The following is a 72,089-nucleotide window of genomic DNA, read 5'->3' on the forward strand; positions in this document are numbered from 1 at the left end:
TAAAAAGCACAAGGGATGGAGCTATTTCTTTCTCTTTTTTTTTTTCTTTTCCATTTTTTTATTTGAATTAGAAACAAGATTTTTTTACATGTCAATCCTAGTTCCCTCTCCCTCCCCTCCTCTCTTGCCACCCCTCCCGACTAACACCCTACCTATCTCATACCCTTTCTGCTCCCCAGGTAGGGTGAGGCCTTCCTTGGGGGGGGGTCTTCAGAGTCTGTCATATCTTTGGGATAAGGCCTAGGCCAACCCCTGTGTGTCTAGGCTCAGGGAGTATCCCTGTATGTGGAATGGGCACCCAAAGTCCATTCCTATGCTAGGGATAAGTACTGATCCACTCTAAGAGGCCCCATAGATTTCTGAGGTCGATGGAGCTATTTCTTAGTTGTAGAACACTTACTTAATATAAAGTAAGGATTGCATTTACTACCAAGCACTGCAAATAAAAATTGTATGTTTTCTCTGATAAAAGTAGGGGCCTCCTTCTTACATAGCTACTCTTAAAAGCCATTTTTTTTTAACAGAGGAGTTTTATTTTTTACCTTTTTACATTTATTTATTTATTTGTTTATTCTCTCTCTGTGTGTGTGTGTCTGTGACTGTGTGTGTCTGTGTGTACAGAAATTTTGTGAATGTCAGGACCACTTGCTGGCGTTGGTTCTCTCCTATCATGTGGGTTCTGAGATTGGAATCTCATCATCAACTACGCTTCCACATTTCATTATCTCCCTGGCCCCTTGCAGTGGGATTACACATTATCATACAGTGGTAGGGAAAGCGTTATTTAGGCAAAAGGTGTCTATAACTTAGATAGACTTGGTAAGTTTTAGTACACAGCAAACTACTTCTGTTCCACATACTTATTGCTAGTAAGTGTTGTTTTCTCAAATTTTGAGCACTCTTTTGCCTTTCAACAAAATAAATTCTTTTTTAAAAATTTTCATTTATTTTTTTAACATTTTTATTTATTTTAGAAGCACTCTTATTTACATATCCATGCCCCAATTCCCTAGCCCTCCCATCCTCCCATGCTCCCCACCGACCCCCCCCCAACTTACCCATACCCACTCCCCAGGAATAGTGAGGCCCTCCATGGGGATCATCAAAGTCCATCACCTCATTTAGGGGAGGGCCTAGGCCCTCTTCCGTGTATCTAAGCTACAATAGTACACCTCCATAGGGAACGGGCTCCCAAAGTCCATTTGTGTTCTAGGGATAAACACCGGCTCCACTGTTAGAGGACATGTAGACTGCCCAGACCTCCTAGCTGGCACTCACATTCAGAGGGCTTGGTTAAGTTCAATGCTGCTTCCCCAGCTTTACAACTAGGGTCTCTGTCAACTGTTTCTGTGGGTTTCTCCAGCACAGTCTTGGCTCCTTTGCTCAACCCTTCTCCCTCTCAGAAACCGGATTCCAGGATTAAGGCTCCAGTGCACACCCTAGGAAACAAGGAGGACTCCAAGAGAAGAACGCAGGGTCCTCTGAAGAAGGGAAAGAGGACAAGAAATCCTGAGCAAATTGGGAGCACGGGCGGGGGAAAGGAGGTGGGAAGGGGACGGAGGAGGACAAGAGACTGAGACAGGGGAGGAACAGGGGAGGGCAAGAAAGGAGATGCCTTGATAGAGGGAGCCAGTACAGTTTAGAGAGAGGTCTGGCACAGGGGAAATGTTAGGGGATCCACAGGGATAACCCCAACTAAGAATCTAGGCAGTCGTGGAAAGGCTGCTTTTGCTGCCCTTCCCCTATAATGAAATTGATGACTACCTTGGTTGCCATTTCTAGAGCCTTCATCCAGTAGCTGATCGAAGCAGAAACAGGCACCCAGTGCAAAATAAATTCTTAAACTCAAGGGTTTCCCTAACACCAAAGAAAATTTCCCTGTTTGCTTTTGTAACTCTTAGGATGACTGAGCCAAAGCTTTGAAAGTATTATGTATTTAGTAAAGATTGACCAAAGAAACCAATGAGTAAGCAAGTGATGACTTAGTATCTTTTTATACAACCAGGCTAAAGCCATGCTGTGGTTGGACATTCCAGGAGGCACGGTGCAACAATCGCAGTAAGTTGAATTGTAAAGGAGGAAATAATAAGCCTTGATATAACAGAGGAAATGCCATTTGCTGCAGACAATGTTTCTTTGATCCTCGCAGCCTTGCCGTGATAAGATGAAGTCTATACCCGCGCCACGATGATAAGATGAAGACGATACCCCCGACTCCATCTTGTACCTGAATACTCCAGCACTCAGAGAGACATTACTTTGCAGGCTAGGAACTCTTAACCCCTCCATTTGTCAAGGTAAATGTTTCCTTATTCTGTTATCTCCCTGTGGAAGAACAAGCAAGCACCCACCAAGGGACAAGCCAGAGTTTGTATCAGAAACTCTCCCTTGATCACTATCGCCTGGGGCAACAAGGGAACTAATCCTGCCTAGAAAGCAGAAAGCTGAACCTCCTGACAAGATCGCCTCCTAAGGAGCTGCCTCTCCAACACATCTCAAGGCTGGGTAATTTACTCATGCATTTCAGAGGAGACCTTCAAGCCACAAGCTCTCTTTAATATTTTCAACTTTAAACGAGGGGGCTTCAGAAGAGACTTGGTGATTGTTAATCTAGACAGCGTCTGAGGCATGTCATACTCACTGCTGACACTTAGTAGGTGCTTTGTATTCACTGCTGATGCCTAGGAGGTCCTCATATTTATTGTTGATGCCCAGTGGGTGCTTTAAACTCACTGTGGGTGCTTAGTAGGGACTTTCAGAGGAATTGCCTTAAAAGCCAAATCCAAAGTTTTTAAGTCTCCAGGAAGACTTGTCCAGTGTTTAATGTTTCAGAATGCTAATTACATTCTCACTGTAATGTAAAGAACGAATTCTTAGGGATACTGTCGTTTTGAAATTTCTGGTGTTTTCAACTTCTGACTAAAACTTCTGGTTTTAGTCATTATGGCTAATACTTATTTTTTTTCCTATCAGACTATTCCTAGAATATTATGGCTATGTCTCACGATGTAATTTGAAAGTAAATTTCACCTCCAAATGCATTTTACATACAGAAATAAGGCTTACCCAGGTTAAACAATTCCCCAAGACCGTGCAGAAAGCAAGTGTAGAGATGCCAAAAGGGGCAGCTGAGTTTAGAACCCTCACGTTTCACTGGCTCCCAGCTTTCCTGAGTGGTCTCAGTGGTGGATTGATGTACTGTCTGCTAACCTACTGATTTCACAGACCTTGTGGTGTAAAAGATAATATAAAACCATCAACAGGAAATGCCTCAAAACTCCCAGTAGCATCTTGCAAAAGAGGCAATTATACTCTTTCAATGGCCAAATAGTGTTATGGACAAAAGCTATAACTTCATTTTCACCTCCAATGTTACCTTAAGCTAAGTTCTCAAGCTTCGAGAATGCATAAGAACTACCAGGTTTTCCAAATTTTCCTGGAGCCACTAAAAGGTTCTGATGATCTAGTCAGGCCTGAGGCTTTGAGATACTCTGCATTTTTTTTTTTTTAAAGCAGCCTAGAGCATGTACTAAAGATGACCCTCTGACCACTTTGAAAAACACAAATTTACATTTCTTTTTACCTTTGACTCTCAATGCTATTGGTCTTTAACATCAAAACCTTTCCGTAAACTGCTTAATTAAAAGTCTGGCAATTTTTGTATGCACAAACAAAAAGGGCCTATTTGCAAGAGAGGAGCCAAGAGCAAAACCCAATACCTGAGTGCATATCCATGCTCAGATCACATGCCCACACTGACCTAATGGAACTAAGAAAAGTCAAGGTGCTAGGAAGAAACTGTTGCAGGAGGGCCCGTTTGTGAAATGCAAGCAAACAGAATTTCTTGGAAAAGGCTCACCATTTCTTGCTTTCATTCTCAAATTACCCTGTTGGTTAGGGAGTGACTAAAGCTTGGAGTGGCACTTCTTAAGGATAGTTGGGTTGACAGCAGTAATGTTTGCCCTTAGGTGCAGTTGGAATGGTGATTCCCATAACTGGGTGTGGCCCTGCCACTTGTCTTCTTTAGTGGGAGGAAACATCACTTGAAACTTTAAGTCCAGACACAGCTCCCCCACACTTTTGCCACTTGAATTTGTTTGCTTTTTTCTTTCCTTCTTTTTCCTTCCTTCCTTCCTTCCTTCCTTCCTTCCTTCCTTCCTTCCTTCCCTCCTTCTTTCTTTCTTTCTTTCTTTCTTTCTTTCTTCAGCTTCTTTGCTTCTTTGCTTCTTTCCTTTGCTTTTTTTTTTTTGTATTTTTGTTTGTTTCTTCTTTTGAGACAGGGTTTCTCTATGTACCCTTGCCTGTCCTGGGACTCATTTTGTAGACCAGACTGGCCCTGAACTCAGAGATCTGCCGGCCTCTGCCTCTGTCCCCTGAGTGCTAGCCTAGACATTTCTTAATCTGAGAACTTCCTTAACCTGAAAAGTTTTGAATTAATCTAAAACTGTGAAATCACGTGTCAATACCTGAGTAAAGGGATTAACAAAATCTTGAAGAATCTGACATCTGCAGAATTCTTCCAGAGAACCAAGCATTCCTTAATATTTCTTCCAAATTGTTTTCTCAACACTAAACATTTTCTTCCAAATTGATTTCTGAGCAGTAAAAGAAATGGAGTTTGCATCATTAGAGAGGAGGAAGATATATTAACATTTTTCTCTTTTTCTAAAAAGAATTTTAAGCACATATCATACTGTCTAGATAATTAGGAAGAGATGGGATTTCATGGTCTTTTCAAATATACCACAATGTTTCTCATGGAATGGGATTTTTAAATTTGTGTGAACAGATGTGGAAGGCAGTAGGGGTCTTCTGAAATCATATGGTAACTTCTGACTGTGTGGGAATTATTTTGGAAACAGGCACTTTTTTTTTTTTTTTTTTAACCAAGTAGTAAGAAGGGTCCCTTTACTCAGGCAAGTTTAGCTAATGCAATCTCAATTCATAAATAAGCTCACAGCTAACAATTTACTCATTCAAAACATATGAAGTTTCTAAGATTTTCATGTGACATGCCACAGAATTTCTAAGGAAAGTTACTGAGCGCTTTTCTACTTACTTAGTAGTTCTTATTACATATTGGCAAATAGCTGTAAATATCTCTACCATAAGAACTGTTGTTATGATATTTTAAAACAAGGTACACAGGCCAAATCAAGCCTACCAACCCACTCAAGCCTTACATATTTGTCATCGGTGGTGACAAAGTTTGAAATCTACCCTCCCAATGACAAGCACTTTACTCAACTATTGTGATACTAAAGATTATTTTTACGATGTAGATATTGAACACATTTCCACAGCCAAGACTGTTATTCATTATTTATGGACAAACCTAGACATTCCAAAATCTCCCCTTCTGTTATAATGGCTAAGACAACTAAAATATCAAAGGATAATTACCTATATTGCAGAAGATGCCTTAATAACACTTCTGCTTTTGTACATACTTTTGTAATACTCATTTAAGTACATACTCTTTTTGAGTAACGTGATACCATGTAAGGGTGTTCTTAAACTTTTCGGTAGCCATCATCCGAAATGTCCAAGTGAAAAAGATGTCATTGTGGTACATAAGGGAACTTCTAATCAGAAACATAAATGAACTGGGAGACGATTCTTGAAAATTAAGTAAGAATTAAAGTAGCATGGCAAGATCCTATACCATGACACAGGGATTCTTTCTCCGTTTGAAGTAAACGACTCTCGGCTGGAGATATGGCTTGGTGGTTAAGAGCACTTGCTGCCCTTGCAGAGAACACTGGTTTGATGCCCAACACTGACAACTTATAACTGTCAGTGACTCCAGTGAAGGGGAATCAGGCACCCTCTTCTGGCTTCCATGTGTGCCAGGCACACATACATACATTCAGGCTAACACTGAAGCACAGAAAAATCAATGTAAATTTTAAATAATGAAATAAAGTGAAACAAATGATCCATGTGGTGATTCCTCTAATCTGGAGAGTTATTGCTAGTCAGTTCCTAATTACTGACATTACGTACTTCTGAATGCCTTCCTGATTCTGTGTGAGTGTGTGTGTGTGTGTGTGTGTGTGTGTGTGTGTGTGTGTGTGTGCACGCGCACATGCGCGCATTTGTGTGTGCATGTTTTGGTTTGGTTTTCTCTTTTGAAATGATCTCAGTAGAAACCTAGGTTGGCCTTGAACTCATGTTTCCCCCAGCTTTAGCTGCCCAACTTCTCAGACTGCAATCACTAAGACAGTCTTGAATGACATACTTTGGGGGCTTAACCTGAGTCATATAATAGTTTGGAGCTGGTTTCTTCCTCTTTTATGGAAAGGGCTGCTAATAAATGCCTATAAAGTGGTTTTTGGATTTCTTTCTCTTTCCTTTTTATTTTTAACATCTTTTCAAAACAGCTCAAAGAACCTTCAGAATCTAATTTGAAATGCTCAGAGATTGTCAAATTTGTGACTCCGCTTTGATGATCTCTTCAAAATCAGTGAGGAAAAAGGAAATCCTCCTGTACTATTCCAGTAAAGCAATATGCATATTGATCTCTTCAAATATTTGCAGTTTACTTTGGTGTGATAGATGTTTAGATCTCCCAGAATCCCTACTGTCAAATCTGGTGAACACCACTTACATAGTAATCTCATCTGTGGTTGTTTTTTCTGAATTAATTATACAACTATTAAGAGAAGCAGTTTAGTAGTCTGGTTTCTATGTGGTTTTGGGAACCCGCGATATCAATCAAACTGGATAATAATAATAATAATAATAATAATAATAACCAATAAATTGAGTCAATTTTTTTTTTACTTATTATTGAGCTTAAGCTTGTTTCAAAACGTGACCATTTGTATACCTGAAAAGCGCTGCTTTTATTCTTCCTGGTGATCACAGTTAGTGATACTCACTTATGTCAAGGTCCGGGGAGGAGGGGTTCAAACTCTCCAGGAGCTCTCCAATCTTTCAGTCCCTAAACAAGGAACTGGACATGTATATCAAGCAAAGCAGGAGTATTATTAAGCAAGGCTTCCATTCTGAGGGAGGAAGCTGGCCGGTGCAGAGAGCGCAGGAGCTTTGCAAGGATCAGGCCTTTTACTACACATGGCTCCAGACTGTTGGCTCAGCTGCAGGCCACAGGCTTTTCTGCATCTGATCAATCTCTTCCAGTAGTTCTACATATAACTCCGTGTGTCGTTTGCCTTATTAGCATCTTAAGTGTCTGCTGCATTTACACCTGAACCAGGGATGCCCAGCTTCTATGGCTGTAGCTAGCTCTGAGTTCTGATCTTCAAGCTTTCTTAGATCATAAACAATATATTACATCTTAGGCCAGGTTGGCATTGAACTCAAATCCTCCCAAAGGCTGTGATTAAGGCTGTATACTAGTAATGTTCAGCTTTAAGTATTTCTTCTAATTCAACGAGGCAAACCTGCCATGACAGTGTCAAGGTCTAAGAGTGTCTGCTGCTGATGGAGAAACCCTGAGCATCTAGGAGAAAATTTCTAGGTGGGAAATTTAATTTCTCATGATTGATATGAAAGCCTCCAGTACTTGGAGATAGAGTAGATGAGCCTGGAGGTGGTGCTAATGACTTCCTGTGCTTTTTCATGGTGTAACATTAATAATTTGACCATCTGAACAACCCAGTAAACCAATAGGTTTCCATATTAACATGTGATGTTGTAAATTCATGAATGTTTTAAAAGATGGTCTGTTTATTCATTTATAAGATACATGGTGCCAAGGCTGGCTTGAATTCATGATCTTCCTACTTCAGACACTTGAAGTCTATAGGACAACAATCACAGTACCAACCAAGAGACACATTTAGAAAGTTCAATTAATGGGTTTGTAAATGACAGCATACCCAAAGTCCACTCCCGTTTTGTGGAAGCTTCCAGGCTGTCCAGGAAGACTGTTAAAATATTCATTCATTTCAGATGACAGAGAGGTGGAAAGACCAGCTTTCTTTTCATGTAGTGCTATCAAAGCAGCAAGAAAATTCCAAGCAAGTACAAGAGCTCATTTTCTTCTGTAAGACTAGATAGTAAATGTTCGCGTGCACGAGCACACACACACACACACACACACACACACACACACACACACACACACACACACACGCAAGCACACATATGGTGCACATGTGCACACCAGACTCACATGTGCACAAGAGAGAGGGAGAGTGAGAGAGATGCTTACTTTTCTTGATTTTTAGCTCCACTTACAACTACGAAATTAAATATCCAGAAAAGTGAAATGCCGGTCTACTCCTGCAGATAATGAATATCAAAGGTGCGATTTGAGTGACAAGTCTCTTATTGTGGATCCCTTGTTTTCCTTAAAGGGAACTTCATCTCCCAGCTTTAAAAAAGTGCTGGCGTTGTCTCTCTTGCCTCCGCGGGGGAGGGGATGGCCGAAGTTCCCAGATGTGGAATCCAAGCTTATATCTGCCCGCAGCTGAAGGGCGTGCAGTTACGGGTTATGAATGACAAGGCAGAAGCAACAAATGTATTTTTCTTTAGTAAAGAAACTCAGTTTTACAGGTGTTCTGTTGCTTGACTTGTTAGCATAGGGACGGTTTAACATTCCTAAGTAACAGCAACAGGTAGGGTGCCCCATTCGTAGGCATTTAGGGGGTTAGAGCTTTAGAGATGGGGACCACGAGGCTCTTTGGGGGGTTGCAGGTGAAGACTTGCACCGCGCAATTTCTACCCTACCCCAAACTCAGTTTAATGTATATTATACATCATGGTGTCGAAGTCGGGAAATACTTTAAAATAATAATAATGTACCGTTCCCCCAAACCCTGCAAAGTCAGGAAGCTCGAGCCTGATTAAGTGAGATGAAAATGTACTCTGAAATCTAAGCCGGTCTTTGCAGAAGCTGAATCACCTCAGGCAGGGGTCAAAGGCTGAAGCCAAGAACGGTGTTGGGGAAATGAGGAAGTGGTCTCCCCAGAGTGACCTCAAATCATTCTCCAAAGCTTCCCAGAAGAGGAATGACTGAGTGCTTTGGGGGGTGGGGCGGGGAGTGGCTTTGCTGACCCAGCTCTGGGGGATGGGCCAGCTTTGTAGCCAAACTCTGCAAGCCTATTCACACACCCCCAACTCCACACCTGTTCAATGAGGAGCAGACGACACCCTCGATTTAGTCTACCTTTCTGTTTCTGTCTGACCTTTGATTAAGACTCAAATTTATATTCCGATCTTATCATCAAGAAATAACCCAGTCATCAAGGTACAGTAGAATTAAGAAGTCCACACCAATAGCACGTAGAAGAGAAAGAAAAGGACAGAGAGAACGGAATAAAAGAAAAGGAAATGAAAGACCAGTTAGGCTTCACCAAATTACTTGAGCCACTTTTCAAAGACCAAAGTTACTGCGCAAAACCGCTCTCATTTTTTCCTAAACAGCGCCACCTACTGTCCATTCTAACTCATCGAACTTTTTTTTTTCCTTTTTACCTTTTACTGTGGGTGGGGGCGGGGGCGGCAGGGATCAAGGGAAACGAAGCAGAGAATAACCCGGCAAACGAACTGACCAGTCTCGGGTGGCACCGAAAATTTTTAAAGTGTTTTGACATCGTTAAATTAAAGGCTCTCAAAAACCAAAAGTCATGACTTTAGCGGTCTTTAGAGACAGCCGCTTCCCTTCCTTACGCGTCCTCAGATTCATAGTTATCATCATCATCATTTTAAGATTTCTTTCTCGAGTGTTCCTTTTGTATGCTTTCATATCTGGGAATCACAAGAAGAAGAGATTTTAAAACATTTTCTCCTTTCGGTTCTCAGCCCACCCACAGCGAAAACTTCTGCAGCACAGAGGCGTCGACATTTATTTGCCTTCAGCTTAGAAAGTTTGGAGTTGGCAAAAAAAGAGAGAAAGGGTTAACAAATGGCAGACTGGTCTCCCTCCTTTTAGCTTCCTGGCAGCTTGGGGAGCCTCCAGGTAGCGGGCGTGCACACACACACACACACACACACACACACACACACACACACACACACACACACACCGCTATCCTGCCTGCCCAGGGCAATGATTTAGCCTAAGAGAAACACTGGGACTTAAAACAAATCACTTATATGGTAGAGGGAGTTTATCCCGTCGAGGGATGCAAGAGGGAGTTTATCCAGTCGAGGGAATCCTTTTAACCGAGACAGACTCCAGCCTCTTTGCAAAGCAGGGCTCCCCTCTCTCTCTCTGCGCCCCAGGGAAGGCGGTGGGCGGCATCCGTACCCTGCGTTTCTCTGCACACGTTAACAATCAAGTTAATTGAATTCATTGGAGTTTCGAAGCGGCCTCTAGCTCTAAGAGGGCTTTGAATGACCAATTTCTCTCTCTCTCTCTCTCCCTCTCTCCCCCTCACTCCTCCCCGCCTCCCATCCCGCCCAGTCCCTCCCCTCCGGGTTCCCCAGTCCACACCTCCCTCCTTCACTCCCCTCTCCCCCACTCTCTCCGTCCTATTAAAACACCCACCGGCTCACTTGTTAGGACCCCCTTAAGTTGGAGGAGGCAGAAAGGCAACAACAGCGAGGAAGGAGAAGTCAAGGCGTCTGGAAAGAATTACCCAGTCCTGGCTCCGAGCAGCCCATTGAACCGGGACTTGAACCAGCCAAAGACTTCTCTCTTCCTAGGCTCTGCTGGGTCTACACCGGGCTTTTAGGTTGACCCGAAAAAAGACTTTGCCTTGTCGGAGGGAGGGGGATTGGAGAGACTAGCAAAGCAGGGGGGCAAAGTTTAATTTATTTTAAAGCACGTTTAACAAAAAGAATTAGAAGATTTAAGTACAACGGAAATAATAAAAGAGCATATTTAGTGCAATTTCTTCTCAAAGAGGGGAGGACCGAGCATTTAAGGCTCCCCCATCTCTCTTTCTCTCTCTTTTTTTTAAATGTTGTTTTTAAATTTTTTATTTTTTTTGGCCGGTCGTCTCAAATTCATCTGATTTCTTATTACCTCAATTTTGGAGACTGCCTTCCACGACCCTCCGGGACCACACAGACAGGCTGAGGACGAGTTTATGAGCAGGAGCTGAACAAGGTACGTTCCACAGGCTTTGGGGTGAACTGTGAATGCGCCAGAAAGTTCCGGGGCAGGGAAGAAATTATCCGCAGGACTTCGAAAAAAAAAATACCTAGTTTCTATAGGAACATGTGAGGTCTGAAGTTTTCTTTTTTCAACAGACTACATATTAGGGGAATATTGCCAATCGCTATCAAGTCCGGCAGCATACCTTGGCTTTTATCACCCTTGCGCTTAAGCCAGAAATCCGCTGCCTCTCAGAGCGCACAGGTAACTGTGTCCCAGCAAAGCTGATTGTCCCAAGATGGACTTTTCCACTAGGCATCTCCCGGAGCGTCAAAGGGGCTCCGGAGCTAGAAAACAAGGATTTCCACTGTGTAAGGAAAATGCATTCCATAAATGTCCTTACCTTCCCACCCTTCCCCTTCTTCCTATCCACCCACCGTCGCCACTATGTGGGCAGGAACACCCTGACACAGTTCTGTGTGCTTTAAGAAAAAGAGACAGAGAGAGAAAGAGAGAGAGAGAGAGAGAGAGAGAGAGAGAGAGAGAGAGAGAGAGAGAGAGAGAGAGAGAGAGAGAGAGAGAGAGAGGGGGCGGCTCTATTTTGGCTTGCTTGCATTGAAAGGGTTAAGCGATCTGGGCTTCCAGCTCTGTTGGGCTGAGACCCCAAGGAAGGAAAGTCCTGCGCCACCTCCTCGCTACCATCCTGGTTCAGCCACTCCCCCCTTTTCCAGGGCCTCCACTGGTTTGCAGTTTCCAAACTCCATTAAAGTGTCAGGCGGGGGGCATCCGGGCTCAGCCACCCTGCGGGAGCCTTTCTGGGGCAAGGGGTCCCTCATGCAGGCGGTGGCATTCGCCACTGGGGGCGAGACCAGGGCGCGCATCCCTCCCAGCGCCAGGCGGTCCGCCGGGAGCCCAGAGACAGGGCGTGCGCGGGGACAGCATTGCGCTCGCTTGCTCGCTCTCTCGCTCGCTCGCTGGGGCAGCTGCAACCTTTCCCGAGCCAAATACGACGTGGCACCGAGCACACTGGCGCTCGCCTCCGCTGCAGCTGGAGACACCGTTGTGTGGGGGCATTTGGGGGATCTGTCCCTAGACCCTTGCCCAGGGTGGGGTCGAGGGGCCTGGGGAGCCGGAGTGGAGCTGGGAGGGGAGCCAGAGGCTGGGTTGAGACGGGATAATCAACACCTTGGGCGGAATTCGTCACGGTGGTTCCCGCCCAGAGTGAGCCAGGGCATAGAAATCGGTCCCCGGGAAGCAGAGGGCGGGTCTGAAAGGAGGGTCTGTGTAAGGGTGAGAACTTCGCGACAGCGGCAGCTTCCTCTGGCCCAAGAAAGGCAGCCCAGGGGAAACAGCTCTGAAAGAGCCCTTAAGGCTGGGAAGAAGGGGCTGGAAGCAAAGGTGGGTTTCTGAGGACTGGGGCTGCTTATGAGACCCAGGGCTTATTACACAGTCCTAGGTGCCAGTTTCCACCAGCAGGACGCTGGACATCCCCCAAACGCCAGGACACACTATCCTGACTCAGGTACCCCGAGCCACTAGGGAAGCCAGCTGCAGCGACCGTGTCCGGCCTTGGAACATGTAGAAGCTCAGTCAGTCCCTCCCTGCCCAGCTCGCTTCATCATCTCCTGGGACCCTTTACTGCCAAATGAGTCTCTGAGGCAGCTGCACAGAAACGCTACACTCCTTCAACCCACGTGGCTGGGCTAGGACAGCATTTGATGTCACACCCTGGGAGGGGTGTAGGTGATGCAATAGAGTAGGAGACTCTGATTGGCCGGGAAGGGTTACCCCCCCCACACCCCGCCCCACCCCGCCCCACCCCCCACGCTAGAGGCCAGAGTATATATAGACACTCCAAGTCAAGTCTGCTTAGTGTAAAGAGAAGGAAACTAGCAGATTGGCTTCCTTGAGGCGGTGTGGCGCTTGCTTGGGGGAGCAGCCTCCCTGCCCTTTGTAGATTTCAAGGCTTAGCCTGGGATTTCCTGTTAAAGAGAGGTGGATTTCAGTGTACATTAGGAGGTGTTGAACCTGGTTGTGATTTGTTTTTCATGGGTCATTTTAAAAATAAATGTTGGAATAGTCAACACACATTTGATCTTAGAATATGAGGTTTTTAAATTGAAAGATGCATTTCGGTGGAACGAGCTAAAACAAATATCCATGCCCAGCAACCTATTTATGGATAACGTTTGTATTTTGCAAATGTAAATAACTCAAATGTTAAATCTTTCTCTTTGCCTTCCAGCCTATGCAAAATGATTCATTCTCAAGGTTAATATTTACATTTTCATAGATAAGATTAGCTATTCAAATGAGATCATGTTTTTGAATACTAATACTCTCTCCCAACAGTTTTCCTAGTAGAGTAGTGGTTCTCTTACGTTCTCAGTGAACATTTAGAGGCAAAGCCCAGCTGTGGCCTGTATGCTATGCTTTGTGCGTTCGCAATTCTGGGCAAACACAAAACCTATGTGGAGGTCCTGGATTCAAGCCTTGTACCTGGAATATCATCTTTCCTGTTTCCATTCCCTTACCTAATGCCAGAGTCAGCTGACTTCATGTCTGCCCTGTAAACGTACTGATTTGATGTGTTTTACCTAGGCTCTTTCTGTTACATCCCAAACTGAATCCAAACTTTACCCAATAAAGTCATCGGCATATACAAATCCACATATCAAATTTGAACATCACTCTCCAGAAAGCAAATACTGTATACAGTCAGCTGTGGTCCAGGAAAACAGGACTTGTGTAATGAGTGACTAAGCCACAGTTACTAGAAAGTAAAGCAGCCGGCAGCACTCCTTTGTGTTGGTTCTATAGGGTGCAACTTCGTAGCAATGAGCTTCATGAATTTTCCATTTGGATTATCTTTACCAACTAAGATTTCTTGATGTCCTGATTTCTCTCCCTCTCTGCCTCTCCTGTTCCTCCTCCTCCTGGTCCTCCTCCTCCTCCTCCTTTTTCTCCTCTCTCTCTCTCTCTCTCTCTCTCTCTCTCTCTCTCTCTCTCCTTCCTCCTTCCTGCTATGCCTCTCTCCCTCCCTTCCTTTTCTTTTTTGACACAGTCTCACTATGGAACCCAGACTTCTCCCCAACTTGCAAGTTCTCAGAACCACCACACCTTGCTTCAAGACTCTACATTCAAACATTTCCCTCTTTGATTTAAGAAAAAAAAAAAACAACATACATTTCTGTAAATATTTCCTAGTTTGGGCACTGTGGGGAAAACCTTTGTTTTGGGATCCATGTGGACATCCCCTTGGGGGAATTTTATTACACAACATAATTTTAAATCTGAGCACGAGTAATAAGGAGTTGTGCATTATTAATTACCTGTGTCTTGCATGATGTGCAGTCCACAGATTAATGTAATGATCGACTAATCCATAAGCTCTGTGTCTTTCCCAGTGCGTTTCTTCCATGCACACCCAGGCTGTATTCTCCTAGAAGCTGCAAGGATAGGGACAGAGCTCTTGGAAGCTGCCGTGTTAGCTGAATAGGTGTTCTCTTTCTTTATAGAAAACCCATTGCCATCAGTTAGCACAACTTGACTTTCATCATTTTCCCTGGCCCCAAAACTTCCATAGAATGAGCACTGACTTGCTTCATATGGCTTTATATTATTTCATATAAGCTGGACATTTGTGTTGCCCTTGACTGTATAAAACTTCAACCTAAAGTTTTTAAGTCCAAGTCTTAGTAGTCAGGGTGATTGCATGTCAACTCCTTGAGAATACCCCCTCTACTATGAACACAGTGCAGGAGCCACCTGCCTCTTGGGAAGAATGACATCCTAGAAACACATGGTTAACACTGATGGTGCAATGGAGAGACGTTTGAAGCCTGAAGTTCCATTAGAGTGACAAGGTGGTTAAAATCTTGGTATTCTGATCCTGCTTAGTTGGCTCAGGGTCTTTGGGAGGAAAACTGAGTGAGACTAGAGACAGAAAGGCAGCTTCCAAGAGAGAGCAGGTCAGAGGGTTAAGAGAAAGGCAATGATGTGCTCCGCTATGAAGCCGTGGGAGTACTGCAGCTTGGTATTTCCAGCTTAGATGTCTAGTTCCAAAAAGCAACAGAAGGACACCACATTAGGTCTATCAAGGTGAAGGAGGACTTGAACTTGTAACTCAGTGACTGCTAGCCCAGACTTGGCTGCACTTCAGAATAATGTGATACTCAAGTTGCAACTTAAATCAATCACCTCTGAATAGTGTCGCAACCACACGCCAGTTTGTTGTGTATGGCGTTAAGTCAATCAGATATACGTCAACATTTGGGGACTGCTGAATTTTAACCTGTCATTCACTCTCCATTTTTTGTCCATGGCTAGCTGGCAGAGAGCTATCATGAGAGTATCCTTTATCATGAAAAACATTTCATACACGCACCATTCCTCAAAATGGTGTTATTCACAAGTCGCTCATAGACCAGGAAATGAAGTCCAAGGAGTGGATACCAATGAGAATTTTCTGTCTGTTCTCATCGGGTGAATATGGTGAAGACCATGGAAAAGGAGAATTTAGTATAACCCATGATTTTCCTTGATGCCGAAAGCCACAATACTAAAATGAATGAGTCTTAATAACATTTTTCACAGAACCTTCAAAGTTTTATGTAATTATAAGGCTGGGATAAGGCAAAGCTTGGATTGAAGCAACTGGTTCTAACCAGTAATTCTTCTTTGCTGTTCATTATGCCACGCTTTCTTAATTGTTAACTAACAAGTAGCAGTGGGTTATAAGGCAGGTGAACGCAGGCAATTAGGTCATCATGGGAAGGAAAATGACATTATGAAGATTTAATTGATGGCTGTTTCTTTTCTAAGTGTTTAAATCAATCTCACAATCCCCTTTGCAACTCTGTATGATAGGATAGCTGCCTGGCACAGCTTAAGAAACAGGAGTCGTTTACCTTATGCACCTTGTTCCAAGTTACCATTGATTAAAAGGAAGAGCTGGGATTATATCTCAACTCAGTCTGTTGCTTGAGGCCAAATTTTCTGGGGTGAATGACAAAGCTGGGGTTTGAACGTAAGTGTATCTGGTTTAAAAACTTTTGCTAATTTAGCCAGTGCCTCTTAATCTCTCCAGTTGAAGAGACGAGGACACAGATAGATGCACACCTCTCTCTGTGTGTGTCTCTTTCTCTCCCTCTCTGTCTCCTTCCCCCTCACACACACCCCACAAGTCATTAGACCCAAAACCTAAAGCTGTGTAAAGGTTAATGTACAGACTGGGACCTTGTGGGATAGCCTTGTGGTTCCTAAAAGGGATAATCTTCTTATCCCTCGTAGCCCAAAAGTGACCCCTGAACTCATAGTTACTCAGATTGCAAATCCTAATTGCTCTGGAGTCTCTCAGGGGCCATGCTCATCTTCTGGCGTTATTATCTTTATTGCCCAAAAGTCTTCTAGGGCAGGTCTGGGACTCCTCCCAGCCATTGAACCGTACACACTGGGAGGTACCATCTGACTTCCTATCTGTTGCTTTCCCCAGATGCTCATGCAACAGATCTGAGTGAGCTTCAGCTCCCCAGATCAAATGTAATAGGGTGCTGTGTGAAATCTATGGAAACTCAGTTCTCAACAGGGCACTAAGACAAAGAAAGCAGCTGATAGTCTCTTTTTGTCCATCAGTTTCCTGTCTTTATGACTTGAAAGGTCAAAGGCGAGGAAAAGGCTCTGATGCTGACTGACCCAGGGTCCCATGTGGGGGAGATGGGCTACCAGTAAAGCTTTCTGTCTCCTCCACAGGTGGCAGCACTGGAAACAGTAGTCCCTTTCTCATGGCGAGATGGGATTTCTGCTGCTGGCATTAAAATCGCACTTGCTTAGATGGGTCAATCAGTAGCTTATTTGGAAGCAACACTTCTTTATCTTTTGAGGCTGCACACGTACAGCAAAGTACACAAGCCCGGGAGTTTCTGAATTTTGCCTGGCCCTATATCTAAACCCACAGGATTGCTCATTCTCTCCACACCAGAGTGACAGGAACACATCTTCAAGTTCTCCCTTGAGTTTCCCTGCCATACAGCTTTTAGCTGGAAACACAAGACTTCTGATAATTTCTCACGTGGATTCAAGTCTTTCTCAGCAAATGCTATGTGGATTTAGCTCACTTTGTGGGTCCCACTCCTGGTTTGTAACTTTGGCCAGGTAATTGCAATACTCAGCATCTTGGTTTCTTTGTCATGGGTGTGCATTCTGAAGTGTGATTAAAAATATATTTGCCACCTAAAGACATTAAGATGAAATAGGATCAAGCCTTAAAATAAAACAAAAGCCTTTCTTTACTGCTTGAAGCCCAATAAATAACAAATAACTATGAGCTGCCCTACACAGGGGATAATGATGATGACAAATGTGAGAACACATTCACTCAGCAAAGTGAATTCTAACTTTAAATTAAGCAGTGCTTTATGTCACGCATACCTTAGTAAAAACAGCAGAGAGATAAATACATGCAAGGAAAATTATAGATAGATACATATATAGACAGATGGCATGATGTATGTATGTATTGATGTATGTATAGATGGATGTATGGATATGTGAGCTTATACTGTATTAGAGCAATCCATTCTCTTACATTTTGTTTTGACTTAAATTTTGGGGGACAATTGACGCTATTAAATCATTGATATTAAGTTCAGGTACAGTAGCAATTCAAAAGCCAGTGGGCTAAACTCTGATCCTGCCACTCCAAAAATTCAAGTTTTGCAGTTTAAATATTTACAGAATGCAAATTTGTAGATCATCTTTTTTAAGATCTAGGACTGAAATCACCCAATTAGCTTCTCTAATTCCAAAGAAAAGTCATATACATATTCTTCTTTTAATTGGAAAGTTGGTTTCTGTAACAGAGTGTTTGAATTAAGGATTGTCTCAGAAATTTTACATATATGGTGCCCACATCTATGAAATTGCTCCTAGCAATTAAATGAGTCCCCCACACACACAGAGAGACAGAGACAGAGACAGAGAGAAAAGAGACAGAAATACACACACAGAGAGATACTGAAACTCAGTCACACAGACACATACACAGAGAAACACACACATAGTCATCCAGACACTCAGACACACACACAGACACACACACACACACACACACACACACACACACACACACAGAGAGAGAGAGAGAGAGAGAGAGAGAGAGAGAGAGAGAGAGAGAGACAGAAACACACACAGTCATACCGCACAGACACATACACAGACATACACACATACACAGACACAGACACAGACACAGACACAGACACACACACACACACACACACACACACACACACACACACACCCTGTGTGTCACTCTGAGATCAATGCATCCACTCAGCAAAGCAGGCTTTACAATGTGCCTTTTGCCTTTTGGCCCACTCTGAGATGCTTTGCGTGTCACTCCAGACAGTACTGAGATATAGCAGGAATAGAAAGGTTCAATTCTAACCACATTGTTGCAGTTTGTTAACAACTTTCCCAGGCTTCAAAAGGACATTCTGTAGCGGCCTATGATGTAAGAGGGTGTTCCCTCCTCAGCTGTGGCCAGCAGATGCTATGTGACCACTCTCTACATCCATGTGTGCTGATAAAAAGCAGGGAAAGTCTGAATAATGGAAGAGTGGCAGGCTGCTCCTTTGCTGGTGACGGTGATTTTTTTTTTAATGCAAGCTGAGCACACACTTAAGCTTCTCCCTGGCAAATGCTTGGGTCTCTTTGAAAATTTTCACTCTTGTGAGAATGACTCATGTCTTGGAAATGACAGGTTCCAAGTCTGGTGCTTGCAGCACCTTTAGGCATTGGTTAACGTGGCCTCTGGGAGGGTTCAGCATCCTGTCAGCTGTGTTAATTAGGTCAAGGGATAAAGTCCCTGCTCACCACTCTCTCCAGAAAACTCTGCAACTTTCCATTTGGGCTAAGGTTCCTGGTATCGGACTCTCTCACCACACACTGTGTGTCCTGTCTAGCCACTGAAGGTGTCACCCACATCCTGAATGTGTTTCAGCTTCCTCGCCAAGTGACCCTTCCAGGGAACACTTTCCACTCTGTTTCACTTTGCTTCTCAGCACACTGTTTTGAAGAGTCTGATGAGCTTTATCATTTCCATTTAACGGAAGGAAGTGATGCCGACAAGGTAGAAAGATGAACAGCATCTTGGTCTCGGGCCTACAGTGCATGATCTTGGCTATACTAATTAGGGCTAATGAGATCTAGAAATGTATAATGGCCAATTTAAAACAAAACAAGACCCAGTGAGTCATTTATCACTGACATGGGTCCATGCAACTACCTTGAAATATGAATCACTGTGTTCCATATTTAATGAAATGACCAACCTCTCTATCATTTTATCTTGGAGTGATATATACCCCTAGAACCTTGCTGATATATACGCAAACCAGAGGAAGATAAAGAAGGATTGGAGAGAGACTATCTTCTTTTTAAACATCTTTCTCTCCTTTACTAGAAGAAGCATATCTTAAATTTCCACAGGCCACAATGTTGTGGCTCCACCATGTTATCTATGGACCAGAAAAGGTAACAGTTTTGGAGGATAGACCATTGAAACATTTGAGACATCTGGTTCTTACCCAGTCCAGCTTGATTAAATGCAATAGAATGTAAAGACGGTCGCACAGGTGTTAATGTCCAAAATTATACTACCTCCTATGGGTATTCGTTTTTTGCAGTTTGGTAAGGACTAGGAGACTATAAATAACGTACAAAAGAAAAGGTTTTCTAGAGATAACTGCATTCTCAATTTTTTTCATTTACAATAAATTCATTCAATTTCAAAAGCTAGCTGGGCTATAAAATTAATATGTATTCATGGCATGCAATTATGACCCGTTCCCAAAGAGAAAATGCCGACAAAGGAACACTGCACTTGAAACAATTACGTGTCTTAAGGCAGTTCATTCTTGGAAGGGGGCTGAAAATTAACTAAAAAAGTTTGTGGAGCAAAATTTCAATGCTTAGTATAAGAAGTGGTTAAGAAAACACAGATTAAATAAATGACTCTGCAGTCCTTAGATTATTTATGACCTTGTTTAGGCAGAGGTACACAGATTCTTAAGGTTCCCTGTCCTGGTGACTTGGCAAATTCCAGGCTAGTGATAGACCTTGTCTCAAAAAAAAAAAAAAAAAAAAAAAAGGATGGAAGGTAGACAGCACTGGAGGTTGTCACATGGTTTCCACACGCATGCACACACAGGCTTATATATACTTGCTATACTTGCACACCCAAAAGCATGCACTCGCATGTACACACACACACACACACACACACACACACACACACACACACACTGCCTTACTTAGGATCCATGTAGAATTTAGGGGTGAATTGACAGCTGAGACAGGCTTAAGGTCTGACCTGCTAGCTCTTTGGATAGGATGGACTTTCAGCTGCTGGAATCCAGTGGGGTGTTTTTTTCTCACTCAATGTAACCATTATTCTAATAATATGGATTTTGTTCTATGGTGATGCTGTTGTTTTCCTGACCTTCAGAACTGTACCATCTGACACCGGTGGGTGGAAGGGATAGACAGACATCCAAATACAGGACATCAAGGGGTAATGGATTTTGATGTCAAAGGGAGATTTGTAAAGTGTGAGCATTGCCATTGAACAACAGGTCTTACAAAACGAACATTATGAACAAACAGAAACACTGAGATGCAGGGATATGAGAAGATGCTTGCCAGATCACAGCACTAACTGATAAGCTAGTCCCAGAACCCCGTCTTCCTGGTCTCTAACCTCTTCCAGATGAAATGTAGTCATACTTGGGAAGGTCAGCAGAATCGTCTGTGGATTTCTTACTCATCAGGAATTAGGGGCTGGAGAAAGTATTGAGCAGGCAAAAGGGTTGCTTTAGGAAATTTTAGTTGGACGCCTAGCTGTACCTGCACATAGCAGGAGCTGCCTTGGACATGGGACCTAAGACACTGAGAACAATGAATCTGGGTAGGTAGGTGTTCAATGTATTGTGACCCACCCACTTGATTCTTGAAACAGTCCTGGGGGCTGTGTTACCTGGGCGTTCTGACTTGAAGAGGAGCCCTGGTATCATCTGACAAGTTAAGGGAGAAACTCATTGTTACAATTAGTGAGACTTGTGTCGGGGAGGGGGACACCGAGTCCCCTTGTGTTGGGGAGGGGGACACCGAGTCCCATTTCTAGCTGAGGAGCCATTGGCATGGCTGCTGGAGAATGAAGACTCAGTTGTCATCAGCAATGCAGCCCCTGGTGGGTTGTCATGCTCCAGCCAATGGCGCTGTATCTATGCACACATTGGCAGCTCTAAGTGGACTACGCGGGTTAAAAAAAAGTACGTGACGAAGTTGGGAAGGGGACCTGGCGGTGGCAGTATGGGAAGAGCTGGGAAAGAGGGAGTAAGCAGTAGTGTTGATCAAATCGATTGAATACAAGTATGAAATTATCAAACGATATATATAAAATGAATACAAAAGAAGGGGGTAACCCATGGATTCTCCTGGTGCAGTGCTCCCTGCGGCCCAAAAGACCTGTGTGTGACAAGCATGGGACAAGTGTGGTTGACCACAGTGTCTCTGATTCCATTCCAGATGCATTGTGAGAGGTTTCTATGTGTCCTGAGAATAATTGGAACCACACTCTTTGGAGTCTCTCTCCTCCTCGGAATCACAGCTGCTTATATTGTTGGCTACCAGTTCATCCAAACGGATAATTACTATTTCTCCTTTGGACTTTATGGTGCCTTTTTAGCATCACACCTCATCATCCAAAGCCTCTTTGCCTTTTTGGAACACCGGAAAATGAAAAAGTCCCTTGAAACCCCCATTAAACTGAACAAAACAGTAGCCCTGTGCATCGCTGCCTATCAAGAAGACCCTGATTATTTACGCAAATGTTTGCAATCTGTGAAAAGGTTGACCTACCCTGGGATTAAAGTCGTGATGGTCATAGACGGGAACTCAGACGATGACCTTTACATGATGGACATCTTCAGTGACGTCATGGGCAGGGACAAATCAGCCACTTACATCTGGAAGAACAACTACCATGAAAAGGGACCTGGCGAGACAGAAGAGTCCCATAAAGAAAGTTCACAACATGTGACCCAGTTGGTCTTGTCTAACAAAAGCATCTGCATCATGCAAAAATGGGGCGGGAAGAGAGAAGTCATGTACACAGCCTTCCGAGCACTGGGACGAAGTGTGGATTATGTACAGGTAGGTCCGAAAACGCCTGCCAGGGCGAGCATACGTCGAAATAAAGCAGCTTTTGTATCTCCTTAGTCCTATGCTATAGGCCATCCTTGTCCCTTCTGAACACAGTGCCCCTTTCAGTCCATTGGAAAACAGTATGACTGTTGAAAGCGCATTTTAAAAGACAGAAAAAAAAATCTTGTAAAACTGTTAGGAGCATCTATGAAAGTGCTTCCTTGTCCATGCAATTGGTCAGAAACTGGGATTATTTGGACAGGAGACCCCCCTTCTTTCGTTTCTCTGCCTTTTCCTTAGTTCTTCTCTGTGCCTCTGGATTCTGCCAAGCCAAATCTGACATCCTTGTCCACACTGTTTAAACACACACACACACACACACACAGAGAGAGAGAGAGAGAGAGAGAGAGAGAGAGAGAGAGAGAGAGAGAGAGAGAGAAACAGCAACAGTAGCAGCTCTGATTGCATGAATGGAAAGGTCTTGAGAAAAGCTTCAGGCTGATGGGAAGACTAGAAAATGATTGGTGTGTAGACTCGGTGACCATGGGTTTGATTTTTAAAAAGAGCAAGGGTTGTAAAACTGAGAGGGAGAAAGGAAAAGGAAAAGGAGGCGCAAACCATCATAGAGGGAGCAAAACCAATGCAATGTTTATTTCACTCCCAAAACAGCATTACCTCACTGCAACTTGACCTTTTGAAAGAGTTTGGGATGATGTGTGCTTGCTGGAAAATTAGGCAGGCTATGTCTCTTCTTAATTCCCTTCTAGCTCTCTGTAAGGCTTCTCCTCCTTCCATTCACACTACGAATGTGGCAATTTTCTTATTTTCATTTGCTTTCAGCCTCTTTGTTTAGTTAAATTTTGATCATAATGACACCAAGAAAAGAGGGGTAGATCTGGTATAAGAAAGCCTTTTACAAAGGCTTTGTCCATCCTAAGAAGTGACACCCTGTTTTGAGAAGTGGGATCCTATTGCACAGGGGTCATTATTTCACACATATCATGCTCCCAGGTCCAATGACATGGAATTGAGTAATGATTTTTAGAGTCATTGCCCAAGGATCTAATCAGAGGGATTATTAGCCCTTAACTGAGAAATTCCATCTCCTTGAGCCTCAGTTTACCAGATAGAATAAACCAATCTTAAAAGTACTTTAAAATGATTAGATCAAGCAAAACATCCCTAGGGCTTAGCAAAAGTTACAATTTTATTGGCCACATAACTAAAGATTTTGCTATAAATGTGTTGTTTATTAAAGTATCCTCCAGTGTATACTAAAATATACAGTATGTACCATCTATTGTCATGGGGTTAATTTCAGAAAGTATGCAAAGAGTAGGAGGTATTTCACTGGTTTCCATTTGCATGTTAATATAATTTCTGTGGAGTCAGCAAAGATCTTCTCTTGTCTCTTAATTTCTCAATGGTAGAACTTTTGCTATTAAGGGAATTTTCGTTATTTCTGTTCAGTTGATGCGTATATGCTTTGGTTCTACATACGAAGACAATAGGTTATTTTCCAAGGAAGGTATGACAGATAATTTAGAACACAAAGAATAAAGCTTTGTGCCTTAAATGAGAAAATGTCTGTTTTGATATTTTGCTTTTTTATTCGTTACATTCGCCAGTTCCAATGAAGACATCATTGTGTGCGTTAACTCCTCCTTTTTCTTAACCTACTCCTCCCAAACCCCTTTCTCCCAGCCTTCTTGTTTTGAATTTTGTTTGTTTCCTTGACAACTTTGTACTGTACTTGTCCAGGAAAAAGTAATAAGGAATATGAAAGGATAGAGCAGGCTTTCTGTTGGAGTCTTCCTCTGGGCTAAACTTTCTAAAATACCGACCACAGCAGCTGCTGGTATCTAGGTCTGAGGCCTCCTGAGACTGCCATGCTGTTGCAAGCACACAAACAGGAAGAAAAGTCATGTAGTATCCCCAAACTGGGCATCCCTTTCTCAACACAACCCCTGAAAGATAACCTGGCCTGGCCATTTAAGGTGTAAGCTAAACACTGAATGCTCTAATTTTCTCTTGTGACTGATCCAAAGTCTGGAAATTGTCAACTAGAGGCCACATTAAGACAAAAAGGAGAAAGGCATTAAGAAGTGGCTGGTGATCGAACTTGGTGGGTAAGCTCCTGAAGGAGAGTAGGATGCAAGACCCCAAGGGTAGGTAGGACACAGAGACTGGAAGTCTAAGGAAGAAGCTGTGACCATCTGTGCACTTGATAGAGAATATTGACTCACCATGGAGAGGTGTGGCCAAGACATTTGGTTTCTAAGTCACGGCTGGCCTGCAGTGAGCCTCTGTACTCTGTGCACTTGATTTTCGGTTTCTGGATTATTGTTTCCATGACCTATTATTTCATATCTTCACCATGCTCCCAGTTCCCCATCCAAACTCCTCCCTGTGTAACTACTAACAGATGACCTCACCTCCCACGAAGGAGAAACCCAAGGATACTGAATGTTCTTAAAGGCATCCTTACCCTGTTGTTCATCCTGTTTCAATAGCATCCAAACCATCATGACTTTCTGATCAGTGATAACCTTTATAGCTAATCTCCAGGGACTCGAGACTTCCTCTGGTCTGCTCAGGATGAAAGCCTCAGAAGTGTGAACTCTCCCTTTGTCTGTCTTCTTGGCCAACTTCTGTTCTAGTCTTGTAGACTTTCAAGTATCTAACACTGTGCCAGAATACTGTGGAAGTACTGGTCCAGGAATAGGTTCTGTAGTAACAGATTGCCTGTGATGGGGGTGGTTGCCTTAGAGACAGAGCAGGTAGAAAAACAGAACAAGAACATAAAGTGAGAAAACACAATGAAAGGAATTAAACCCCATGAGTGGGGAAGGAAGAGTAGAAAGGGGAAGATTTTAGACATCTGAATGGATGTTTTTGTAATGAAACCAGATTTCAAAAAGGAGATGCTCTGACCTTAGTGCCTATGCCTCTTCAAAGGTGAAATGTCTTGGTTACAGCCTCAAAATCATGCTGTCTCATTTATTAAAGCAGCACACATTTACAATTGTACATTTTACATATTTAAAAATCACAAGGAATAGAATTAAATGGCCTGCAGGAAATAAAATAAGTGACCAATGTGGGCCAATGCTTTCTCTAATATGCACCATTGGTGCTTTTCCTGAGTTTTCAAAAGTTTAAGATTATATTTATTTTTTTCATTCAATTTTTACATAACACTATCAAACTGGAAAAAAGACATATTTTGATATCCCCATTATAAAATTGCTTATTCATTTATGTTATCTTTGAACATGCATACAATATAAAACAAAATGGCCATCAGTCTGTAAGATAAAGAGAAAAAGTCAAAATCCCCCGATGTGTGCATCAGGGATTTCCCAGGTAGAAAGAATACTATAAATAGGAACATTTTCTAAAGGGAGAATTACAAGAAGCAACTTTATCACCAATTTAATCTGGCAGCATCATAGGTATCAAGATTTCACTTGTTTGCTTTTGTTGTTTTGTTTGAAATAGGTTTCTCTGTGTAGTCCTGGCTGTCCTGGAACTCGTTCTATAGACCAAGCTGGTCTTGAACTTAGATCTGCCTGTCTCTGCTTCCAGAGTGCTGGGATTAAAGGTGTATACCACCACTGTCCAGCTTTTTTTTTTTTTTGTGGTATCCATATGTCTTTGAAAAAATTCTATGTAATTCATAAAAGCACCTTTGGTCATCATACTCATGGAGTAAAGATAAACACGTATGTGTGCCCATGCATCTGTGTGAGTGGAGGAGCACATACACTGTGGAGCACGTGTGATGATGGTCCTCCAGTGTTACTGCTTATAGCTCACCGCTCTAGACAGCAGGCTAGCTGGCCATATATTTCTCCCGTTTCCACCTGCCATCTTATCAGGGATGTGAGTGCTCCCATACCCAATCTTCTGTGCATTGTAGGGACTCTAACTAAGATCCTTCACTTATTGGAGCTTTCTTTATGCACTGAGACATGTCCCAAGCATCAGGGATTCTATAGTCTGTATTTTTCAAAATTTTCTGCTTGTTAAAACTTACGTCTTACCTCCAAATCAATATTCAAAGTGTTTTAGGAGTCATTTATATATACACAATGAGAAATGAAATTATGAGTGAGCCAATGTATGCGATCTGATTGGGGTCAAACAAGGTAACATTTTGTTTTCTTGTTTTAATAATTCTCTGTATATCCACTTAATGCCATAATATCTACATTTTTGTGCTTGTTGTTGATAACTTAGTTTTTCAAATTGACCCCAGGTATAGAAGTTCTTGTAATTAAAAATACAAGATAACTATTGTATGCTTCATGGACATGCATTTTCCCCAGGCATGTATTACTGGCAATGAATTCAATGTTAATACTCAATATTATTTATTTATTAAGAGACATTTGAACAGAAGTACAAGCACAAGGTTGTGTATTGATCAGGTGTATACATATATAAAGTTCTCGAACAACTACTAATAAAAATATTTAAAAAGTAAAGATTAAAGCTATAATCAATGGATCAGAGAATCTTAACCCTGGATTTCTGCTAGAAATATTTTTGATAACTGCTATTTATCTTTATGAAAAATTATAGAGCACTTATCATAAATAATGATAACTGCTGTGTGACATTTGCCTATTTTGACTCTGTACAGAAAGCCCAAGATACTGAAATATTCCAATGGCAGTGTTGAGAGTATTGTATTTGGAGAGATAAGGTTGAGTGCACCTTGAAAGAGGAACAAGGAAATCCAGTTTGTTGTTTGCTGTGAACTTGGCCCCTGCTGAATCTATTTTTCATGGTAGGATTCGTGATTGACAAGTCCTTATCAGGGCAAAGCTGAACTTAGTACCATTTTAACTCCTCCCACATTTGATACTTTCTAGCAAAATACTGAAGATTTGCTAGAGTGAGGAAACACCAAGGAACAAGTCTTACCAGAATGTTCTCTTGATGTATCTGTTACTATCTTAGTTCTCATTTTTGCTTTGTTTCTTGACGCAAAAGATAGAATTAATTAGATTTAAGCATTATAAGATACATACCTCTTAAAGCACCGCATAGTTCCCCCTATAAAGATGTACAATTTTTGTTTTTCTGAATTCTGTTTTATTGAGTCTTTGCTCTTCATTTCCCTGCTTCCCTTCACCTCCCACCAAGTCAAAAGCCTAAACACAGCTAGTGCCGGCAACTTCAGGTGGGGCAGAGATGAATGAATACTGAAACTCATTGGACAGCTAGTTTGGCCTAATCCATAAACCTTAGGGTCCGTGAGAGACCCTGTCTTCAAAAATAAAGATGGAGATCCATGAAGAAAAGAATAGTCCTTGGGCCTCCACACCCAAGCACACACATATTCACTAACTCTTGCACCAACAAATACATACACCACACACACACACACACACACACACACAGAGAGAGAGAGAGAGAGAGAGAGAGAGAGAGAGAGAGACACCAGTAAACACCAAAACATAAGGAAGGGAATAAGATTGGGATCTAGTAACACACGTCTTGTAATCTCAGCATAGGGAAGACTAAAGGAGGATCTCGAATATGAGGCTAGCCTGGGCTGTAGGGTGAGTTCTTGTCTTGAAACAAACAAAAACACATGAAGGGAATGGCGAAAGCTCAGTATAAGGCCTTTACATCCGGGTTATGTTCAAGGACTCAGCTTTGGAGAAGAGAACAGATTGAAAAATGAAAGCAAATCATGAATTAATTATGGTCAAATACAAAGCACTCTTTACACCTCACACTTCTTTCCACTAAACCATAACTCAATGTAAGTTTTTTAGCAATTGGCTTTAGATCCCTTGTGTCATCTAAATTTGTCAGGTATTATTGAGGTTCTGAGTTTCCTCTGCTTCAGGGGTGGGTTATAATTTAGGTAAACTAATTTTAACAAGAACTCTTTCTTGGAACTAAAAACACGAGTTTATATCTTTATTTCTTACACTTCTTTGTGTGTATCATTTCTGCTCATTATTTACTCTGTATTACCCATTACTAAATTATACATACATACATACATACATACATACATACATACATATATATATATAATCAGGAAACCATTCTGACAGAGTTTGATGAGGATAATACTAATCTATACGCTTGTCTTGAGGGACAGAGACTTAGAGAATTGAGCTGAGGGGTTCAAGTTAAGAACCTGATCCAAGTTTATGTAACTGGTGGAATGGGAATGGTTCTATTTTCATTCTAAAATTGTGCATGGTGTTTTTGTTTTATTTCTTGCCCCACTCTCTGTCTCTGTCTTTTTCCCTTTCCTGTTGCTTTGAGTCTCCAGAAGACTCAACTCAGGGCCTTGTGCTCTCTAGGTGAATGTTCTCCCAGTAAACTAAATATCAAGCCCTCGCAGCCCCCAGTCGATTTTTTGTTCCTTTCCAGTGTGTGTTTACTGTGGTGCCACATTGGAGGAGTTTAGGGAGATTGGCAGTATCTGCTTTTTCCTCGTTGGTAATTATTTGCAAGGGGCTTTTGTTGTTACTGCTTCTATTTGCTTTTGATTTTTGTTTGTTTTTCTGACCCTTGCCCATTGGTTGGGACAGAGAAGCAGAATATCAGCTTACTTTACAATTAAGTTGTAGCAGGAACCAAAACGGAGTTCCACATACTCTAGAAATAGTCCCACTGTCTCAAGGTTACAATGAACGGCTAAGGTTAAGATGAAGACTCAAGATTAAGATGGAGGTTCAAGGTTAAGATTGAGAAGGAATTGAACTGGAAAAGGAAACACTAGAAGAGGTCTTGGTTTCTTCTCAACTAGTTTCCTCATAAAACTCAACCACAGCAATTTCAGGTTTCCTCTTGCTATGCTGGCTTTTGCACTGCTCTCTGATGGAGTATGAACCACTGAGTTGATCCATCAGTGAACCTGATACAGTTTGAGTGAAACAGGAAGACTTTGCCTTTTAGACTTGGGTCTTAGAATATGAAATAAATTTGGTGAGCAAGCACACTTGAGAAGAGCTCCAATTAGACTGTTGTGAGGTTCTCTGCTGTTATAGATGGTTCCAGGTAAACTGCAATCTGTTTGCATAAGAAATGCTCTACATGTAATCATGTCTTGAGTCGCTTTTATGCTTCTCTCTGTTGAGCACTTTCCATACAGCAAAGTTCCTTCAGGTTTGAGTTCCCTCAAGAAACAAGTCATTTAAGGGTTATTTACTATTTTATGCTAATGGTAGGCAGTGCTTTGTAACACAAGTAGTGTTTTTTTTTGTATTTTTTAAAATTTATTTATTAGTTCAAGTTAGGGAACAAGCTTGTTTCCCATGTAAGTCCCTTCTCCCTCTCCCTCCCCTCACCCTAATCCCTCCTTCCCCACCCCCAACCTACCCCCCACCCCGTCTACCCACCACTCCCCAGGCAGAAATATTGAGTTGGGGAAGAACACAAATAGTGTTTAAATATTCATGGTCTCACTAATACACGATGATTGTGATAAGTTCGAAGCCATACACTAGTAAGACCCAAGACTCAAGAATTTAGGTTTCTTGATTCTGTGAACAGTTGTTAAATAGGCAGTATTGACTTGAGAAAATCCGTACACTAGCTACTATTCTCTGCTCTCTGACTCACCACTCTTTGTACTCATGAAAAAGAACGGAACCTTAAAAAAGTCAGCATAATTAAAATTGGGATTTTAAAACCTTTAATCTCACTGGCTTTGGTGGTGCACACCTTTAATCTCAGCACTCGGGAGGCAGAGGCAGGCAGATCTCTGTGAGTTCAAGACCAGCCTGGTCTACAAGAACTAGTTCCAGGACAGCCTCCAAAGCCACAGAGAAACCCTGTCTAGAAAAAAACAAACAAACAAACAAACAAACAAATAAATAAATAAATAAATAAAACCTTTAATCTCAGTGTTGCTGATTCTTTTGTGAAAGCAGAGCCCTTTCCTGCAACCAATTACTTTAAATCCAAGTTTGGCAATCTTTGCTTGTAAAACACTGGAGATAAATATTATGTTTTGCCACTGTTTGACTTCGTTGTAGTGTGAACACAGTGGAAGGCAACAGGTACACGAACAAGTATGGCTGGATGCCACAAACAGTGAAATTTGAATTTCATATAATTTACATATATGACAATGTGTCCTTCTTTTGTTTCTTTGCAAATTCAAACACACAAAATCATCTTAACCACTAGGAATTAACCATAGAGGTAGCAAGCTTGTCTTAACGTGAAGTCCCTAGTTTACCAGTCCCTGCTTAATATAAGGAGAGATACAGAAGGCATTTTTAACTCTTGGCAGGAATGAGAAACAGAGGAGAGGACTGTTCTTTCTGTGGCTAACCTGAGGTGGCTGATTCTTTCCAATGGTGGAGTGGACATTGGACATTTCCCCCCTTACTTTATTCAGAAGTTGTTATTCTTTTTCATTTCTGTTATCTGCTACTGAGAAATCTTATAACTACTACGTGTTTCAGCAATTCAGTCATACCCAGTATGGACAAAGACTTTTGATCTGTGCCCTGTCTCCTGTGTGTTGATCCCATCCTATAGTTTTTCTTGATGTTTCAGCTACTCACTCAGTGGTATGTGTCCTAGGTTCTAACCCTGAGCTAGGCAGCCAACATTCATTTTGAACATGTTATTAACTGGTGAGGAGAAAACTAGGAACAATATCCTATGAGATGAATTTTAAGGACTAAAGTTGTGGTCTTCACATCTTATTAAGTAAATGTTCTTGTGCCCCTGAGGGCACATGATTTTTCCAACTGGCAAAGACAGGGTTTCTAGTTGGCATTCAGTCACTAATCAGCCTCCAGAAACTGAAATTCTCTAAAGCTCTTAAATCCTATGATAACAAACCCTTTCCCGGGAGATTTCTGAGAACTTTTTCTCCAGATGTAGCTAAGCTCACCATACTAACAGCCTCTCTCAGAGACTGTCCAGAGTTTCTTTAGCAAAATGGGAGGGGACAATTTAAATAAGATGAACTTTGGAAATTTGGTACAAGTTTAGTTGTTTCAAAGCGGCAGTTCTTCTTGTTTGCTTATATTCAGAAGCAGGCGGGGTTATGTGAATGTTTCTTCTGGATTGCTCCCTTCCTGTTGTTTTAAGCTTATTTTAGCCTTTGGTTTTCACCATTCCTGACTTAAGTCAATAGAGGTAGATGTGACCTTAACTTTGGATGCTGAAATCTAGAGGTGGGCTGGACTTGAACCTTTACTGTTCTCTCCCCTTAGCTCAGGCCTCCTGCCCAGCATGTAGGCTTATGCAAACTCATAATAAACAAGCCACGAGAGAGCCAAAGTCGTTTTTTGATTGACTTTACATAGCTTACAAGGGCTTGGAATGCTTGGACTTAAACTGAGTGTTAGTGATGACTTGTGTTCTAGAATGAAAACTGACGGCTTCCCTCTGCCTATTTTGTCCTCCTCAAAATAAATGACCATAGTGATCCTAAGTGTAATTTTCAAAAATTAGAATAACAAAACCAACAATGGCAACAAGAACAATGGACAGATTTTTTTTATTTGTAAGAGAGTGCTTCTACTAAGTAAAACAACAACAACAACAAATTTAAAACCATAATTTAAGCCCAAATTCACTGGAATTATTTAAATTGGCTTCTTCTAGTTGTATGTGCATATAATATTTAAATCCATAAATTCCAATACTGCATCTAAATAACTGTTTTCAGTAATCTTCACTAGCAAGGAATCTTTTTCAGAAAACAGTCATTAATAAAGTTGAAAGAGAAGGTTTTTTAAAACGTCAGGATTGTCCATACTACATATAATAAATGTCTTCAGCTCCTGAGATTACATGCTTCTATAACTTATTTATTTTCTCCAAAATTTTTAAGGAAATTTAGAGACTTGTTAAGATTGAAGATTTTGATTATAAATGTGGTTGTATGTTGGTTGATAATGGTAATATACTCTGAAAATGCATTTTAAGTGACTTTTGTACATGGGCAAACATCATGTAGTATGATTATATACACTAAAATGGCTATAAAGCCACTAGATGTCATAATCTGATGAGGCTACCCGCCCAGACATCACCCGTCTTTGACTAAAACATCATTGAGTTGCATGAGATAATGCTATGAGGACAGCCAGAACTGGTTGCAGAAAACAGAATTCGGGAAAAGTAGGCAACATCTTAGGGGATGGGGGATTTATTTTGCCCCAGAATTTGAAGGAATATAACTGCATCACGGCTGGGAAGACATGATCATGAGAGTTTGCTACAGCTCACCTGTCTGTGGATCAGGAAGCACGGAGGACAGAGACCAGTCTAAAAATTGAAAGCCCATCTTCCAGGATTCCAGGGAGGCTCCATCTACTAAGGGTTTCACAAACTTCCAAACCAGTGCCAATAACTAGAGACCAAGTTCACACAGAGAAAAATCACAGAGGGCATTTCTTACAAAAATTGTCCAGTGGTTCATCACACAACTCTGGTCAATAGGGCTTTGCTGCATTTAATACAAAATAGTGGTGTGTCCCATTAGTAAGAGTTGTGGTGCTCTTATCCTAGGTGATGTCTGCTGCTGTAACAAAATACCTGAGGCTGGATAATTAATAATAAGTTTTATTTGGCTCACATTTCTAGACGCTAGGAAGCTCAAGGGCACCTGATAGGTATACAGCATGATGAAGAAGCAGAAAGTAGGGAGAAATCCCGATTAGAGGTACCACTGACCACACCCACTTGGGCGTGGTCAGAGTTACCTAACAAGGGTTTAAGAAGGAGGGAGGAGCACACACAGCTCTTTTTCGCCTGGCTTAGCTGACTGGGAAGCATTTCGGGGTCCATCCTGCTCAGGTGCAAACCTGGTCACTGGCTGCCTTGCGTGAGTACTTTTTCCCAATAAACTGCCATTTATCAACCTATCTCTGACTCCACTTTGCAAACGTCTATATCTGGTGTCACAAGTGGGGTTCTATACAGACCTGCGACAGGACAGCTGAGATTAACTGGCAAACCGGGACAGGCTGATTAACATTTGAGCTGGCCTGCCTAGCAGTGTATTGATCCTGATGAACACCTCTCGTATTGGGTATGGCATGTGGAATCGTCTGTCACATTCGTCACACTTTCTGAAGGAAGTTCTGTGACAATAAGGCTAGGAGTATCACGCATAAGCTCCACTGTGACTGAGGTCCATTCATAGTTCTCTTTACGTCATTCCCTGCCTTCTCTTTGCAGGTGTGTGACTCTGATACCATGCTTGACCCTGCCTCATCTGTGGAGATGGTGAAAGTCTTAGAAGAAGACCCTATGGTTGGAGGTGTTGGGGGTGATGTCCAGGTACACGTGGCTTCATTGTTTTTGTATGAAATAGTTTTTAATAACACTCATATATTGATTCATTGGATGTTTATTGGTTTGATGTTCTGTGATCTTAGTGCTGGGCAATTATGAGAACATTCATCAAATAAATTTTAATCCTGATTTTCTTATCTAACTTGAAATAACTTGGGATATCTGTTTTTAGTCCTGGTGTAAAACATGTATTCACAGGGACTGATAAGTTACATGTACCACAAATGAATGGATCAATAGTGATTTCCACCAAGCACTCTCAGGCCACAACTTAATATCCAATACCCTGCTAAAATCTGATATTGCAGTTAATTAGGAACAGAAGTAACGAAATGGAAGTATATTCAGTCATGGGTGATATATTGTATACTTCTGCATTTAGAAATCTGGCTACTCTGTGGTAGGTTAAAATTACAGAAAGACAAATCTGAAGAGATAACTGAAGTGTTAAGAGCATTTATTGCCTTTGCAGAGAACCCAGCTTCTCTCAGCATCCTGCACACACAGGATGGCTCACAACCATTATAGCTCCAATTCCAAGAACTCTGTTGCCACTTTCTGGTCTTTGTGGGCACTGCATACATAGAATGTACATACTGACAGACAGGAGAAACACTCATACACATACCATTTTAAAAAATATAGACTGATAAACACAGGAGAAAAAGAGAAATAGCAATTTGAATTTACACCAGTAAGAATAGACAAAGACACAATTAGTAAGTGGCCCATCATTTATTAGCAATGGAGAAGCAATTACTAATGACAGAAATTTAAGTATGTGGAAATATGTAAAGGTTAAATCAGAGTCCCTTAAAAGTATGGTATTCAATTTTGATGCCAGATGAGAAGTAGAAAAACAATAAACCTCAAAATGGACATTGGTATTTTGTGATGCATTGGTATTTTTGGTATGTATACATGCTATTAAAGGTGATAATGAGATATCATACTAGGAAAAAATACCTTGGTGATAGAAATAATGAGAGAGGCATATGAAATTCAGATAGATTAATTATTTGGGGGAGTCTTTTCTCCCTGCCATTATTAAATGGAGAAGGAAAATGAACAGATAAGGATTGGAAACATGGAAGTTAACCAGAGCAGAAGCACCTAGGACCTTAAACCCTCCGATATGAGATAGTAAATACAAAAGCACATCTGGGGAAATTTAGGGACTGGTGATTGATGCTTAAAAATATAACTCAACAATAGTGCCCAACAGAAGAATATAGCAAGAAGATGAGAATAATGAAATAGGAAAAATATCCATTAATATATAGACACATGCGCCCAACCAATCATCTTATTTCATAATATAAAACCAGAGAAGACAAGATAAAGGACGTGCAGGAAGAGGAGAGAAATCAAAATGGAGTCACGGAAGAACAGATCTCATGCTAGGCAGTGATCTCAGGATGCTTTGGGGCTTCTTGGTATTGTTAGGCTAAAGCTAACTTTTATGTATTTATTTATTTATTCATTCATTTATTCATTTCCACTTGCAGATCTTAAACAAGTATGACTCCTGGATCTCCTTCCTCAGCAGTGTCAGATACTGGATGGCTTTTAACATAGAGAGGGCCTGCCAGTCTTATTTCGGGTGTGTCCAGTGCATAAGCGGTCCTCTGGGAATGTACAGAAACTCCTTACTGCATGAGTTTGTAGAAGACTGGTACAACCAGGAATTCATGGGCAACCAATGCAGTTTTGGTGACGATAGGCATCTTACCAACCGGGTGCTGAGTCTGGGCTATGCAACAAAGTACACAGCTCGGTCCAAGTGCCTTACGGAAACACCTATAGAGTATCTCAGATGGCTGAACCAGCAGACGCGTTGGAGCAAGTCTTACTTTCGAGAGTGGCTGTACAATGCCATGTGGTTTCACAAGCATCACTTGTGGATGACGTATGAAGCTGTTATCACTGGATTCTTTCCTTTCTTTCTCATTGCCACCGTCATCCAGCTCTTCTACCGGGGTAAAATCTGGAACATCCTCCTCTTCCTGTTAACTGTCCAGCTAGTGGGGCTCATCAAGTCATCTTTTGCCAGCTGCCTTAGAGGAAATATCGTTATGGTCTTCATGTCTCTCTATTCAGTGTTATACATGTCAAGTCTACTTCCTGCCAAGATGTTTGCAATTGCAACCATAAACAAAGCTGGGTGGGGTACATCCGGAAGGAAGACCATTGTGGTCAATTTCATAGGGCTTATCCCAGTGTCCGTGTGGTTTACAATCCTTCTAGGTGGTGTGATTTTCACCATTTATAAGGAATCGAAAAAGCCATTTTCCGAATCCAAACAGACTGTTCTCATTGTGGGAACCTTGATCTATGCATGCTACTGGGTCATGCTTTTGACTCTGTATGTGGTTCTGATCAATAAGTGTGGCAGGCGGAAGAAGGGACAGCAGTACGACATGGTGCTTGACGTATGATCACACGATGATGTTTGCAGTCACACATGGGGACACACACACACACATCTTAGCTCCTCAAGGGCTTGTACAGTATTGTGGCATCTCACCCTGCCACCACGGGAGACATATCACTGCTGCTGGGACTTGAACAAAGACATTTGATGGGTTGATTTTTGATTCTGCCAAAGTAAATTGATACATCAGTAAGAAGAAACTCAGATTTAACCCAAAATTTCTAAGAACGTGGGATGACTCCTTGGTTTATGCACTTTTTCCCTTACTGTGCATCCAACTGACAGTGTTTGTTCTATATACCTCACTAGCCATGCTTTATGTGGGTGATCATGGAAGAAAAGCACTCTGGAAACTCAAGGGAACACTCTTTCAACCTACACAACCTAACTTATGGACTGTTTTGATAGACGATTTTTTTCTTTCTTTTTTTTTAAGGAAAAATGTTTGTCTTTAACTCTACCAAATGAAATGCCAAAGGAGAATTTCAAGGCCACTGGCTATGCTGTATTTTGATATAACTGTACTGTGTTTTTACATTTTGTATGCTGATTTAAAAAAAAACAAATTTCACATCATAGTCTATATTTTACTTCTCTGACAAAATACACATTTTCTTTTCTTTTTATAATAAAATAGGTTCTAAAAAATCCATACTATAAAAATTAACCTGCCCAAAATGTGAAGCTTGGTTGACCGATGTTCATGAAAGAATAAAATGATTCTCTCTTTCTCTACCTTTTACAATTGAATAGTTGTTTTCTGTGAAAAAAATGTGCAAACTTTCAATATTCTAACTTTTATTTCTTCTAGAAAGGGCCAAGATACATGTCAACTTTTAAGCAAAACTACATTACTCACGTGCACAAGAGCAAATCATTAAAGTTGAGGCCAAAGGGATGGAAAAGTGCAATTTTGAATACATTTTTTTTCCAAAAGGGAATGCTAGTCTTTGAAAGAAAACACTGGGCACCTTTGTAGTGGATGAACATGAATATCAAAATTGAGTCATCTGTAGACACGATGGCAATATTTGTGTAGGCCTAGGAAAATGGTAAACTGATAAAAATTTATTGTGATTGGGACAAATATAATGCAATTCATCAAAAGTTTTATTCTGTGGCCTGTATGTGGCAGACTTGTAAACATATATACATTAGCTATGTTTCCCCTGCTTAGTGTCTGAGTCTGCCAATTCCCACTGCATGTTGGTAATGTTTACTTGAGTGCATTTAGACTAATATAAAACACAATTCAGAACTGGCACATTTATGTTCCAAGTGTCCTCTTTACTTCTCAGGAAGGGTATTTTTCTGAATTGTACAGGTAATCTTTTCATCTCTTCCATACTTGGCCTTCCAAAAAATGTCCACAAGTAGAAATGATGCTGAGATTTAGTTAGTATTATTAAGACTGGGTACCTACGAAAAGTGATGACCCGGTTCCTCCGAACTTGACTAATTCAGTTATTATGGCCTCAATTACTCCATTTGACTTTCCCCACGATATATCTTGCCTTGTGGCTGGTGCTGTGCAGACCTGTGTTAAACATGCACTCAGAACACAAGAATAGCTGGATGAAAAGGCATGGTGGTGAAACAGATACAGAGTCAGGATTCTGCTTCCTTAGCATGTAGACTTCCATGTGACATCACACCTAAGGAAAAGCTGCACATTCTACCTGTGAGTACGAAGAGGTTTGTTCAAGTTCTGAAAAAAACTCAGACTCTCACTGCATGGACAGCTAGTGGAAAACAGACACACCATGTCAATAATGAGACTAAAACTTGAGTTTGCCTTTTTAACTATTTATGTTCTAAGTTAAGCTTTGATAACGTTCAAATGTCAAATTTTCTCATTCTTATAAAAAGTTGAATTAATTGCCTTGTATTTATTTTAGCAATTATTCAATGTATTTCCATTATAGGATGTATAGTATAATTGATTTTTGTAAATAAAATATTTTTGATAAGATTACTGTCTCTTTTTTTCTAAGGGAAGGGGGTAGACCTGTTTTCCTGACTGTAATGGTACAAATCTAAAACTGATGTGTTTAGAAAAGTATCATGGCTGGTGAAAGAGAACGTATCAGCCAATGATTCTTATACAGAGGAGAACTCTTCCAAATTGGTGTAGTTTGACAATCTGAAAATACCCAGAGGGACAGAGACAGAGATACCTTATCAACTACCATTATCTTTGTCTCTGAATTCTTCCCCTATGCTTCCTCCATAGTTTCCCAGATTAGAGAAAATTTTTATTATATTAATTCTTCACAGAAGTGATGTAAAGCAATAAGCAAGTTTGTTTATCATCACATTACTCATACAAAATAACAAAAACATAAAGTAATTAAAATCTAATATCACTGGGCAACAGTTAAACGGTTTATTAACACTATATGTTAATATATAACAGTTAAATAGAACATTGTCAGTCACTAAACACACTATCAGAGACTACATGAGAATGGTGGAGAATGTCACACTTGAACATACATGACCATTTTGTACAGAAGCATCCCAATTTTGTAATGACCAGGGTTTAAATGTGGTTATATCTAATTATGGCAATATGGCTAATTTATGTCCTGTATACACTTTTTGTATTTTCTAGTACCATAAACATGTATTGTCTTTACCTAAAGGAAAAATATAATAAATACCATTTTATAAAAAGTAGGTTGAGGCCTTGAATAGCATTTGCTTGCTTGAGGAATTTTGATGCTTAATTGTTCTATTTTCCCAGTTATTAAAATTCATCTATTTTTCTAAATTATTTTATTTTATTCTATTTTTTGGTTTCTAAGAATCCTTCATTTCTTTGGCAATGCTACCATGAAGCAAGGTCTACCAGATAGTATGGGCTCCATAGGGACTAGAGATATTATTGACTTTCGTCCCAGAAATTCACAGCTCAAGTCTCTTGGTGCTATAGCAAGGACTGGCAATCTTGTCATGTAGAAAGACAGTCTATATTTCTGATGTTGATGGCCTGAAGGTATGTCATGTCTCTGTTATCCTAGCACAAAACAAAACAAAACAAAACAAAACAAAACAAAACAAAAAAGCGTGTACAGGTGATATGTCAATTACCAGAGCCCTTTGCTCATGAACATTGAAATTTGGAGGCTTTGAATAATGTTTGTATTACAAATCCTCTTTATGAAATTTTCAAACAAATGTTACAAACAATAATAAATCAAAGACCATTCTTAGTTCGTTAGCATTTACCGAGACAGGTTTTCCTGAAAACAACAGACAACAGACCAGGGAGGAAGTCACTGCCAATGTTTCTCTACTTGCTTGCAATCCCTTTCCTTCAGATCTTTCTGCTTTCTCACGTGTGCAGTATGAAGAAGAGAACAGAACATGATCTCTTTGGAAGTTTCCTCTGCCAATTGGCCATTGCTTTTCAGGTCAACTTCAATTCAGTTCCCAGGGCATGTGAAGAATGAAACCACATTCTTTGCTAGGATATAACCTGAGTGTCCCGTGTCCCAGTTCTCTATGGAGCCCTGGCTATCCCTTGAAGCTTCATGAACCGGGCATCCTCTCTGCGCCTTTATTGCTATCTTAGCAGTTTGGTTCTTCAGGCTTCCACAGGAACAGCCCATTAAGCTCTGATTTCAATACTTCAGCACAGATCTCCAAACTCCTCTATCCATTGCCCCTCTTACAAAGCTGTTCTAAAAGATTATGAATCACGGGCTCAGGGTTGTTACAGAAGCAGCCAAGTCTTTGCCACCAATTTTATGTACTTTTCCCGCTGTGAGAAAAAGGGATCTTGCAAGTGTGTGTGTGTGTGTGTGTGTGTGTGTGTGTGTGTGTGTGTCTAAACTTGAGAAAGGAAGACTTTATTTTGCCTCACAGTCCATCACATGGAGGGCTTACGGGGCAACTGGTCACACTGTGTCTGTAGTTAGGATCACACTAAATCTTCAGTTATGAAGCACAGACGTGGGTTCCAGTGGTCAGCTTGAATTTGTCCCTTTTATTCCATTCAGAACCATTTCCTACAGGATGGCACCACCCGCATTCAGGGTCAATCTTCATTCAGGGTCAGTTCCATTAATACTCTTGTCAAAGCACTCAGAAACACATTGCCTTGGTGATTCCAGGTCCCACCACATTGACATCAGAATCTACCATCACTGGTTATTTCTTCCTTGGAGCTTTTGAACTCTTCTCTAGATCTTCATTAAAAGTCTAATGCTCTCTTATGAACTGTGTAAGTATCCAGTGTGTGATGATATCCAGAACAAAATTCAGCACTGACAACTTGGCATCTGACGAACTAAGGGTTTCAGAATGTTCAAAACATTGGGACAGAAGGATGTGACATTGGTTCCCAGTGGATTTTAGTTCTCACTCCACCTCAGTGGGTCGATTGTCTTATTTGCCACTCCACATGTTAGTTTGAAGAATCTATCCCTACTGCAACATCTGTAGGAATGCTACTGAGATTTGAAATTAATAACTGGAAGAGAAAGTCATTTGACATTCAGAGAAACTCCTCAGAGTTTTGTGCTACTTGTATTTCTGAATGAATGCTGGGAGATGCTCAGATTTTTTTTCCATGCTAGAAAAAATGTAGGTCACCCAGTCTTCCTGTACTCTTCTCTTTAGTCTTATTATGATGGTCCCTGGCCAACCTCTCAGCACCTTGTGCTTATCATCAGAGACATCTGCCTCTTGTCTGTTCTCGCTGCTCTCGGTATTTCCTTATGAAACAGTGGGAGAGCTTGTCACCACCTGCTTGGAGGTCTTTAGGAGTCATTTTGCTCAGGATGCCATGTTCCTTGAGGTCCAATAGTCTCTTTTCAAGACTGTTTGCTAAAATACCTTTTCCTTACTTATCACACCCTTGCACTTTGTTTTTTTCTGTTCCCTAGCCAAGACACGCTTGTTCTTTCTCAAGGTCATGAAGAATTAATATTTATTTGGCCCAAAGCACTCTTCTCCAAGAAGTTAGCATGGTTGCTTTCTTTTTGTCGTATAGGTGTTCTAATCCCCTCCAATGTCTACTACCACTCATTGTTTTACTTTACTCAAAGCTTTCATCATTGTCAGAAAGTGTAATATTCATTTATTTATTAGACTGGTAACTCCCTCACTACACAGGCCATAAAAATCAGAGAACAGAGGCACAGTCTGTATCTCAGTGCCAAGAACAGTGCTTGGAATACAGCAAGCGCTAATGAATGTGGTTGAATTCACATACACATGGACTCATGTCAAGTATCATCAACTTTCCATAAATCTAGTAGTAAAATAACTCATAGTATTAATGGATTTTCCCTTTGCCAGACAATGTCATTTCCATAGAAACCCTTAGAAAAATTTCAAAACATTTTTCAAAATATGATTACGTCATTTCCCTGTATTCTTTCCTTCTTCTTACTCCTCCCTCCGGCACAACTATATTTCATCCCCCACTCCTCCTGTTGCCTCATTCCCTTCCAAATTCCTCCCAACCTTCCTTTGTTGTTGCTAATATATGTATATGTGCATATACATATGCATACATGTATGGATACAACTTAGAGTCTCTTCAGCATTGCATGCACATGATTTCATGGCTGATCACTGCTATTATATATCTAATTAGAGGGTCTCTCTGTGGGGGAAAGCTACCCTTTCCCTGTTAGCGTGTCAGTGTTGTCCTTAATCAGGTATTATTTAGACATTTCATATTGCTGAGATATCATGGCTGAAGCTTCCCTACCATTTCTAGGAGACACAATCCCATAGCAGATATCAGAGGATTCTGGCTTTTATAAGTCTTTCCCTACCTACTTCTGCCTTGTCTCAGATTGTAGATGATCCATTGGGGCTGGGAGCCCCATGGTCAGTTGTGCTCTTCATATTAACCAGCTGTGGCTTTTTGTAAAGGTGGGGGTTCTTTCCTAAACAGATCTTGTTCAGAATAGCCTTCTGTCTACATGGTGAGATACCATCTTTCGATGGATGGAAATAATTTCGAGGGGAGTTGACTTTGGACCCGGTTAACCAACACTGATGCCTGTAACAAACACAGTGGAAACACAAAGTTTAAAGCTCATTTATTCTTCAAATGGTAAAACATAAGGTTGCTTCTTTTCCCCGCTGTTTACTGCCATGAATTAAGAACTTTTTCATAGCAGACCCAAGCAAATACTTTTAAAATGTATGGCATGATTTTTGGATAAACCGTGAAGCCAGAATGTTGGGTCCCACAGGAATGTGTGTTTAAACCCCCAATATGTCTTTCTTGTCTGGTAGCATTTTCCCCTGTCTATATCTGATGCCGTTAATCTAAGGAAGGGTAACACTTCTGTAACTGAAGTTATTACTTCCTAAACATCTAGCCCAGGATGAGCGTAGTCTTGCTCCATACAGCCAAGGATCAAGGTACTGGGCTGTGATTTGTAACTAGCAGTAACTTTCCCTAATTAGAGCTTTGGCAGAAGATGGTCAGAAATTGGGAACACAAAGGAAGCTGAGAACTTCTAGTGACCTTCCCCCGGATGATGACGGACTGAGGCTGCTGGTGTTGCTGTGATCCCAGCAGGCAGCCACTTTCAAAATTGTTCAGAATTACTTCTGGGCATATAGAGATGATATCTCACTGAATGGACAGAAGCCCAGACTGCATGAGGCTTGTTTGAGAAAGTGTCTCCATGGGAATGACAGTATCTGGCAAGGGGTGAATTCAGTCAGTGATGCTGTAGGTATTTCCCATTTCCCTCCTCAGGCTTGACTCATTTCCTTCACAGACAAGATAAGGAGTAGCCTGTAGAATTACAACTGGGTAAGAATTCATCTATAAAGATTGAATTATTTCTCTAGAGTTGATGTAACCCAGCTGAGTTCCAGAGTCTGATAAATATGGCCTTTCTCAGCAACAGCCTTCATCTTCTTTTCCTTTTACCATTGGGAATGGGAACAGATAACAGACCAACTTTTCCATGCTAATGAAGGGAGACTTAAATTTAGAGTGCACATTAGTAGAAGATCACACTAATTTAGCCACATCCTATTCAGGATACTCTGGTTAGTTGACTTTGTATGGCTTCTAACACCTTATCCGATTACTCTATGTATGAACTTTAGTGGTTTTAGGTCCCTTCAAACACTGGAAGGACAATTAGTGCTACCACATTTTGCTTTGCAAAGAAAAGCGACGTTCTTTGGAGGGGTTTATAACCACTCACTTGGCTAATGGGAAGCCTCTGCTAGAAATCTCACTAAGGTTTGAAAATAGTCCCTAATGAATGAAAATGACAAGGCTGGAAAGTTTGCTCCCACACTGAGTTTGTCTGAGTCCAAGGGGTATATTTTATTAGTCATTTAACATGTTTTCCAAATAAGATTATTTTCTGGACAAAATGATTTTTAGTATCAGATGTCTTGTTATTATTTTGGTCTGTAATTAAGTAGCCAACTTTGCCTCTTTTGAATATCTGGCACAGTATAGTGGTCCATAAATGTTACTTTCCTTCTGTTTCTAGAACTCAATATATTATGGAATTTCATCAGGGTTCACGCTAGCGGAAACAAAGAAGAATTAACTTACATGAAGACAATAATTAATTGTCTACACATTAAAGAAGAGAGTTTGATTAGTCTATCTGTGCTTAAAACCCCTTATTTTTTTTTAAATGTAGCTGTAAAGTAGCTCCCGAATGGTGTATGTGGAGCTCAGCACTTGGAAGATAAGAGGAGATGGACAGAGTGTCAGTCATGCACTAGTCAAATGCAAGTCAATATAAACAAATCAGGGGAAGCAATGTGATGGTGACTACTGAAACTAACTTCATCTTCCATGAACAGCACTCCAAGTCTTGGAAGTTTCTGCCTCAGACATTTCCTGTATGGGTGGTTGGAGGGGTTCTGGATGCTTTTCCTTTTGTTCAGCATGATCTTGACTTGACTTTATTTGTAGGGTGTCCTTAGAATCCCTGTCTTTCCAAGTCATAACCCTGGAGGACCTTGATCCTTGATGCCATGTTTTGATTTTGCTTAGGCTGTGTGCTTTTTCTTTTGTATCTGTCACTCCATTGTCCCAGCTACAATGAGCTTGTCTCCTGTAATGTCTATAAAGTCCTTTCACTTGGCCTTCATTCCTCAACTAAACCCCCAATAAAATGAGTGAGGACTCAGGAGGCTTATACTACACAATCCAGAACTAAAGGCTTTATCATTGTCGATCCTTCCCCAATTCCACAAACAAACCTCTCAGATGAATTCTTAATATTTAGCATACATCTTACACTTGTTCCTAGCTAACATTCCTTGAGATGGAATTCACCTCCCATTTTTACATATGGTTTAATGCAAAATGCACCTAGGAAAAACAATTGTAAGTTAGTGTGAAAGGGTACCATGGTTGGTAAAGAACAAGACTTCAGGAAGGTGCATTTGGAATGGAGGCTTGAGTCTATTGCCTGGAGTTTCTGGAGATGAAAGAGCCCTCAAATTGTCCATAGCTCAGGCAAGGGACTACTGCATGGTTTCTCTATAACCCCACAGGCTGTACCAACCAGAAATTAAAGTTATTTTGGGGCTATTGTAAGTGCAGAGGGAACAACTCAGCATAGGTATTTCCCTGGGAAATTCCTGGGGAGTAACTCAACTGTCATTCAGAGCAGTATTCAACACTTGGCAGCAGGAGGGATGAGTAACTGTACCCTAATACAGAGGAGCTGGCATGACAGCTACTGCACTGTGCTCATTTCAGGTTCCCAGGCAGGGAACTTCAGTCAAAATACCTGGCTCAGGGCTCCGGGAACTCTGCATCTCCTGGTCTGTATCTTCCCAACAGCCTGGTAGCTATTTCGGTAAGGACTGCTGCAACTAACACTGGAGTCAGCCTCTAAGAGGAAAGTCTCCTTTTCTTCACTCTTCTATCCATCTCCATGGAGAATTTCCTCCCTTTCACTAGCAAGTTGTCCCTTTACGAGATTTCCCATGCCTTCCCTGGCAATAGCAAACTTCCCCAAACACTGGAAAATTCATAATGACAAGGCCTGCTTCATTGCTTCCTGAATTGCTTCACAGCCATTATTTTCTCTTCCTTTCTCAAGAGATGACATTATGATACTAAGGTTTAGTGCCTCCAAAAGGCAATATGCCTGGTGTTCCCTAACTTTCCATAATGTCTGACATCTTGTATCCAAGCTCCTGATGCACTTAAAGTCTTCAGGGGGATGCTCCACTAAAATGCTTAGCTATGCTTTCAGGGGAAATCTGGGCCAGTGGATGCCTCCAACAAAGCCTAGTACACATTGGCATGGTGCTTCCCTTTTTCTTCCAAACCAGAGTGGAGGACTGCTTATGTCCTGTAGACAGCACATTTGTGTTATGAACAAACTCCGCAATCAGTAATTTAGGTACCAGAAGGGCCAGAGATGCTGCCTGCTATGGCCTCTCTTTGTCCCTGCATCCTCTTGAATTTCAGGAGACTGTACTGAAGACCACTAAACTCCAAGTCTTAACAGCAACTGCTAGTACAATAGTAGTAGTAGTAGTAATAGCAATAATAGTGACAACAATTGCAGCCCTGACTTGGACTTGAATTAGTTTCCTAAGAGAAAATTTAGTAATATTGCCACGTTAAGAGCAACACAGTAACCCTTAGTATACCTCTTCATCCTATGGTAACAAAATCCTGTGTTGAACAAGGTCAGTCCTCTCTCTTTTTCTCAGGAGAAGAAGCAACAAGAGATCTTATTCTCCAAGCAAGATCAATCATTCTACTAAAGACAAGCTGAATTTAGAGTTGATGGCCGCATGATAGGACTAACCCCTACCTGCTACTCAGGAAACATTTCTTTTCTGGAATAAAACCTTTTTGCATTCATTTTTTTGGGGGGGTTTCGAGACAGGGTCTCTCTGTGTAGCTTTGGAGCCTATCCTGGCTCTCGCTCTGGAGACCAGGCTGGCCTCAAACTGACAGCGATCCGCCTACCTCTGCCTCCTGAGTGCTGGGATTAAAGGTGTGCGCCACCAACACCTTTGCATTCAATTTTTGATGTAAGGTAATTACAGATTTACATAGTGGAGGAATAATTCAGACAGCATTTATACCCTTTTCCTCTTCACTACCATTCTCTTACCAGTTATTTGTAAAATTATTTTAACAATGCCATGAACAGCAAAGTGAGTTTGGTGCAGTCCTTGGGCAGGGCGGGTTTTTCCTAGTCTGTCTCATACTGACCTAGATACTGAGAAGTTACAAACACAGGAGTAAAAATGTCACACTTCCACTAAGGAGACCTGGGTAGCCTATTTCCTATGCTAGGGATGGGCACATAACCATGATTTTTTCCAGATCTCTAGACCAATAGTTCCATGTTAGGGGAAATTCCCACCAGAGAGCACCAAGGAAACAGTACAAGGAGATAAGAAAGGGCCCAAGAGACTAGCACAGAGTGAAAGAACATAAAATTCTATGTCGGCAGCATCACCATTCATCTGGTTGAGGCTTATGAACAGGAAAGTGGCTACACCAGATGAATTCTCACAACCTTCTCTAGAGTGTCTTCATTGCAAAGGATTTTCCTCAGGGAAGCAGCTGGAGGAAGAAGATGAGGATGAGTAGCAGGACAAAGATGTTGGGCTTGCTGGCCATTGACAAAGGCTGGCTCACATCTGGAACAGGAGTTGCTGAGGCGGAAGGCTCCATCTTTTCTCCCCAGGTCGATTTGAACTCCTCAAGCCAGGCCCTGTGTCCCCCTGTGAGGTCATTTTTAGGAAGGCAGTTGCATCCCTGTTTTTCTGCCACATCATCTTCATCCAGCTGGATCCAGGATCAACTTGAGCCACTTTCCAGTTCTTAAGTCAACATGCAACATTTTGCGTCCATTGAGTTCAAGGTGCCAGGATCCATTGAAATGTCTATTTCATGCCACCAACACATCCTGGCTTGCTGGGTGAGGGGCTCTCTGGTTGTATTAGTCTCTGGCTTCATGTAAAGGGCTTGGTCTTTGAATAGGTCAACTCCGTCTTTCAGAGTGTCAACCTGCTCTTCACATATCTTCGTGACATTCAGTTTGTTCTCCAGAACACCAAAGATGAGGCAGTTGTTTTTGCTGCTGTAGGAAAGAAAAGTCTCTTTGTTCGGTTGGCCTTGAACTTCATGCCACCATGATCCAGACCCTGGCTTGCCAACAGTGAAGCTGTATCAAAGAGAAGCAGGAAGGGCCAGCAACTAGGACCCCAGACAGCTCAGCAGAACCACAAGGATCAGATTCTGGGAAAGATTGCTCCCAGTGGTTGCAGCCTTTGCCAGGATTCCTTCCTGAGGCCAGCAACCTACAGGTGTTGCTCCAGTTGCTATCAGGCGTGTAGAGACCAGTCTTAGAGTTCTCTGTAGGCACGCATAGCACCTTTTCCTAACTAGTCACCTGCAGAGCACAGCCCCAGATGGGGCATGAGAGGCCCAAGGACAATACCTGAAATAAATAAATGGGGAAAGAAAGGACATGGCCGCTCCTAGGTATGATGGGGAAGAACGTTTATTGTAGATAAAAGGGCGAGCATAGGTAGAGGCAGGGATATCTGGGAGAGTCCAGAGTGGACATGACCGACTAGACTGAGCTGAGCCATGTGAGAGAAGGGAGGGTAAGGGAAAGGAGATAAAGGAGCCAGGTGCAGCAGCCAGAATCTCAAAGTTCCAAAAAGGCTGTGCTTGGGCTTTGTGATAACATTTCTTTATACTTCATGATAGTTTTCTGAGAGGTGTAGGGAGTGCCATTGAGGGACATCAGCACCTCTATTAATTATAAAATCACAACACAAAACTTCAAGCTCAGACAATTCAAAGACTTTGCAAGAAACATTTGACAAATTGCACGATATATTGCATAGGATATTCTGAAATAACTTTTCAGTTATATGGGGAATTGGAGACAATAGCTGGTCAAGTGAATGAGGAAATCTCTAAAATCCTTTGCTCCTGCTTGGGGACGTGCAGAACTACTCTCAGGGCTGTATCGTAGGCCTGGGGCACTAACTGTGTATCTCAGACATGAGCTGCATGTTTGGTGCAAGAATTCTAGAAACTGTAAAAAAGAAAAAAAGCAACACTGAGAATCGCAATGACGTGGGAGGTGGTGACATTGAAGACAGATGTGATAGAGGGAAGGATGAACCCTGCTTTAGCTAAAGGGGCTTTCCTAAAGGCACCTATCAAACTCCATGTATGCACTGAAAACAAAATCATGAATTGAAAACTTCAAATCAAGGAGCCAGTTGTCTCATACATAGAACACCACAACCTGGGATGCCTCACTAAGCACCCCAACCTTCTAACAAAGGGGAGGGTCCCTGGAAATCTGTCTCCATTGCAAAGCTCTTCTAAAACTTTCAGCTCCCCCCACCTCTGGTTTTACCATGCTGGTTTTTATTTAAGCCTGGCTAGGCCCCCCGAGTAGAAGCTTTAGAGATGGCTTCTGAATCAGTTCTGTTGTGCAATGTTCATGGTGCCAGTTTCAGGAAGGGAGGGGAAAAGAGCAAAACAAGAAACTCCTGGAGCCCAGACAAGCTTGGCTCAGGTCTATGCACATAATAAAAAATAACAAGGAAGGGAAAAAAGTGTGTGTTCTTATAAAATGCAGAGTCACAGCTTTTATTTGTCATCAAAACTCTATTGTCAAAGCTCAGGCACAGCTGTGGCTAAATGAATCCGTGAGATAACCACGAGGTAGGGACCCAGGGTGCATTATGGGACTTGTGCCTGCCTTAGCTTTTCATTTTAACATCCAGGCTAAATACCCGAGCAGGGAAGCCTCACTCCAAGTCCCAGGACATAGAGACTGTATTCCACATTCAGCACAGCAACTTGTACCACCCTGGGTGTCCAACTTGTGCTCTAAACCCATTCTCAGAACAGTCTGTCCTCTGGTCCAGTCTACCAAATCCAAGAGGAAAAGAGAAGGCAAAATTGCAATTATTTTTTCCTTTTAAAACGCTACTTAGCCCAGGCTTCAAAAGGCAAACGAGAGTTCCCCATATCCCTACTCTTGACCTTTGCTGCAACTCAATCTCCAGGATTGGAAGGGTTTTAAATCAGAGGGCCTCCACCCTGTTTGGAGAGTGTCACAGAAATCTCCCAAAAGAATTGTATTTCACTTTCACACCAGCCCATTGGGATGTCCTGTGAGGCCCTGTCATCTGTGTCACTCACGGGCCTGTGGATTTAGATGGCATGATGCCAGCTCCTCAATGGTTTGTGGATTTCATGATTAAGTCCTATTTAGATGTTCAGTGTAGAGGGTTTGAAAAAAAGCTGGGAGAATCAAATTGCCTGTGGTTAAATTTCAGCTTGTCTATTTAAAAATTGTGTAACCTCAGTCTAGTCATTTAACGCTCCAGAATCTGTCTCCTCATCTAATCAGTGGGGATAAAAGAACAAACACTTGTTGATTTTTTGTTCTATGAAATGTACTCAAAGCCCTGTGTGCTTTCAAATCTAATCTTCACGATATTCCTATGAGACAGGTAATCTTATCATAATCATCACCCCTAGTTTAATTATAACAATAGAACACTGGGCTATTAAATGACATGCCCTAGGTGGAATGAGTAGTATATTGGGCAGGGATTTCAACTCAGAAAGTTCTGGTCTGTGTCTAAGCTCTGAGTTTCACCATCATGTTGCATTGGGTGGAAAAAAATATTACCTACTACCTCACAGGGTTATGGCGATGCTTATGTGAGGACCAAATGAAGCATAGTAGAGCATTGCCAAGCCCTCAGTACCTGATAGACTCTTGCTTGTGATTACGAATATGAGTGACAACAATATGACGGGTATGAAAATTTGACAATGACATGAACAAAGGCAGCTGAGAAAATGTTGTTCATTCTTCTCAAGTCTCTGCCATCATCTTGAGGGAAGAAACTCTAGACATTTTATTACCCTGAACAGAAACCCTAAATTGCAGACAGCTCAGGGTGGCGAGCTGCTGGTAGAGAGAAGCTGTGCCAAAGGGAGGGAGCATGGGAAAAGATTAGTGGAGGAAAATAGAAGAAGAGAAACGACATATTATATTATAATTGCAAAAAAAGCATATGCGTGTGTGTGCATATATATTGAAGCTCTGTTCAGAAGCCCTGGAGGTAGTGTGAGAACACGGAGAGGAAAGAACAGTGATAGTAAGGGACCTGCAGATACAGAGCTCAGATGGTAGATGCTTGCCTGAAGTGCAAAATTGTCTTGCTATCTGTCCACAGTACCACATCATCCAACTGGGTGGCACATGCCTTTATCCCCAGCATTTGGAAGAAGGGAACAAGAGGAAGTTTAAGATCATCCTCAGTATGCAGTGCAATTATCACCAGGGTAGTGCTCATGACGTCTTGTCTGAAATACAATGAAACCATAGCAAAAATAATTTCTCTACTGCACTCCTTAAATTTGACCTAAACGTCAAACATGAAGACCAATACCAGGGTTATTCTCATGCTAGTTTTCTTTTTCTTTCTTTCTTTTTTTTTTTAAGTTTTATCAGCTAAGAATCTGGACTGTACAGAGACTAAGAGAATAGCTAGAGAAATAGCGAGAGAACCACAAATGAAGATTTTCGGAGCCAAGGTGAGTCGCCGAGTCTCCGGCACACATTGCTGAGCTACTGCGATGATATCCAGAGAATGTTTATAAAAAATAATTGAAATAAATTACATAGAGTCCCTAAAGTAGAAATCACATTCACTTCCCCACAGCATTCTCTCATCTGGCAAACACTTATTGACAATGTCATAGAAGATTGTCTGTCTGTCTGTCTTCCCACCCCCACCCCCACCCCCAAACACACACGAAGGCAATGCAGATGAGGCATTCAGTCTGTGTGTGTGCTGGTTGCTGCACTCCAGAGCTGCCCTGGTGGGGGAGGCAGCTGTCCAGGAAGCCATTAAACAAGGACACAGACTCATAATTCCAAACAGTTGGGACTCTGTCCTTTTAAACACCCCTCGGTTCCTCTTTTCCTCTCTAGGTAAAAATAGCTCAGTTGCCAAGAAACCTCTAAGTGGTGAACCATGCTCTCACTAACCAGACACATAAATTTGTTATTAAATCCAACTGTAGATGCTGGCCCTTCAAAGCTGCAGCTTACACTTGAAGAATATATGGTGGATACACGATATCATGAAACGTGCCTTAATTTTTCAATAATAAAAGCAAAGAACACACTTCACAGAACCTATAGGATCACATGTTGCCCTTACCAAATCTCATGTCAGAGTCCTGGGATATCCTGTCTCCCTGGGAGCTGTATAGTTCTACATAGGTTCACAGTACTGTTCTGCAGGAAACTCTTATCAGTTTTTTAAAAGTGTGTTGTCATCAAGATATACATAAGTAATTTTACAGTTGCCTCTGCTAAAAGGTGACTCATATCACTCTGAATCATAGAAGGAAATTTAGAAGTCCAAACCCTATATATGTTTCATAGTCTTTACCTTAACTGGAAATGGGGAAAAAGATGAACTAAAGGAGAGTCCATTCTAAACTAGATGGGATCTTGATCTGACTCAGCTGGTGTCCTTGTAGAAACAAAGCAAGGGACACAAAAAGAAGATGGGTTGAAGTTGGATTCCAGAAGTCTTACCATCTTACAGGAGATTCTGTAGAGAGACAATACAATATCCTCCACAAATCTACCCGGGAGCACATGGTCCTACCAATACCTTGGCTTTAGACTTCCAGCTTTTAGAACTATCAGACAAGAATATTTTAGTTGTTTTAATCCATCTACACTTCCATAGTTTGTTCTTTCTTCTCCTGAGGTCACTGTGATAAGAAACTTGACTCAATTATTGGAAGAAAACAATTATCTTTCCTAACTTAGAGGTTACATACTACTTTATTTATCTGGCTAACTTTACTTATTCATCTAGTTCCCATGCCACTTAAAAAGAATTCAGTGACTCAATGAATTAGTGAATGAGACTATTAACTGACAGCGATATCTTCACCTACGTACCCCTATTTACCACCATGTAAGTCAAACTGTGTTTTAAGCCTTGCCTCCTTTCCCAAGGAGACCTCTTGGGAACCTTCTGGACAGATTTTGTAACTTTTCCAAACATTTATTTGTTTCTTTGAGAAGAGGGAGTGCCTTATCAATTTCTGGCCTCTCTGAGGATGGTTTGTATGAAATACATATTGAGTTGCTAAGAAATGGCTCCATTAGATTGAGTGAAACCTATGTGATGTTTCCTTCTGTCTTCATTTTTGCTTCTCACTCAGCTGTGGCCCATAAGTGTCACCATGTATCTTTTCAGATGATTCCATTTGTATCACATTGTGAAAGTCAAGATGTTCAGGACAGGTGACCACCTCTCTTCAACACACCATCATGTTATAAAAAGCAAAGCAGAGAGAATGTGAGCCTGAGTCTGCTTCAAGAGTCTTTGAAGACCAACGAGGGGGACTTCACTGGATCTAGTTTGAGACAAGTAGACAAACTGGATATGAGCTAGTATAGAATCAGAATACCTAGACTGTGTTTTATTCATTAATTTATTGAGTGTCATAATCCTCTTGCCATTTGAGGATAAGCTGTGTTTAGAGATATATAGTGCAATGGAACTTTTTGTTAGTTAGCAAAAGAATAAAGAAAATGATAAAATCTACACTATCTATTGTTAAATTCAGATGTGTTGTGAGAAACATAAATATTATCTTTTTCTCAAGATAGAGTCACAACAAATCAAAACAATACAATGTATAATCCGTCAAGTAATTGGAGTGATGACTCAGCATTGGGAATGCTCACTTTGTGGAAGACCCATGTTCAGTTTCCAGTACACATATTCAGAAACTCACAACTACCTATAACTCCAGCTTTAGGGGATCCAAGAACTTCTTCTGGCCTCTCCAGGTACACATACACATGCATGCATATATATATATATATATATATATATATATATATGTGTTGTGTGTGTGTGTGTGTGTGTGTGTGTGTGTGTGTGTGTGTGTGCACGTATGTGTGTTTGTATGTGTGTATATTTTAAAAAATGATGGAAATGGATTATATGTCTAAATATACAATATAAAAATACAAACATTTTAGAACAGGAGACAATCCTCCACGTGTCAGGATTGGTGAGTAGTTCTGTGACCTGTCACTGAAGTCACTACTCAGAAAAGAAAATAAATAAAAAAACGTACTTAATGAGAACTTGTGATATGAGAAAGTCACCCTAAGACAAGAACTGCAAAGCACACTGAAAAGTGGGAGAAGACTTGCTTCTAGAACACTCAGTATGTAACAGGAAAAAACAAAATTGCTCATTAAAACAAAGGCGAAAGACATGAAAGAAGAGGGTCAATGCCACATAAAAAAAAGAAACTTGGATACCGAATAAACTTTGAACATGTTCAGTGCTGCTCTCACCAAGGAAATAAAAATGAACAGGGTATCACACCCATAAAATACTGTGGAGAACAAAGAGACTGGGGGCTCCCACACTACGTTGGCAGGAATATCAAATGCTATGGCCACATTGTAAAACCACACACTGAAAATGAATAATAAACGACAAAAAACCTAAGACATTCTTATCATCTGGCTAAGCAATGGTACTTCTGGACCTGTGTTCCAAGAAATGAAGGATGCGCTCACAAAAACATGTACACAATGTTTACAGCTTTATGCCTGGTAATTGCACACTGGAGCGAGTCAAACTGACTTCCAGGGAATGTGTGATGAAACAAGGCGGTATATCCATGCAGTGGAATATTACTCAGCAATAAAAACGATTAAGCCATTAATATACACGACTTGGATGAGTCCCAAGAAAATTACAATGAGCTACTGAGCAGAAAAATACATTGTCAGAACGTAGTGGGCCAGATAACTGCATTCCCATAGCACTCTAGGAATAACCAAACTACAAGGATTAGAGTAGAGCAGTGGTTTTCTGCGGACTTTGTGTATGTATCTCCTTTCAGAAGTAGTGGTGATAGTGAGATGCTTTTTCAGTATGTTAATTTTCCAGTTAACACGAGTATTGCAGAAGGCAGGTCTATATTCTCTAGGATCATTTTTCAAAGGTAGAATGAGAGAGGAAACCATGACATATAAAAATGAAATGAGAGCTTAGGATCTAGCAGTAGCCAGTGGGATACCACTGTCAGAGTCAGACCTCCTGGCTCTGAGGGTCCCTTTCAAATTCCACACAATGGATTATGTGGCTGACTTAAGTAGCACAACTGGTGACTGGTTTATATTACTCTTTACACTCTTAGTAGAGTTGGGGTCTATGCCACTCCCATGGCTGCACCAGTTTATAAAACTATTCACAGATTCAGTTGTACCTCAAAGTATGATTCAAATCACACACGGAGACATGAATCTGGGGGAAACTTTCAAACCTGTTACTGTATACATATATATATATATATACACACACACACACACACACACACACACACACACACACACATATATATATATATATATATATATATGTATATATATATATATATATATGACAGCACATAGTGTTTAAGAAACAGTTCCTGGGACAAAAAGAAACATCCAGGGGGACCACAAGTCAGAAGATCTTCTAGGTCTGGCTCTGAGTTGAAAGGCTCTGATGCTGGGCGAAACATCTCTCCTCTGGGGCTCAGTTTTCTCATCTGTTAGAAAAGGACACAGCTGACCTGTTGGCTTCTAATAGTTGGACAGAGGCTAGGATTCTGAGTCTCATTTTACTACAAATATTCTTTTAATTTCTTAAGTCACTAAACAGCATCAGCAAGGCAGGGTCGAGACATGCGAGCAAGAATGAGATTGGATTCTGACTCAGGTTTCAACTTGCTGTCAATTACTGACAATGTAAGTTCATTCATCTTATAGACTTTTGTAGAACTTTTGTTTCTCTCCACTATAATTTCGTTACTGTTCCATATTACAGTATGCTAAAGTTAATGGTAAAAGTTCTCACAGAATTCCTAGTCTTTTCCTCTTCATATTTAATCTCCTTTCCTTCCTCCTGTCCTTACTCATTGTGAAATTCTCTTTTGTATGCATGACTTGGAAACATATTTCCTTGGTGGTAAGGTAGTAGGAGACAATTTATTCACTTTTCACGTATGTCGTAATTGGCATATTGCTGATAAAGTTTTTCAACCATGGGAACATGGTCTTGTAAGAATTATTTCACATTTTTCCCAGTCCAAGCCCATAATGAAAATTGATTCTGAATTTTTTCTGTATTTTTAATTCTTCTGTTTGCAGTTGTAGGAGAATAACCCTGCAGCATCTGAGAGACCAAGCTAATTACAAGAATGACTAGAAATCCTTTGCATTTTTAAAACAATTTTATACATATGTCACTTTGTCTTTCTAAAAAATAAAAATAAAAAAAATACCTAAGAGCCGAGTTTGTGTTAAAGGCTAATGATTGTATTGTACAATTAGTAAGAATTAAGGACAAAGGTCTCTTTACCTGAAGTTTCCTGGGTGCTTTTATTCATTCATTCATTCATTCATTCATTCATTCATTCATTTAGTCAAATTAGTTCATTTCTGATGCAATGACTGACTGATTACTCCCCAGACCAATGCTCCTTCCTGTTTTAGGTTCACAGATAGCATTTCCTACCTTCTCTTGTCCTTCCTTTTGTCCAAAATTTTGAGTTCTAGACAACCACAGAATTGCCTAGAAATGCTGGACAGAATTCATGCATCTGATTCCTGGTAAGACCGTCGATGCACTATAAACTTGCAGAAGCTGACAGCAGACTGTTCTTCACTTCAACTCATTTATCCCTTTCCTTTGGGTTCTGTCCAAATCACATCACCAGATCACAAGAACCTAACATCAGATTGAGACGTAAATAGATGATATCACATTGGATTTCCACCATTGAGCCACACCACCAGCCACCTGCCTGATAACTTTCACAGTCCCAGAAGATATTATACAAGTTACTAGGGCAAAAAGAGATCAAAGTCTGAATCAGCTGTGAACCCTATGAATGGCAATACCTACTTATCAGGCAATACAAGCCCACCCGTGTGATAGTGGAATAACAGTAATATGGGCAATCACTGGATTGAGTCCTGGCCCCACTGCAGAGAATCCATGCCAAGCACTGTAAATCCAGGAAGAAAAAAAAAAACCTATCACTGAAGAAGACATAAACCCTAGAAAGGAACTTACTACTCTTACTTAACTGAGTGAGCAAAGCAACAAGTTATCTTCTAAGTACTTATGCTGGTGCTCATACACAAAATTATCCATCATTCTTAATTAGAGAATTCTCTCTAGTGAATGGTTGTGGATTCAAAGACTCATAAATACCAAGGGTGCTAAGAATGAGCGACAATTAAGAACTCAGCCCTAAACAAGATTTTTATACCTCATCTTCTAAGGCTCAGAAACATTGTGGAAGAAGGTGTCAAAAGAATGTAAGAGTGAAAAGAGTGAGAAGGGCTGCCAATATCATCTTTGCTATCATGAACTCACAAAAGCTGCAGTTGTTAGTGCCAGGACTGTGTGACATTGTCACTACCAACACTCAGCCTTGGGTGGGGAGGAGGGCATAATGTCATACTCTTCATCATTGAGCCATTGGTTACTAACAGATTCTAGGAGAATCACTCTCTCTTGTTATGTATCCATCCATGAATCTACAAGGCTCCATTGGGCAGTTCCAAACTGGAGGTCAGAAAAATTTCACTGATGAAACTCACTGGGACACAATCAAAAATATGAAAGAGCTTTGTAGCCATCTTTTTTTCTGACAAGGGTGGGAGAGGCATAACAAGGAAGGTAAATAATTGATTGCATTATATACACATATGAAACTGTCAAAGAACGCAATTTAAAAAGTACATAGTAAGTGGTTTTCCATACAATTTAATTTATTATCACACAGTTGTTCTTTACAGTATGTCTTGATTATCTCTATCCCTGACTCCCATGTCACCCCCACAAACACCCTCAATATATCTCCCTCCACCTTATCACCCCTTAATTTCTTTCATTTTACTATTTTATAGATAATCCACTGAATTCAATTAGTGCTGTCTGTTGGAAAGCCGAAGGAGACCGATATGTTGGCTTGATTTGACACAGGTCTTCTGCAGGTGACCAAGATGAAGTGACTTGAATGTGATAGCCATGCTATGAAAAAGAGGGCTTCATGTATTGTATCAAAAGGGAGCGTTTCTCAGCTCCTCTCTCCAGCCTCTGTCTCATATTCTTTCTGCTCCGTCTTCCTCTGTAACATAGTAAATTTGTACAGAACGGTCACAAGTCACAAATTTGGTAGACTACATGATGAAATTTGCAATGACTTTGGAGTACTTAACATGGATTTGAATGTCCATTTGGCATCGTTCTAGAAGATAAGTCCAAAGTAAGTGTGCTATCTTACCATCTTCCTTCCTTGTAGGAGTCGGCCACGTTTCCCACTCTAGACCTTAGCTCCTCTAGTTAGCTGCTTCAAAGCATCAAGTGGAGTCCGCATAATCACTTTGTACTAATTCATAAGCTCATAAATCCAGACAAAGTGAAAGTCAAATCTCAAGTCCTGGGCCACTTATTTGTTTTCTGTGCATCGGACTTAGGATTATTTGCCCTCTTCCTGTTCCACTGCATCAGTTCTGTCAGTGGGGGGGGGGGGGTTGGGAGTGTGTGTGTGTGTGTGTGTGTGTGTGTGTGTGTGTGTGTGTGTTGCTTACAAAGCTGTCATAATGATGAAACAGAGTATCAGTCACATGGTAACCACATCTAAGTAGAGAATGTGCTTCTACAATGTGAGCTTCCTCTCAGTGTGTCCATGTCATCATAGAGGAGGCTTCTTTCCCAGTGCACATGAAGGCTTCAGAACTAAGTTTGAATAGGACTATGTGATCAGCCCTGAAAAGCCTGCAGTACTCCTTGGTGCTGTGCTTGAACCCTCCTGTTTCTCTGCGCGGTCTTTGTAGGGAGACTATGGATATAAACTATTTGGGTGGTCTCTTTTTTTTCATCAGGAAGACAGAGGTATACTGTTGATTCTAGACATGTCAGGTTGAGGAAATGGACCTTATGCCTAATTCCTTCCTAATTCATACAGAGTTTCAGCTTTAAAGGACAGATTAATAGCGGTTTGAGATGATTTCAGCTCTGTGACCTGGCCATTGTGCTGTGTGTTAGATTTCCATGCTGGTAAGTGAAACAATTTTAGGGCTCTAAAAACTCACTTCAGGCTCTAAGCAGCACTCCACCTAGCCAGAATGGGGGAGATGCAGCTAAACAGCTGCTCATGTGAGCAGGGTTACCAACTCCAGTCGACAGCCAGGCCAGCATGACTCACCAGTGTGAAACTGCCAAGAGGATAATTTGATCTGGGGCTGAATGAACAGGACTGCAGTGTCTGTCCAGACCAAAGTGAGGGATCCTCCCTTGTCTGCATGTGAATCCAGACCACACCTACTGTCTTGTAGGCTTTGCTTACCCCCACCCCTGTATCTCATTATGGTGCTGTTCACAAGTTGAAGTAGAGCCAGCTATGAGACTCATTGCATAATATTCACATTAGAAACCACTCTCTTCATTCTATTTCTATCATAGGATTTCTAACTTAACTTGTTGAAGGTGTGGATATTGACATCTTTGAGAAGAAGAAGAGATCTTCTTTGGTGTGTCTCATGGTATAAACAAAGTAGATATTTTCTAGTTCTACATTGTCAAGGTAATAGAATCTAAAGCCACGTCTATTATCTAAATTGTGGTCCTCTCACTCACCAGACTTAAATTCCAATCATGTTTAAATTCTTTTGAACTGGAGAAATAAGGCTATGGTTAGCCTATGTCCACATCTGTTTTTGGGAGCCAGAATGTTCTCTTCTTGCCTCTCTGCTCAACTTCAACCTACCAGATGAAATCTATAGACATATAGATGTAAATCATCCTCTTCTCACTATCTCTTCACAGTACGGTGACTATCCTAGGGTTATGTCTTCAGAAGTCAAAGAAGTAGAGAACAGAATAACGCATGGATTGGAAGAAACCCAACCTTCCTTGGAGAAAACTCAGCAGATTTAAAAGATGATAAGGAGTCAGGCCTTGGGGATTAAAGAAAATCTCAATTTGTGTCAGCAGATTTAAAGCACATGAGTGCATGCTTGGAAATGGAGGTGGCTATAAAACATAACAAATTCTCTTCCCTTTTCCCCTTCTAGCCCCAGCTCTTAATCTGAACAAAGGACTGAGATAGCAGCCAAATGGGCAGTGAGGGATGCCAGGCACAATTTTCACAGAGATTTGTTGGCAAATAGCATGTCTGGCTAGATCTCACTTTTTTTCCCTCAAAATTAGCAAAAAAAGCAAAGTAGAACAATTTTCCAAACATCAGAAACCATGGGACCAATAGACATGCAGGAAGGGAATAGATACTTTATTCTTAAAGCATACAAAAGGAACCTTCTCCTTTTTTTTTTTTTTTTTCCAGACAGGGTTTCTCTGTGTCTTTGGAGGCTGTCCTGGAACTAGCTCTTGTAGACCAGGCTGGTCTTGAACTCATAGAGATCCACCTGCCTCTCCCTCCCGAGTTTTCATCCAGTCTCTCTGTCTGTCTGTCTCTCTGTCTCTGTCTCTCTCTGTCTCTCTGTCTCTCTCTCTGTGTCTCTCTCTCTCTCGTGTGTGTGTGTGTGTGTGTGTGTGTGTGTGTGTGTGTGTGTGAGAGAGAGAGAGAGAGAGAGAGAGAGAGAGAGAGAGAGAGAGAGAGAGAGAGAGAGAGAGACTGTGTATTTGTATTTGTGGAGGTCAGATGACAACTTGCTGGAGTTAACTCTCTTCTTCTAATGTCCGTTCCAGGGTTTAAACTCTGGTCTTTAGGCTTTATGGTTGATATCCTTACCCCTTGAACAGAGGCATTGGTTTCAGGATCTACTTTTAAAATGTATTTTATGTAGGTATCACAAGAGAATTATAACACAAGTTAATTTTATTTCATTTTCTTTGTGTATACTAATTATACCAAACTTTCCCCATGACATTTCCTTACTCGTATTCAATAATCTTTGATAACATTTGTTCAGTTTCCATCTTGTGTCTTCCTCTCCCACTGCTTGTCCACTTCCTCTTTCTAAATTATTCTGAAAAAAAGATTTTATGTTTCAAGGATCAACAAAATGATACTAGAAAATGCCACAAAGCCCCATAGCTTCAGAACAACTATTCTAACTGTAGAAGGTCATTGAGATGTAGACTTCGTGTCTACATGGTGGTTTTTGTTTTTACTTGAAAGTTTCTATAATAAAGTTTATTTTAAGTTGATATCCATGTATGGAAAACAAGCCTAAAAGAAAATGCCTCAGGAAACAAATGAGTGATACATAGATGTTGTAGCTGTCTCTCATCTCTTGGCATGAGTAGTGCTTGGTCTTTGAGGGCCATCTTTTCAAAAAGAATAATTAGATGTTCCAAGAATTAATATACATACTATCTTTTCATATTTTCAAGGAATAATCTCACACCCTGTGCTTTAAATTCAGTTTGGCCATAATCCTGGACTCCTGCATCTGTGTTGCATATCTGCACAGGGACTATTGTGAGTAAAAATTGCATATGGGGAAGGCTTACTTCTGATATAATGATGTGAGGTTACTTATCTGTGCAGTTGAGTTGCTAAACCAAACAATTAAAAATAACACCAAAAAGATAAAATACATATGCCCTGTTCATTGATGATTTATGCTATAGATGCTAACAGAAAGCAAAATGTTTACAAAATCTACAAATATGAGAAGGTTGGAAGTTAGGAGGAATTCCCAACTATAAAAAGAAAACATGCAATTTTCACTGTGAGGAATAGGAGAAGGCTTGCAAGAGATATGTAGTTTCCATGGGTAACTTACTAAGAATTCTTATTAGTGAAATCTATTTGTATATTCCATATAACCACCTGTCTATCTAAATTATTTCTATATATTCTTTTTATAAATGTTCCTATGGTTACAGATGTCTATCCCATTCATTAGATGAAGAATCACACATAATGTACACCAGCCAGGCAGAATCTTATTACAAGTATAGTATAGTAAATATGTCATTAATTGAACAAACAATTGCCCAAAAGTCTACAAGCTAAGAGCACACCTCACATTCAAATGTTCAAAAGGTTTGAATTCCTTTCCTGATTATGGTAGAAAAGATTATCTGTAGACACGGGACAATGGGACAGCTCAGGGCTGTGATATCTGACAGATGAGGAACACAGACAGTTCAACTTCCTTCCTGTAGTGATTGATGTTGAGACATTGGATGCATGTTTACATTTACATTGAGCACTAAGATGAAAATTTTCCATCAGGACAATCCAGACTGTTAGACCCCCGGAAAACTCAGGCCTCCAGGGGCTCAGCCCACGACCGAGGTCACCCCAATCACCAAGCAGATTCAAAAGCTTGCTGCAAACAGCATGAGGCTTTATTGTTGTTTAACGAGCTAACCTATGTTAGCTCGGGTCTTTCACCCACCTGCCATGGCGGATGGCTAGCAAAGACAGCTCCTAGGGGCTGCATAGAGATCTTGTAGGGCAGCGTAAGGGGAGTGTCTAGGGGTACGCACAGGCTCATGATTGGTGTGCCTCCAGGCTTGGAGGGTTTGCCCTGTGTTGATTGGTCAACTGGTTGTTATGGCCCATAGGCCCTCCCAGGGTGGTTGCTATGCTCTGCGAGTCATTGCTGTGCACTTGTCTGTAAAGCACACCCAGAGCCGTAAAGCATAGTGCCACTGAAGGAACCGGCTTCCCTTTTGGCAGCCATAACAGCCGAACACGTGCTTGCCATAAACCTGCCTTGGTCACTTAGAGGTCAGATGCCTGTCTCGTGACAAGGAACCAATCAGAAGTTAGCTGGTGGCGCTATGCTTTACGACCCTGGGTGTGCTTTACGGACAAGCGCACGACAATGACGTAGAGAGCATAGCAACCACCCTGGGAGGGCCTATGAGCCATAACAACCAGTTGACCAATCAACACAGGGCAAGCCCTCCAAGCCTGGAGGCACACCAATCGTGAGCCTGTGCGTACCCCTAGACACTCCCCTTACGCTGCCCTATAAGATCTTTTGGGAGCCCGTAGGAGCCGTCTTTTTCTAGCCGTCTGCCATGGCGGGTGGGTGAAAGACCCGAGCTAACATGGGGTTAGTTCGTTAAATTACAATAAAGCCTCGTGCAGTTTGCAGCAAGCTCTCGAATCCGCCTGGTGATTGGGGTGACCGAGAACCTGGCCTGAGACCCCGGATACTTGAGTTTTCGGGGGTCTAACACCACCAGCTAACTTCTGATTGGTTCCTTGACACGAGGCAGGGATCTGACTTTCTAGTGACTAGGACAGCGTCAGACAAGCACGTGTTCAGCTGTTATGGCTGCTGACAGGGCCAGACATCTGACCTTATTGACTAAGACAAGGTCAGACAAGCTGTTTTGGCTGCCGAAATGGGGAGCTGGTCCCTTCAAGACCTAGCAATCATGCTGGGTGAATTAAACCAGCCCTCTTACTACAACTGAAAAACTGAAGGTCTTCCTAAGGTCTACATGCTAAAAGGCAGTCACCAGATTATGAAACTATTGGGAGACGACAGAGCCTTCAGGAGCAAAGTGAAGTGAGAGGAAGTTAGGTCATTGGAGCCTTTTCTTGGAAGGAGATACCAGGATTCTGAAAATCTTGTTCTCTCTCTGTCTCCTCTGTGTCTATATCTGTCTCTCTCTCTTCCCCAGTTGTCTCGCTCTGTTCCCCTTCCTCTTTCCCCTTTTCCTTTTCCCTAGCTTCCGGGTTGAACAACCTCATGCCCCTGCAGTTCGGTTACAATGCTCTGTCTCTTCGCAGGCTTCCCAAAGGCAGTATATGGTTTGAAACCTTTAAAGTCATTAGCCAAAATACACATTTCCTCTTCATAAAGTGATATTTCAAGTATTTTGCTTATGTACCTTTAAGAAAGAAATAATACCCACCATCAAAATTCTCTTCTTTTCTTTATGATAAGGTATTATTTTCCAAATAGCATTTCAGGCCAATATAGCATTTTCATAATAAATAGTTTTTATTTTAATAAGTATATAATTGCATCATTTTCGCCCTTCGTTTCCTCCCTCCAACTATTCCCGTGTCCTGTCCCTTCAGGCCCTCCAATATCTTCCTACTCATTTCCTTTTCTCATTTATGGTCCTTTTTTCTTTAATTACTGTTATTACATGCACCCCCCAGTATATATAATGCAATTTTTCACATGTATTTCTAGGTTTATCATTTTTACATTACCCCAAGGACACTATATGGAGATTTAAAAATGTTAAAGTCTGGCCCCTATTTCTGAGACAGACACATGTAGGATGCAGGACTCAAATTATTTAAACTGAATCTAACCTGAAAATCTACTTCCTGTGGTCTCCAATCCATAAATTGTCATGCAAGCTGCCAAGAGAGGGAAGTTGTTACTAGCCCCATCTTGCTGTGATGCCTATGAACCATAGAAATGATGAGCCTGGCAAGATACCCATAAAAGTGCAAATGTATACACATATGGTGGTAAACAATAGCTATCTAATTGTACTTAAGGCCCACTCCACAGGAAAGAAACCCTGCCTGACACTAGCAACCTAGCCAGCAGCCCAGGGCTAATGAGGTAATTGACCTTAGAAGAGAATCTATTACTGTCACTTTGCTAGGGCAGCATAATTGCTTAACTGCATTACAAATCTTATTATTATACCCAAAGGTAAGTGTGGCTTCTGCCATTATCAAAGAAGCTTCTCTTGACAACAGATAAAGGCCATTACAGAAGACAATAACTGGACACAATGCAAAGGTCAATGCACTGTGGGGATCCCAGCTCTGATGGATACATCAGCACCACAGCTCCGGCATCCATGCCTCAGGCAACATTGTGGAAGACAAGAGGAAAGAGCATAAAAGCCAGAGGACCAGGAAATCTGCTGTGAGACTGCCTCTCTTAGAAACAGCTGCACAGCAAGACCTGAACAATGACAATTCCATTAGACACCCTGACATGGAAGGAGGAAAGTCTGACAGGGTCCTATCCCTAGACAAAATACTACAGGCACTAATGACTGGAGAGAGAGAGAGAGAGAGAGAGAGAGAGAGAGAGAGAGAGAGAGAGAGAGAGAGAGAGAGAGAGAGAGAGAGATGTAGGGAGCTGAGAACAATTCCATTAAAGAATTTCTTGGGGGTCCCAATAGTTCCAGTATCCTGGAGCTCTGGTTTGCATTGTATTGCAGATGCTAGCCGATTTGCTGTTGAATGGCATAGCCTCAGTGGAGAATGTCCCCTAGTTTTGCATCTCTACAGAACTAAGCATTTGAATAGGCCTGCACCAGGGCAGGGGGCTAGGTCTGCATGAGAAGTGAGGACAGATGGTTAGGAGGTTTCTGTGGAGAGGTCTACTGGAAGAGAGACTGTTGAGAGAGATCTGCTGATAGGAACTAGGGAGATGGGAAAGAAATGGTGTTGGGGTCGGGGAAGAATGGTTAGAGTGCAGCCAGGAAGATGCTGAATAAAGAAGAGACTCCAGTTTTGCAGCATGGAACTGAGAGCTCTCTAAAGATGACAAGATGCCTATGTCTGATCTTTATCGACGTTGGGTTGCTAGGAATTTCCACTTCCACACTCCCCCACACTCCCCCACTCAGGCTGGACCTCATGGCTTCTGTGGTTTGGGACTAAGACAAGCCAGGCCATGAGAGACAGACAGACAGAGAGAGAGAGAAAGAGAGAGAGAGAGAGAGAGAGAGAGAGAGAGAGAGAGAGAGAGAATTAGCCTCTCCCAGTGATGAGCCTCCTGATTGATTATCTACTACAAAATGGTCAGCCATGAAACCATATACACACAAAGACCAAACATGGACTCTGCAGGTTCTATTTATATATTTGTACGTGTGTGTGTGTGTGTGTGTGTGTGTGTGTGTGTGTGTGTGTGTGTGTGCACGTGCACACATGTCGGGGCTAGAGCTAGGAAGGGGAAAGGGGAATGTGGAAGTGACATAGTTATGTGTTAATTAAATTTTAAACAACAAACAAAAACAACAGCCTTACGTCTCCACAGACTGATAATCCTCACAAATATTGTAAGACCCTCGGAAAGCTGAGGCTTCCAGAATCTTAGCCCAGGACTGCGGCCACCCCAATCACAGAATGGAGGCGAAAGCTTGATGCAAATTGCGTGAGGCTTTATTGCAGTTTAATGAGCTAACCCCATGTTAGCTCGGGTCTTTGACCCACCCACCATGGCGGATGGCTAGCAAAGACAGTTCGAAGCCGCTGCATACAGATCTTTATAGGGCAGCGTAAGGGGAGTGTCTAGGGGTATGCACAGGCTCACGATTGGTGTACCTCCAGGCTTGGAGGGCTTGCCCTGTGTTGATTGGTCAACTGGTTGTTATGGCCCATAGGCCCTCCCAGGGTGGTTGCTATGCTCTGCGTGTCATTGCTGTGTGCTTGTCCGTAAAGCACATCCAGGGTCATAAAGCATAGCGCCACCAGCTAACTTCTGATTGTTTCCTTGTCACGAGGTAGGCATCTGACTTTCTGGTTTCTAGGACAAGGTCATAGAAGCACGTGTTTGGCCATTATGGCTGCCAAAAGGGAAGCTGGTCCCTTCAATATGAATATAAAGAACCACATACTATGGCTCCATACTCAGGTCTAACATATTAATTCTGTTTATATGAAATTCTAGAAGAAATGTATGTACTATAGAATGAAGCCCAACAAAAGCAGTAGTTCTGGGGCCTGGAAGCAGGAAGAACTGACAGACAGGGTGGAGGAGCTAAAGCTTTTGTGGTGATAGAAATACTCTGTATCTTAACCAGGGTTATGGTTCCATGAGTTCACGTGTTCATCAAAGTCACTAGTTAGTCTACTGACAGGAGAATGTGGTCATACATACCGCAGACTTTTCATTTTCTATCATATTCTAAATAAAACTAAAAGACAACAATGACCCTGGGAAAATATGTATTCAAAACAACGTGGCAAAAGTTGAGCAGCTCTGTGTTTTTAAAATTACTTTCATTGTCATAAAAAAGTGAATCAAATTTGGTATAAATATTCCACAGAGAAAATGTACACAGCTATACTTTTCAATGTACTCACTACCTCATTGCTTAAACAGTTAAGACAACAATAATCATCCTTTTCAACTACCCATTTTGAAAAGATTTAGAAAGTATATACTGTCTTTAGAGTGAATGGCCAGTGACCTATAAATGCAATCTGAACAAGAGACACTGACTGAGAATTTTTGCATAAATACTCATAGCCTGAGCTCAGGGAGTTTAAGACTGGAATCTGTGTTGAGGAAATGTTGAGAATGTTAATAAACATGCTTGTGGAAACTCTCGTTTTTCACAGAATTCTTTACAACAAGAAAGACAGAAATAACCTAAATATTCAATGACAGACATGGGAGAGTAATGAGAGTTGATATGGATGCGAACACCTAAAGAAAGCGTGGCAGATATGAATACCTAAACCTTTGGGAGCATGTCTGGTTATAACACCTGTAATGACCATCAGAAATATCAGTATTGCAATTCATATTAAAAAAGAATAGAAACAGAAATGGTAGAAACAATCTTCCTTTCTATGCAATTTGATTTTTCTTTTCAAAAAAGTTTCAATGAACCTATAGTATAAGTCTAAATACACTATTAGGAAGAGTAGATATTTTGAAGGCCATTTCAAGGAACAGGCTGGTCTTTAGAGCAAAACATGAACACAGTGACCTTTGAACCCAAAAGAGCTCAGCAGCTGCTCGGAGTGTACACTCATCACAGTAAGACACTGAGAGATGGAACTGATGCTTGCTTCGCCTGGTAGCTTAGACCAATTAAGTTACTTGTGTTTACACAAGTTACACAAGTTACACAATTAAGTTACATTTTGTTTTATTTTTGTATTTGCTATATATTATTTGAAATTTTTTTCATTACATACCCAACTGTCCTTGCATATGTATTCTCAAATATTCTACCGAAGATTAATTTGGCATTAAAAATAAAGAATACAAACAAAATGTGTGCTTAAATCAGTCCTTCATTATTAGGGGCTTTAGAAGAATTGTTTTCCTCAGATCTGTTACGAGCCAGCTGAGGAAAAGGGAAAAACGCAACCGCATAAAGAGAAGAGAAGAAAATAACCATGAAAAACAGCATCCAGAAATCAGTGGTCCACCAGAGCCGGCTTGGAGGGACTAGGGAAGGAATGAAGTTAAGAGATGGGGATTTGGATGATGTTTGCTTCCCTGGAGAGCAAAAGCCTCCAGGGGCATTCTGGACTGGGATGTGTGTGTGTGTGTTGGGGTGTGCCTATAGGATTCTCTTGGGTCTGTAGGAATGAAGAGATAAGGTGAAGGAGATAAAGTAGCCCCAGCCCTGCATGGGCTCCTGTGCACAAGGCAGGATTTTTCTTTTTGATTCTAAAGGAGTCTGGAGATAAAACTAAACCTAGGCCAGCAGGGAGCTCACAAAGCAATAGCTAACCATTATCTCAGTTTACACTAACTGCACAGTAGCAAGAAAATGACTCAAAGAAAGATCAGGGTAATCCCCAGGCTGCTAATGTTTCACAGGCTTTATTTTATACTAAGCAGCATTCTGAGAGCCCCTGTAAGTACTGACTCACTAAGTCTTTGCCACAGTTCTGTAGGCGTAAGGTTATCATTCCTGCACTTGGATTGAGAAAGTTCAAGTACAGACTTTTCCTAAATTTTACAGAGTTTAAATATGAAGACTTTGATTGCCCGGGAATGAGAGGTCAGCACAGATAAGCAGGGGGCACCACCGAAATTTAGGCTGGTCTGTCAAGGGGGAGTTATGTTCTGTCTGAGCTGAAACTGCTCCGACAAAAGATAGCCAAGAAAGTGTGTTTCAATTAGGGTTGGGAAAACGGAGAGAAAATTCACCTGGAACTTGAGAATGAGCATAAATCCTTCCCATGGATCTTCACCCAAGTCAACCTAGACACATTAAATCAGTGGTCTTCAACCTTCCTGATGCTGTGACCCTTTAATACAGTTCCTCGAGTTGTATGAGCCCCCAACCATAAAATCACTTTCACTGCTATGTCCTAACTGTAATTTTGCTACCATTGTGAACCATAATTTAAATATTCTTAGAGATAGAGGTTTGCCCATGACTGCTGGGCTAGATATATAATATTCTAATTAAATGTGGTTTGCGTGATTTACTTGCAACGCCTTTGCTTGGATTCCCCATAGCCAGTACAAGAAAGCTTAAGACTTAACCCTAGGGACTTCATTTTCCACCTCAGTCTTCCTCTTCATTGGTCACTACAAAATTTGCCTCTTTCACGCTGTTGGAAAAAGCTGGCGGAATTCCTGATCGTCTTTAATGATGACCTTTAATCCTGGGTTGAAAGCTCTGACCACTTTCTCCTTCCATACGTCCTTGGAGAGGGTGGAGGAAGACCACATGCAGCACCGTGAGAACCACTTACCTTCCCAGCTCCTGGGTTGGTTCTTTTCACTGAATCCAGTCAGTGTTTTATCTAGAAATCCTAGTATTTTAATAGGACAGAAAGAAAAAGAGGTGCCTGGTATGGTGACTCCTCTAGAGTCGTAAATACCGTGAGCAAGGTATCATCTTTAGCACAGCTGTGGCGGAAGCAAGGAGAAAACCGTCAGACGCTGGAGTGTATGGTTTTCAGAACACATAAATGTGTAAGTTCTCATCAAGGTCTTACCAAGTAGGAATTTCAACTTCTCCTCCCTTCTAGCATCATTTTGGCCCTCTGCTTAATCTTTTCTTTGTTTGACAGCTGATGCAATTTGCTCCATTCATGCCGTTACTGTCTGCGAGCCTCTGGTACCGATTATGCTGTTTGATTTGGCGCAGTTTAACCTCATTGAGAAGCATGGTGAGTTTTTATGCTTTTTTATTTCTTGTTCTCTAAGGACAGTACGTCTTATGGATAAAAGGCCTAGCTGGGTTAAGTGAAAAGTACCAATCTGGGAGCTTCCAGGATGTATCCTCATAGGATATATATATATATATATATATATATATATATATATATATATATATATATGCGTTTGTCCAATCTTCCTGCATCCTCTCCAAGGTGAGAAGATGAACATTTGCTAGAAAGAGCCTCTGTGAAACAGCTTCCAACCCAGAGCGAACGTTCCATCCTTAAGGAGGTGTAGAGGTCATCGTGAGGGACTGTGAGCACCACCAGCTGTTTAGAATTACTTTAAGATGCAAATATTTAGTGAACAATAAAATCAGATAATCTCAGAGGAAGAGTGAAGTCCTGATTGAATTTTCTGGATGAGTTGGAAATGTCTGTCTGTCAGTCTCTCTGCCTCTGTCTGTCTGTCATGTCTGTCTGTCAGTCTCTCTGCCTCTGTCTGTCTGTCTGTCTGTCTGTCTGTCTGTCTCTCTCTCTCTCTCTCTCTCTCTCTCTCTCTCTCTCTCTCTTTCTCTCTTGTGTGTGGATGTGTATGGGTGTGCCCGAGCATGCATGACCGCAGGCTCCAGTGCATATGTGTGAAACTAGTGTCATAGTGAAACAAGGACAAGGACGTTGAATTAGGAGGATCCTGAGTTTGAGGCCAGTCTGCGCCATGCAAGGAGACACCACTCTGTAACCTACTCCATCACTCAACAAAAACCCAGCAATCCGTAAATAAGCCAAAAGAAACAGGTACGGCAAACTGAAAATGAAACAGAATAGGATGATCATGACAACTACTAGGGATTCAGAGAGAAACAGACACACATAGAAAAAAAAAAAAAGGCCAGGCCTCCATTATCTCTTATTATCTGCTCTTCTCAGTAGCCATACCAAGGCCCTTTCCTCTCTTTAATAAGAAAAACGAGACTCAATATCGGAGCAAAGTTAGTGAGAGCCAGAGGGGAACGAATCCCTAATTGCCCATTTATCATGTGACAGGCAAGTTGCTAATTGCTGACGAACCTTGCAGAAGGGATGCCAGGCTTAGAGGACCAGCAAACATTCTTTGGGTTCTAAAATCTTGGGGGAGCACAAGACTGTCTTTAGAATGGCACTTCTGAATCCAGTTTCCTAAAACGTTAAGCACAGTATAAATAAATATGTTGCCCCCCAAGACCCTGCTCTAGAAACTCTGTGTTGGGTTACTTTTTTGGTGAAGGGAGACTGGACAGTTTGCTTTGGAGCATGTGTTGGAAGTATTAGTAATGGAAAAAACAAATTCATTCAAGAATTCAGGCCTTGGGAGGCTTTGTGAGTGGGTTAGCACCACCTTATGGAAAATATCAGGGCTACTCAGTGGTTCTGTGTCCCACACAAAAATAAAGACACAGTGTTCTGTGACTGCCAGAATAAGGATTTTTATCATAAAGACATAGTATGGCGTACCTAGTTTTCTTTTTCATTACAGTTTTTAAGGCAAGCAAGTTCTAATTTGTCATTGATCTTCTCTTCTTTCCTATTACACAAATAGGTGCTATCTTTCACAGCCTAAATGCTCCAGAAAACGTCAACAATCCAAAACCTCACCAGTGAGATCCAGTTAAAAGTATTTTTTTCTGTGCCTCTGCATAGATAAAAAAAAGCTTGAGATGGAGACCCTAAAGGTTCTATAAATGGTCCCTAGCTGTAATCAGCCTTGGGTTTAAAATACCCTCCTGTGACAGGCTGTATCTTGTTGCCTCCCAATACAAACAACTCCGATCAGCTGTTTCTTTCCACTCTCTTCACCCCTTGATGAGTAAATAAGAAACAAATGGCTGTTTAGTCATCCTGTTGGCATCTAAATTCTACACTGGTCTCCCTCAGTTAGAAAAATATTTGGAGTATCCTGGTTCAACCTGCTGCAGTCTTATTTACAGTCAGAAAACAGTCTTCTTTCTTAAAATATCTTCCAGTGAGTAATACTCCATCCAGGGCTGGGGATACTGTGGGTCCCAGGGTTAACACAAACTTTAGCTCTTGTCTACTGTTCACTTAGCCTTCTTCTTTGACACTTCTTGTCCCTCTTAAAATGCAATGGGCTTTCCTAGCAACACCTGCCTTGCCAGCAAAATTGCAAGCTATGCATGTGTGAGTGTGTGTTTCATTTCACAGACCCTGGAGAAAGTGAGCTTAGCATGGCCGGGCTTGGCATGATGGTGGAGAGAAGGTTCCAGGCACTTTACATAACTCTCTTTGAAGCTGCCAGTCTGTCTAATATAAAGTATATGGCATTTGCAGCGTTCCCGATGGTTGCAGTCATAGATAAAATAAATAAACTTATGTGGGCACTCTTTCTTCCTTATCTTCTGCCAGGAGCAGTCTTCAGTGTGGCTTGCTTGCGAGTCTGTAAGAGGCCATGGAAAACCCCCTAGTCTGGCCAGAAGAGGGGATGGTTGTTTACATTACGATGGAAGACAGGATAGGGTCCTTAAAATAAACTTTGGTTTCCTTCCTTCCTTTATCTAGGGGGAGACTAAAGTGGGTTTGTACAAAGGGCTTTTCATGTTACGCTCTGTTTGGTGGAGGGTCTGTCATGTGAATTGATTCTTTCCTCTAAAACAAATAATTAGAGTACAGCCAGCTCTCTTTTTCCTTTTTTCAACCTTTCTTGGTAGTCTCTTCCAAATGGGGTAAGCGCAGGAACACAGCCCTTTGTTACTGAGGCTGTAGTAATTATGTAGGGATTTAGATGTATTTGGAAGGGGATTTTTGCTTGCTTGTTTGAAGTTTTGCTCTCAGAAATATATAAACTCAAGGGATGCACTAAATCTCATAAACTCTAACCGTGAAAAATGATTATAAAGTCGTTTGCATGCAGTTTTATCTGAAAAATATTCCACAGCTTTATTTTTGTTGTTTTTATTCGTGTGTGTGTGTGTGTGTGTGTGTGTGTGTGTGTGTGAATGAATGACCTGACTATGTAGAAGCCTGCAGAACCCAAAACAGATATCAGATCTCTTGGGCTGGAGGTACAGGTGGTTGTATATAAGCGTTTGTGAATACTGAGAATCCAAGTTGGATTTTCTGGAATAGCAGCAATTGTTCTTAACATCAAGCCATCTCTTTGGCCCAGCAAAACATTTCCAAGTCAAGAAACAAAAATAATATCTAACTTCCTCTAAACTCTAACCTATGAAATATAGAAAGGTTACTAGAAGACATAG

The 72,089-nt window shown here is 41.4% G+C and overlaps 1 protein-coding gene across 1 annotated transcript; it reads left to right on the plus strand.

Moving 5' to 3' along the window:
• The first annotated feature begins 10,410 nt into the window (after positions 1-10,410).
• On the plus strand, positions 10,411-38,486 carry Has2 (hyaluronan synthase 2). Its single transcript, XM_027431680.2, has 4 exons — positions 10,411-11,023; positions 21,599-22,225; positions 33,404-33,505; positions 35,029-38,486. The coding sequence occupies exons 2-4, from the start codon at positions 21,599-21,601 to the stop codon at positions 35,956-35,958; spliced, it is 1,659 nt and encodes a 552-aa protein (XP_027287481.1). The 5' UTR covers positions 10,411-11,023; the 3' UTR covers positions 35,959-38,486.
• The last annotated feature ends 33,603 nt before the right edge of the window (positions 38,487-72,089 follow it).

This window comes from Cricetulus griseus, chromosome 10, assembly GCF_003668045.3.
Source record: "Cricetulus griseus strain 17A/GY chromosome 10, alternate assembly CriGri-PICRH-1.0, whole genome shotgun sequence".
In the NCBI taxonomy this organism is placed as follows: Eukaryota; Metazoa; Chordata; class Mammalia; order Rodentia; family Cricetidae; genus Cricetulus; species Cricetulus griseus.

Coding starts and splice junctions, on each gene's coding strand:
- Has2 (XM_027431680.2), top strand. CDS start 21,599: ATGCATTGTGAGAGGTTTCTATGTGTCCTGAGAATAATTGGAACCACA. Junction 22,226..33,403: donor GAAGTGTGGATTATGTACAG/GTAGGTCCGAAA, acceptor TTCTCTTTGCAG/GTGTGTGACTCTGATACCAT. Junction 33,506..35,028: donor GTGTTGGGGGTGATGTCCAG/GTACACGTGGCT, acceptor TTCCACTTGCAG/ATCTTAAACAAGTATGACTC.